The sequence below is a fragment of the Macrosteles quadrilineatus genome, unplaced genomic scaffold, assembly GCF_028750875.1.
Source record: "Macrosteles quadrilineatus isolate MER2022 unplaced genomic scaffold, UCM_ALF_1.0 Scaffold_4__1_contigs__length_99947679, whole genome shotgun sequence".
Taxonomy (NCBI): domain Eukaryota; kingdom Metazoa; phylum Arthropoda; class Insecta; order Hemiptera; family Cicadellidae; genus Macrosteles; species Macrosteles quadrilineatus.
The window spans coordinates 27,295,936-27,368,024 of NW_026542597.1; the positions used below are offsets into that span (position 1 = coordinate 27,295,936).

The following is a 72,089-nucleotide window of genomic DNA, read 5'->3' on the forward strand; positions in this document are numbered from 1 at the left end:
AATTACATTTATAAAATAATCATTTATTACATTTCCAACCAAAACAGGATCCGACTCAGGTTTGCCGTTTGATCTGATTTGCATGTTACTGTTTGGTTTTGTTTTGTTGTTAATCTCAGAATTGATTATTTTCCAAGTTGATCTAACTATATTTGTAGCTTCTGAAATCTTTTTATCAAAATATTTTTTTCCTCATTTATTAAATCAAACTTTAACTCTTTTTTTAACTGTTTAATTTTGTGTTTAGGGTCATCATTTTTAAATAATCTGTATTGTTTTTCAAGCTCCACAATGTTCAGTTTTTTTTTCTTTTAATGTCAAGAGATATCCATGGATTGTTGTTGTTAATCTTTTGAGTTTTTAACGTTTTAGGAAAGCTATTTTCAAAGGTGTGTAGAAAAATTGAATGGAAAGTGTCATACTTTGTTTCTACTGTTGCTTGGTAAACTTCATGCCAGTTAACTTTTGCCAATAGTGTAAGGAGTATGTTTATATTAGTATCCGAAAAGCTTCTTGTATAAACTTTGTTTACACAGTTCTTACAACTATTTACATCAACCATTTCAAACAACTGTGCATCATGATCAGAAATTCATGTTATAATACCAGATATTTTTAATTTCTTATCCTTAATATTAGTTATAATGTTGTCTATGGCACTTTCTGTTTCTGCGGTAATTCTAGTGGGAAAATCTACTTTGTATTCCATATTATAAGATTTTAGAACATTCACAAAGGATTTGTAGGTTTTATCTTTGTTTAAAACATTAATATTAATATCTCCAGCTATAACAATATTTTTGAATTTTTTACTCAACAGATTACACATTAAATCCAGTTTATCTAAGAAAGTGCGACTGAAGCAAGTAATTGGGGATCTATACAAACAAACTAATACAAATTTATAGGTATTTACAATAATTTCAGATATGCAACACTCAAACTCCTTTTCAACAATAAAATCTTGTATAGCAGGAATTTTAATACTTTTACTTTTTAAGCTATCTTTAACTAAAATTAAAACCCCTCCTCCCAGAAACTGTTTTCTCGTGAAAAATGAACATTGTTTATAGTTTTGGATATGTAGGGACAAAATTTCGGATTCAATCATCTTGTGTTCTGATATTGCTACTATATCAGGCTGTATTTCTTCCAAATTAATTTTTATTATATTTAAACGAGAGGACATATGTTGAACATTCTGATGTAGTATTTTTAAAGTTGTTTGAGTGTTGCACTTTTTAGTATTAACTAAAAATCTTTGTTTACATGCAGAATCTTTTTCTTTGTCATGATTATTTAGTTTAAATCACAACTCAGAATGCTCACTCCACTGCAGGACTCTCACTGCATTGCAGTTATCCCATAACTGCAATAAACATTATACTTATATGCCAACCCCGTACGAAGGACGGGTACTCTGCTAGATAAGCATCTAGGCAGCCAGTGCAACTCCGAGGAACGAGGATCAGATCTGAAAACCCCCCACCACCGCTCCGTGCCGATGGCGTGACGTCAACCATTACCGCAACGATACGGAGCATTGTCATGAGTCTTGGTGGTGTAGTGGATAGCGTGTCGGGCTAATAATCGAAGGTGCCGGGTTCGAATCCCGTTGATAGCACTAACTGTTTGTCAACATTTTTTTTCATATCAGCAAGTTTGGTTGGTTTGGCTAGGTTATGACAGTTTAATTTTATAATTTAAAAATTATAAAACTGAATTTGAGACATTTATAATTTTATTTTTAGAACAGAACTATTTGGTTGCACTAACTTTTTGTCAACAATTTTTTTCGTATCAGCAAGTTTGGTTGGTTTGGTTAGGTTATGACAGTTTAATTTTATCATTAAAATTATAAAATTGAATTTGAGACACTTATAATTTTATTTTTAGAACAGAACTATTTTTTGATTAGTAAACCTTCATTCGAGTTTTTCATTATCAGCAAGTTTGGTTAGTTTGGTTACGTTATGACAGTTTAATTATTTTTAATTTAAATTTAACCTATAAACGATACGTTTTGACAGCGACAGTGATAGAGATAACAATTTTCCGCGAAGAGTTAGGCGATGCTGATGTGCCGGCATGATTCGGAACGGAAGCGTATGACATGGTGCGGTGGTGGGGGGTGACCTAGTGTCATTTCTGCAGCAGTAACATTGTGTTTTGGAATAATATAAGATCTTAGTCCCAGTAGAACCATTGGTAACGTCTGTGTCCAGTTAGATGTGAGTTGAGCCGTTAATGCAGATTTCAGATGTCGGTGCCATCTCTCGATCTTTCCATTAGCTTCAGGGTGATACGCTGTAGTTTTAATGTAATGTATACCGAGATGTTTTGTTAATTCCTTAAATAAATTGGAGTCGAATTGTCTTCCTCTATCTGTAGTAATGTTTTGAGGAACTCCAAATCTAGCAATCCAGGTAGAAATAAGTGCTTCTGCAACTGTTCCAGCAGTAATATCCTTGATAGGCGTTGCCTCGACCCATCGTGTAAAGCGGTCTATTATAGTTAGCAAGTACGTAAATCCTTGAGAAGGTGGCAAGGGTCCAACTATGTCCACATTAATGTGAGAAAAACGTCCATTAATGCGGTTGTAAGCTCCAATCTCAGTAGTAGTATGTTTCCAAACCTTTGATTTCTGGCAAGCTACACATGCTTTGGCCCAAAGTCTGACGTCTTTATTCATGGAAGGCCAAACAAAACGTTGTTTAATAAGGTCCAGAGATCCTTTGATTCCAGGATGTGCCAGGTTGTGAAGGGAGTCAAATAACTGCTTTCTGAACTGCTGAGGAATAAATGGTCGTAGTCTTCCAGTACTTGTGTCACAACACACCTCTGAGCAATTAGGAAGTAAAATATTTTTGAATATCAAAGAAGTTGTGTTTGAGTACTTCAGGTTTTTAAGCTCAGCATCTTGAGATTGAGTTTCAGAAATTTGTTCAAATGATACAGATGAAGGTAGGTCAATAGCACTTATTCTCGACATGAAATCAGCAGGAATGTTTTGTTTTCCTGGTAGATACCTGTAGAGTGGAAATGAAAACCGGGCTAAGTGCCAAAAAATGAAAAAATGAGTTAAGTGTCAAAATGTGTGCTTTATGCCAAGCCCAGTACGTTAAAAAGCGGGTTATCTGCAAACAATAGCTCCAAGACGTTTAAACAGTGGCCGCTAGAATGCGCATGGGTCAACTTCATCAGCTGAGGAAATGAAAACCGGGCTATGTGCCAAGCGTCTTTACAACCCATTTTGAGGCTATGCAATGTTCCGGCAGTTTTGGTAGAGGTGTTCACGTGAGTTTATACTTAAAATGGGTGATACAGAGTTAGTAGAAGTTAATCCTAAGAAGAGATGTCCTAAAAAAACATTCAGTGCATTGGAGCCATGTAAAAAATAAAAGTTTTAAAGAAAATGTGCAGCTAGAGGCTCTGAAACACCTACCACAGTCCTTGTATGCTATAAACAAAATGGAAAAAAGAGAAGAAATATGAACTTAAGAATATGATACCATTTCTGAAGGAAGAATATGTAAACACTTTTACAGAGAGTTAACTGTTAAATTTTTATACCTAAAACCAACACATTTGTCGTTTACCCTTTCATGTTTTTTACGGGTTTTATGATAATAAAACTTGATTTCAATATTATTTTGTTTAATTTATATTTTACCCGTCTGAAATGTTAAAATATTTAGAATCTTTTATGTTTACTAACTCTGCACATACCCCGTTTTATGGTTTTGAAGTATAGGTACTTAGCTCGCTTTTCACCACTATGATTATGGACATACCCCTTGTCTCAAATGTGTAACTTTAAAAATTTATAAATTCTATTAGTGACTTTTAAAAAGAGTTGTTTCATAAAATTATGATTACTCATCTTTTGTTGTAGCTACTGTAAAAAATCTGGTATAAAAAAATTAACAGTAATGGTTTTATTGATATTTTTTGCAATAACTCAAAAAGATGTTTTTGGCACTTAACCCGGTTTTCATTTCCACTCTACAATGTCGGTAGTGAACTGTCCAATGAAGTCTAGATGACGCAATTGCCTTGGACTAGATGTGTCAGAGGGTTTATTGAAGGCAAAAGATAGAGGTTTGTGATCTGTATATATAACAAAACTGCGCCCTTCAAGGAGGTAACGGAAGTGCTTCACAGATAGGTATGCAGCCAGGAGTTCCCTGTCATAGGTAGGCTACTGTATTTTTTCTGAGTTGTTGTAAGGGATTTAGAGAAAAACCCAAGAGGTTCAAAGTTTCCATTACAAATCTGGTGGAGAGACGAACCTATAGCGAAGTTTGATGCATCGACCATGAGAGCTAAAGGAGCATCAGGAGATGGGTGTGCTAGACGTGTGGCATTGACTAGCTAACCCTTTGCATCCTCAAAAGCTTTCTTGGATTCTGAAGTCCAACTTATTTTTCGTTTATCAGACTTATGTGTACCCTTACACAAATCAAATAGTTGTTGCTGAATAGCAGCTGCGTTAGGAAGTGAACTTCTGTAAAAGTTTATAAGTCCAAGGAATCTACGAAGCTCAAGAATGGTTTCAGGAAGTTTGCAACTAACAATAGCTTCAACTTTATCAGGAAAAGGAGAAATTCCTTGTTTCGAAGCTGTGTAACCAAGAAAAGAGATCTCAGTCACACCAAATACGCTCTTTGACGTATTAATATTAATGTGATGCTTATTAAGTCTATCAAAAACAAGTGATTAATATGTTCATCTTCTGAGGAGGATGCTACTAGAATATCATCTAAGTAACAAAAAGTAAACTCTAGATCATGCAAAAGAGAATTAAGATATCTCTGGAAAGTTTGTCCAGCATTCCTTAATCCAAATGGCATTTTTAGAAATTCAAATAATCCAAAAGGCGTTATGACAGCAGTTTTTGAAATGTCATCAGGAGCTACTGGAATGTAATTAAAAGCCCGAACAAGATCAATTTTGGAAAATATAGTTTTTCCATTTAACTGGCTGTTAAAATCATGCAAATAAGGTATAGGATATCTATCAGGAACTGTTTTTGCATTTAGGGCACGGTAATCCCCGCAAGGTCTCCAGGTACCATCAGTTTTAGGAACTAAATGAAGTGGACTGGACCAACAGCTTTTTGAAGGTCTGCAAATGCCTAACTCAACCATCTTGTGAAACTCCTTTTTAGCTACCCCAAGTTTTTCTGGAGGTAAACGTCTAGCTCTAAAGTTCACAGGCTGACCTGTTGTCTGAATTGAGTGAAAAACTGTGTCCTGTGAAACTTGAAAATTAGGATTTTCTTTCAGTAAATTAGGATATTGGTTGATAAGTTTTGAGTATTTACATTTTGAGTCAAGAACCAATACAGATTGTTGATTTGAAAGTTTTTGAATTCCAATAACAGATAATTGAGTCCTGTTATCGATTAATCTTTTATTTTTGATATCAACAAGTAAACCATAATGTGATAAAAAGTCTGCACCAATTATGGGTTGGGTTACGTCTGCAACTATGAAAGACCAGACAAACTTTCTTTTCAAGCCTAGATCAAGTTTTATGTCTTGTTTACCGTACGTTTTGATAAAAGAACCATTGGCAGCATATAATTGTCTATTACTTACAGCACATTTGTCTTTGTTTGTGAGAGGCAAAACAGATATGTCTGCTCCAGAATCCACGAGAAACTTACGACCAAAGGGTAAGTTATTTACAAATAAGCGGAGAGATTGAAAGCCCCTGTCATCCTGAGCCGCATTTAGTGACGGGGCAGGAAGTTTTCCTGTTGTGCATTCTTTTTTGGTGTGAACAAACAAGGTTGAACACATTTTTTAGCATTTTCACCAAATTTGTTATGATACCAGCAAATTTCACCTTGATCATTTCTCTCTTTAGGATAGTAGGCCTACTTGTTCTTATGTTTGACTGGGAAGTTGCGTTTACTTAACTTAAGAAGTCCACCAATAGACTGAGTTAGTTCACTGACTTGTTTTTCTAAGTTGGCAATCCGATCACTAGATTGTGCAACATCTCCTTGAGCACAAACGTAGTTGTCGAAAGCTGATAGTTCAGCTATTTGGTCACGTAATTGAGCGGAGCGAGCGAAGCTCTTATACTACACACTCCTGCATTTGTTTTACAAATACTCCTCCTGGACGGCTGAAGTGATCTTCACGAAATTTAACACAGTGATAGTACCCAACCATGGGAAGGTATAAATCTGAAATGGTACAAATCGGACCATAGGAATTTTCCCTACATGAATGCAAACTTTTAGAAATTTAACATGGGCCTTATGGGTTAATTGGTTGCCATGACATTATTTGCGAGTCAACACTAAAAAGTAAACAAGAGCCTCGACATATGTTAGTCAACAAATCTACCAGATTATAAATATAGTACAAAAGAAAAAATGTTATGAATACTAAAGAGCATATTAGTTAATTGCATGTAATACGAATTTATTAACAATCAGTTCTATATTGAGTGATTAAAATCATGACGTTTAAATTTCATTGTATAATCGTTATGTTCTTTTTAACAACAATGAATAGTCAACTAATTAGGCCTAAGCCTATGTTGCGTGGAGAAGGAGAAGTTAAAACGAGGTCATTAAAAAAAACACTACAACATAATTATACCGACAAAAACACACTGCCCTTGATTTGCAAGTAAATTTGTAAAAAATGTACCTGTAGCTAAAAATACAAAATAATTTTACGAAATGAAATCACAACCACTTTGTTTACAGATAAGGTTTAACACTAAATGGTGTAACTTAGACAATAAAATCCCAAAGGATTAACACTCTAATATTGCTGTGTGCACTTCGACAAGAATTAATCACCAATTAAATTAGGCCTATATGCTCCTCTGTCAAATTCATGAGAAGATACAACAACGTAGTTTTTAAAGCAAATATGTCTACCGGTAGACCTATTGTCTACCACCTCGCTTTACTCTGCGATACTAACTTACAAAATAGTTTTAAACATTGCCATGTAGTAGTCTAAAGTAAAGTTGTAAAACTATATAGGTTCCAGCTACTAGGAAAAATAAGGTTTTTGATGTTATGATAAATGTAGTGAAACGTACCGGTAAACCAATTCCTAAAGTTTTCACTTATTCTTTTTAGTCTACATTAAAGTCGTATTGATAAATTTTATTACACCAATGGGAAATTTTGAAAGTGGTTGACAATATATTTCTCACATTTAACTGCTAAAATAAAACTAGACCTAAGTTATAGGTCTATACTTAAACGAATTGATAATTTTAAAAATCGAATAGCCCATCTCAATTATTTGCTGTTAGGAAATTATTACAAACAAAAAGTTAATGTATTTATAAAAAATGCATTCTTATCATAAAATTAAGTTATAAATGTCTCAGATAAAAAAAAACTGATCAGTAAAGTTAAGAGAAAATCATATTCTAACAAAATCAGAAGCAAAACTTTAAGGCCGCCGAGGAGATTCGAACCTGGGATCTCAAATAATAATCGTTATTGGCTTTTAATAATGCAGGTATCGCACAGGTTTACTATGATTCATTTGCAGGATATAGAAATTATTGAGCAGAGCGTAGCGAAGCTCTTATCATTGACTTTATAACTTCTCTTATACTACACTCCTGCTTTTGATTAATAGCATTGAGCATAATTTACTACAAAATGAATAACTATAAGGGTTGCCAGAATTAGGCTAATGCACCATAACTTTATTGCGTTTAGATACTGTAAATAACTTTTACAGTATTTTATGTGAGAAAGACGTGCCATTAATTTAGACTTTGAATATGTACTGCAATTCCTATTTGCAGTCTACAAATAGGAATTCCATTAAGGTGAACCAAATATAACACTCATAGTTTCGATACCGCAATTAGACAATTCGTTGACATGAACCCGACGTATCATTGACTTTGAATACTGTACATAGACATCCCATATAAGTGAAACAGAAGTAGGCCTAAGCCTACCATTGACTTCGGATACCGGTACTGCAATTCGGCATTTTATTTAAGTGAACGAAATAAATTGACCATTGAGTTTCGATACTACAAGTAAACAATCCGTCTACGTGAACCGGACGTACCATTGACTTTAGAATCTGTAAATAGGCATTACATTTATGCGAACCAAATATATCATTAGCATTGGATACTGCAAGACAATTTATTCACTTAATCCTGACTTAAGATTGACTTTGGATACCTACTGCAAATAGGCATCTATCTATTTACTTATTTAATACGCAAGCAGGTTTTTTGTGACAATTACTCCTCCGAAACTAATGAACCGATTGATATGTTTTTGGTGTCATTGGAAAGAGCATAACGTGAAATTGTGCAGGAAACTTTCTTTTTAGGAAAATAATTCAAGAGTGAGGCCCTGGAGCCCATCAAAGTTTTGTATTTCTCCATAAGATTAACATGGGAAACAAAAATTGTTATGAAACTCCAGCTGTTGTCAGAAATTAAAAGTGAGAAAAAGATAATAGGTGAATCGTAAACAGTCAATAAGTTTGCTAATTTAACAGTTTGCTACAAAAATTTACTGACTTGGTTGAAATGAAATATTTAGAGCCGATTTGCAAACTATGGAAACATAGGAAGGTCATAGAGTACCACCGAGAAGAAGAAATAGAAATAATGTTGTTTTTTTTTTTAATTTATAATCGTTATTATGGACAACCTAATGCGGCTATGAGTAACGTATATCATGGCTATGAGTAAGGCTATTTGAAGAAAACACTAAAAAACAAGGTCAGCTTTTGAAAAATGATCAGATATTTACAAGAAATGTTGATTATATCAATCTGTTATATACATTTTGAGTATTTCCATAATCTTTGAGTCAAATCTTTTAAAGTCATCAGAAATTATGACTGTTATTCGTTTTGAAATAACGCCTGTAATACCTAGCAATTGCTCGAATTCGAGCAACAGGGACACTAGTACTTATTTAATACGCAAGCAGTTTTTTTGTGACGATTACTCCTCCAAAACTACTGGACCGATTGACGTGTTTTTGGTGTCATTGGAAAGAGCGTAACGTGAAGTTGTGCAGGAAACTTTCTTTTTAGGGAAATAATTATAGAGTGAGGCCCTGGGGCCCTTTAAAGTTTCGTATTTTCCCGTAAGATTAACATAGGAAACAAAAATTGTTATGAAACTCCAGCTGTTGTCAGAAATTGAAAGTGAGAAGAAGAACGTATATGTTAATTGTAGACAGTCAACAAGTTTGCTAATTTAATAGCTTGCTACAAACATTTACTGAATTGGTTGAAATGGATTATTAACTAATGAGTTAGGCTATTTGTAGAAAACACTAAAAAAAACAAGATCAGCTTTTGGAAAATGATAAGATAATAACAAGAAATGTTGATTATATCGATCTGTTATGTAGATCTTAAGTATTTCCATTGAGTCGAATCTTTTAAAGTCACTATAAATTATGACTGTTGTTCGTTTTAAAATAATGCATGTAATACATAGCAATTGCTCGAATTCGAGCAACAGGGACACTAGTTCTATTTAAAATGCGAACTAAATATATCATTGACATTGAATTAATATGCTGGCTCCGCTCAATATTGCAAGCAGACAACTGCATTGCACACCTAGTTTAGCTAAGTCATCAAGAGAATTGGTTGGAGAAGCAGCTAGAGCAGTACGAATGTGACTAGGTAGACGTTGTAGAAAAATAACTTTCAAAAAACTGTCAGTTACCTGTGTGCCTGCTAAGGTTCTCATTTCACGAAGAAGAGTTGTCGGCTTCTTATCTCCGAGAAAAACTTCTGTTGTCAGTTGTTTTAGTTTGGCATTTTCTAAAATTTCGTATTCTGAGCAGAGCCTTTCTTTTAAGTCAGAGTAGGGAGTTTGAGACAAAGGTTTGGTAATAAAATCTGAAAGGTGACTTGCAACTTCATTGTCCAGTGAGCTCATTACATAATTGTATTTAGTTCTTTCCTTTTAAATTCCATGAAGGGAAAACTGACATTCAATTTGATGAAACCAAAGTGAAACATTTTTTGTCCAAAATGGTGGAATTTTCACTTGAATTGGTGAGATTTGTGAAGCCTCTGGTGTACTAGGAGTTGGAGAAGATTCTTGATTATTCATTATGGTCCAATTGAATTAATGACAATAAAAAGTACAATAAGGGGTCACCAAATAAGGCTTGTGCCTTATATAAATATACTAACACAAAATAAGTTAATTAAAAGAAGAGATTATAACATTGAAACACTTTTGTATTAAGAAAGAACTACAATAATATCCAATATAAAGTTTACAAACAGTCAGCTCATCATATGATAATTTTAACATTCAAAGTACAGGTGAGACAGTAATTAGCAGTTTCAAATTAATGGCAAAACTATGTAGCCACACCGTAAACCATCGAAGACTCTTGGGAAAAATGTACAGTATTACCAAAGACTATCAGCTGACTTCAATGATAGGCACTTTTCTTCATAACATGTGGTTTTTCGTGCCCCTTTAAGACAAGAAAAGTAGATGGAGGAATAATATCATCAGGAGGCTCACCAGCAGATGCTGGGGTGCTAACCCTAATGTCCTCAGTACCTCAGCTTTAGGGATCAGTGTGTCGGCTGTGGAGTACACTGCACCAGTATAGAATGCATCGTCGCATGCAAAAAAAGTTGACATTGCAGTCAATGACATGGCTCGGATTGTAACTGGGTGTTTGAAACCAACCCCAGTACACAAACTCTATCCTATCATAGGGGTCGCCCCTCCATCAATCCGACGTGATGTCGCTGCTGACGCAGAAAGGACTAAGCAAGAGACAGACCCTCGTCACCCATTACACGGCCACCAACCTGCAGAGTGACGGCTTCGGTCGAACTTTTTATCACGGACACGAGTCCGGGATATATCACTCTCAAGCAATCGGGTGGCAAGGTGGGAGGCCACGTTGACTAACCCTCCCATACCAGCCAGGGAGGAACTGGCTCCTAGTGGAGGCCTTCATTACACGGTGTGGAAGACCCTAAATCGAATTAGGGTCGAGGTACCAAAATGCAAGACAAACATGGAGAAATGGGGTCTCTTTAACAGACAAAGAAAACATCTTGTGCGCGTGTGGTGCTATTCAGCATCCTGGCCATCTGCTGATCTGCCCACGCCTAGACCAGTCTTGCACATTAGACATCTTTTACGTGCGAATGACAAAGCCATATCGGTAGCTAATTTTTGGAAAAGCGAAGTCTGATTTCCGGACACGGAGAGTAAGTCCCTTAGTATTTGTACAAACATGAATGTGCTTATGATGTTCACTAAATGTAATAATAGCTATTTACCTTACAAGCGTAGTAAGAGCGTTTTTACATCACGCAGATGAATGTTGTGCAACGAGCGGAAGCGAGTTGCATAATTTACCTAAGTGATGTAAACACGCTCTTGCGTAACGTGTAACGTACAAGATTTTAACTGACCCGACAATATACAGGAGGTTACAAAAAATATTTTTCATTAGGCCTATCCATTTCACTCATCTTCTAACAGTAACGTTCATATACAAACAAAAGCTAGGTTAGGAAAATTCTTCAAAACATAACAATAAAATTCAAGCACACAGCTGATTTCTAGCGTTGAACGTCGTTGGCTCCATAGAGGTATATTTTTTAAGTTAAGCACTCGATGTTATTTAAATGGGTTTCATTACCTCGCCGAGTGAGTTTTTTTCACTGAGCTAAAATTATAACTGGAGGTAGCACTGCCATGGCAGAAGTCTGTCAAAAGCGTGTCGCTGATTTTGTTAGGTTGGTATAGCAGCGAGTTTTCTTATCATAGCAATAACATGGCTTCTATAACTAGGTTGGTATAGCAGTGAGTTTTCTTATCCAATAACATGGCTTCTTATAACTCACACCTCACGCAAACATGGTGGCTGGCGACACGCATCTTTGACATTCAGTGCTACCTCCAATTAGAATTATAGCTCAGTGGTTTTTTTCAACTTAACATCACTCGAGAAGTAAAGAAGTTGTATACATCACGCTTGGGATAGGGAAGTTTAACATGGCGGGTTAGGTAAAATGAAAATCGTCTTTATTCTTGAGCGTTTTTCATATTACAACATATGTTTTCAAAACAATTAACGTCAACATAAATAACATAAAACAATGGCAACTTTCAAATCTTAAGTTAGGCTAATTAAAAATTAAAATATTTAAAATGTCCAATTGAACCTAATTTGAATAACAATTTGATGTCAAATTGATCATCAATCGATCAAGATATGCACATCATATGTATATCGATGTTTGAGACGTTTTTACATTAATTGAACGTTAAATAGTCTTAATTTGTACAAACATGAATGTGCATACGATGTTCAGTTGAACATTCTTGAACATCAACTTAATGTTCAATTGATGTACATGTGTTATAAGGGGTATATGTAAGTAAAAGTGTAACTTATATTGTATGTTTAATTGACGGTTTACGTTTTACTTGACTATGCGGGTAGTTTTATTGATAACTAGCTGTACTCGGGGGCTTTGCCCCGTTTAACTTCATAAGTATTCGCATGGCTCAATCACGTCCTGGTTGCAGTTCGTTCACTACGCTCACTCACCTTTAGGTTGGAGCTTGTTTGCTGCACTCACTTGCCTTCAGTTTTATCTCGTTCGCTACGCTAACTCGCCTCCAGGTTGAATTTCATACGCTACGCTCACTCACCTTTTGGATGCAAATTAGTTGTTGTCATAAATTTAAAAAAATAATAGTGTTGCACCCTGTTGGTAATCCTTGTAAATTTAATGCTATTGAACATCATAGAACAGATCCAACTTGTTTAATTGAAACAGCTGTTAAGATTCATTAATTCCTTTTAAATATGAAAAATCATAAGGTTAACATAGGAAACTCCAGAGCCACTGGGGCGGAGCTTGAAAGCCCGATCAGAATAAAAACTACTTAGTTTTCCTATTTAATGCCCAAAGAATCGGTGTGCCGAATTTCAGCCACCTAGGTAAATGGGAAGTGGGAGAATTAGTGATGAGTGAGTGAGTCAGTCAGTCAGTCAGTGAGGGCTTTGCCTTTTATATATTTAGATCAAAAGTAAAATACTTTAAGTACTTTTTTTATGAAATGGCGACCATAAGCTGTAGGTATTTTAAGCCAAGTATGATTTGAGATAAGTGTATAGGAGGAGTGGCGCGATCTTGTAGTCTTGTTAGTGACTAAGGCCGACATTCCTTAAACTTAAACACAGCTGTTAGCTAATGGCGACTAAGGGACCTACAGTTTATAGTGGAATCCGAACCACATTTCTTTTCCTTGGTATATACGAATTGGTCTAATTATCAGGATAGCACTGCGGGTAGTCTTAGTACTCACTCGTGCGGACGTTAATGCACACCAGGGAGTATCGACAGGCATCCACAGTGCATGCCTATAAATATCCACAATTCGTGACCTCCTATATAGTAGTTGGATTACAGGACGACGCCACCCGTCACAATTATACACTGTCCACATGGCCACTTCAAGTAATCTTTGGATCTATGACGAATCCCAGACAACTTTAGTGGAAAGTGGTTCTGGTTAGTGATTTCGGAATTCGGATCGGATAAGCTGTTTTTGTTTTGTTTGGTTGGAATAATGGAGTGTGGCAAAAGCAACAACTTAGCTACTTTGTGTGCTATAATCAGTGCAAGGAAGCCCTTTTGTCAGTTAACTGTATGAAAAGTAATATGATTTAACTATTATTATTGACTTTTGGTTACTGAAGCAAAACATCCCATCCATGGTCCAGTTGTTGCCATTTTTTTATTCAAAATGAGTGCTATTGAATGGAAAAGGCGGCGTCCTAGCTGAGTGACGAAAAATCGGTCGGTCGTCCGTGGGTCCGAATCTAGTCTGACGACCGAATTGAGTGTCCAAGACGTAAACTTGGGCTGATGCTGATGGACAGTTCTTCTATAATCTATGCTTACCTTAATAAGAAATCGTTGGAACGTAGGAGTGCTAAATGAGATTTTTTTAACAGGTATGAATTTGTCGAGTTTAATCATTTGTACATAAAGTTAAGATTATATCCTTAACTACACTATAAACTAACTAAACTATAAACTTTACTAGGAGTCAGTGGATACATTTGACTACATCATCACCGAACCGAATTGAAGAAGGACTTTACATTGAAGACTACAATAAACATCATGCGGAAATTTCTGTTGAAGAACGGATGAAAAAAATGATGTGACAAACCTTGGGTGTTTTTGCACCGCACTTAGATATTAAATAAGCTCGGACATCTTCTTTACTCTTCAATTGCAGTAGTCGGTCTGACGATCCGCACGATCACATCGTCGGTCGCCCTCGGCCAGCTAGGACGCTCTCATGCTTATCCACATGCGTTTGAAATTGTTGATGCGACGGGTTCGCTCGCACGGACGACCAACCGAACGTTTTTCGTACAGCTAGAATGGCGGAAAACATTCCTAAAATAAAATGAACAATGAATGGAACTGGAAAGTGTAAATGCACGGCCACCTTTAACTACGTAAACCCATAAACGTCTTGAAATCGTTCCTCTGGGGCCCTATTTTTGAAATGGTTGACTGTTGAGTTGAGTGTCGAGTCATTCTATTTCCAATCGTTTCGTATTTTTGAAACGGTTGACGGTGGACTTATACAACCAAAACTACTCAACACCTATCGAGCTGTTGAGTGGAGGTTGACTGCACTTTCTTCTTCCTCTCTTTCGGCAAAAAATTACTCTTTTTGAGACGACGCCATATTGTTTTGTTACTGCTTTAATTTACTAATTGCGATTTAGAGGTTATGTATTTGTTGTCAATGTATTAGCACCCAATTATGCGTTTGTTTTCTGTAGAATAATCGCATTTTAATTTTATTTACTGTGTCAATACTAGACTATTTAATCAAGGGTTTTATTCTTGTTGGAATGTTTGAAATAGACTAGGCATACTAATTGAACTTATTATAAGATAATTATTGTTATTAGACCTATGATTCAAGGTATTACAGATTGTGGTAGAGAGAAACAATATCATAGTTTGTTTCAATACCATTCACCTAATAAAGGGATCAAATTAATTTAAGTTACGATATGCTTTCAGTGCAATGGCAAATAGCCGCTTTAACCTAAATAAAAAACAATTAAAAATAACATAAAACAAACCGATGAAGGAAACTAAAATAAGGTGATGTGTTCCGAAATAGAGACGAAGAAAGCAAATAATAATGTATTTAGGATGAGTGTAGGACCTAAAGTAAAGTGCAGCCTATGCCTAAACTTATAATTAGCTACACCCTAAAACAAACATCCATAGTAAATTTTATTTTTTATACTTAAGTTTATTACTTTATTTAGTTTACTTTAGTTTATTACTTAAGTTAAGGTACTTTGCAATCACTAAGATTAAGCAAGACATAACCTCAATCTCAATCTCTCAAGAACGGAGTTGACAGTTTACCTCAGTGTCTCGAAATATGGCAGATTGAGATTAGCTGCCAGATTTTAGAGTAAGAAGAGGTTAAATTGAAGTCCACAAGAACTCTGCATTGTGATTGGTTCAAAATGACGTCATCTGAATTTTTGACGGTCGTATGCTCTACATTTCCACCACGAGTCTCTCAACTAGCGATTCCCAACTCGCTTCCCAACTGTTGGGTTTCAAAAATACCAAATCATGTTGTTGGTTGAGTTGAGTGCTGACGATTGACTCAACAGTCAACCATTTCAAAAATAGGGCCCCTGAAGTCTGAGTCTGACCACGTCTGACGTCAAGGAGCGTCCCGTAAACCTGGCAAGAACTGGATATTGGCAGAGACTAGAGACATCGAATCGAATCGAAACTACATCTCCCAAACGGAGGCCACTTCTTCACATGTACAGAAACCTTATAATGACGTCACATGACTATCGACTACTTTTCAGCTATCGGAATCGTGATGGTTTATGCAATCGATTATCGAAGGCCGAAGGGACACGGCTTTACATCGTCACTTATTCACTTTGCTGTGCCCGGTGACCATGTTAATAGACTAGTTCTTTTCAGAAAATATCACAAATAATAAAGAGGAAAATATCAGACTCTGAAGAATTTGGTGATGCAACCCTTTGTATAACTAATTGCAACTAGTAATAGTAAATCAAATATATAAATTAATACACTCGATATTTTAATTCAAGATTTCTTTTTTTTAAGATTCTTAAACTTGCATTGGTTGATATTTTATAATCGACGTTTCCCCAGATCGTAAAAAGATTTAATAATTTTAAGTATCTAATTAGTTAAATCTAAATTACGTTTAGTATTTTATAATATTTGTAAGTTAATGTATAAAAAAGCATTAATTGAGTTAGTTTAGGTAACGTTATAGTGTATTGTTATGCTTTTGTTCAGTTATCTACAATTGAACATTTTTATCCTGATAAATTTAAATATTTAGACCCTATTATATAAAATTAATTCAAATTTCAATTGTTTTTTCCAATTTTCAAAACTCAAACTTTAAAAACATTTTTAAATTGAACTGATCAATTTATGCACTCTAATCTAATCAAGGTTTATTTCCACCAAAATACAAAAATAACAAATAATGCAAGAAAGCAATTATATATGAAGCATAATATACATATATATATAAAAGTAATTGAGTAATGTTACAAGTGAAAGGACTTATGGTATATAACTAAAATGAGAAAAATTTGATTTATTACATTGAATTCATGTTTAACATAATTAATAAAATAAAATTAAAATGGTTCCTTAACGTAAAAATAAATTTGATGGGAAACGAGACTATATGGGCACTAGTGGCCTGTGCGTAGGCTCGAGTTGAATAATATAGAATGTGGTACGATCAAAAAGTAATAAACTATCCTACAAATTAATCGGATTACTACTACTTAATGTTTCTTTATTTATATTATGTCCCAGTACTTTCATTTATAAATAACAAGATAAGGCTTAGTAAGTATAACGTTATTGTGAATTAAATGGAGCCAGAATAATATAATTGGGTAAAACTTATGGTGTTTTATTAAGATGTACCAAAGGGGAAAATGAGAAAAAAGCTCTACTTTTTTCTGTAAACCTAAACCATTGACCATTGACCTATTTTACGTGACTGTAAATTCCATAAAATAATATATCTAAAACAGTCCTCTTGGGCTTCTTAAATTGTCACCTTACACTGATGGGCAATATCTGTTAGTAAATCATTCCCAAACATTAACATGTCAAAGTTACAATTATTATTTCACTCTCTTCTAGAATCGATAATAATTCCTGTAATTCGTCTACTTTAATTACAGTTATTGTATTATTGTGGATGCTATGAAATAAATTCTTAGTATTCAACGTCCTGTGAACTCAAGTTTTTTATTTTATAAGTCAGGTAAATACGAAAACAATTGCAAACATTTTGGATGTTCAATCCAAAGTATCAGTAATTATTTTATTCCCAGCCTGTAACGAATATTATTGTATTTCTACTATTTGATTTATAATGGATAAACTACCGAGAGTATTCAATTCGTCAAATAAAGTGTTACAAAAAAAAACCCTTTACTTATTCGGTGCAACCGATACTTACATTCCGAAGAAAAACCCGTAACCACCCGGTACAATCGATATATACATTCGATATTTATGACGTCAGTATAAGGTTTCTGTACATGTGAACTTGTGCTCTCCTCTACAAACAACAGCAACAGAGAAACAGACAGACAGGACAGAAACCAGAACGTCCTCCAGAACCTGAAATCAGTGAAATCTTTGCTTTGTCTTTGTCTTGTCAAAATGTGTCAGATGCAGATGTGAAACTTGAAATCATAAATTACGTAAATATTGTGGTGTTTACGTTACGAATAGATTAACGCAGTTCCAGATTAGCCACCGATAATCTGTAACCTTTGAGAAAAACTTATTGAAGTAGGCCTATTGTTATTTAATTTCGACCTACAAATAAATAAACATAAATCTATATAATGGGAGCTGTATTAGCTCTTTGTACAGCTTCGCAGGTAAGCTAGGATATTCTTTACAAATAATTAGTTTAGTTAGCTATAAATCCATGTAGGCCTACTTAGCCTTTAATTTGTCTTTTGGTGTTTATATCATGTATAGCAACAAAGAAATGTAACTCATCAATGTGCTGTAATCTCAGTATTTAGAAAAGCCTGATGACACACAGGAAATTTTTCCCTATGAAACCATAGACAAACAGAGCATAGGCCTGTATCATAGTCCTAATTTATAGAATATGTTTCCAGTTACCCAACACATGTAAAAGTGACGAATAAATGTCTTGGGTCTTATAACTTAAGCCAATTGTAAATATAGGCCTAAATAAAATGCTTAGATTAATGAGTCACGGTAACTTAAATACAAACTAAACACTTAAAGGCGAAACCCAGGTACACTGTAAAAGTAAGTGCCAAGGGCCTACTGCGAATAATGTAATACCGGTAACAGAAAACAATAATGTAATGACTTGTAAGTGAACTGCTTGCACTAGGGGTGGTACACTGGAGTCCGTGTTACGCAACCCTTATTTAGATTGGGTGTAACTTAAGTTAACTTGATGGGGGAGCATTTGAAGATAGAAATTAGTGACTTCTATGTCGACTGGCAAAAACATATTTTGTTACCGAAACACATAGGCTATGCACCTGGATGGAAACTCAGTGAAGTCGCCTACCTAGCTCAAGGGTTAAAAAGACGATTTTACTTGTATCAATTAGGCCTAAGTTAAGTTACAGTACCTAGCCTACTTAAACAGTCTTATAGGCTAGGTTATATATTTTCCCCCCTTTGGTAGGCTTTAAACATAATCCATATTTTTTAGACCTGGTTGTAACTTAGCTTTGTATTTGGCTAACTGGAGGTTAGAATTTTATAGGCAACAATTGTACAGGCTATAGTAGAACCTCGGTAACAGACTCTAATGGGGATTAAGTTTTTAAGTAAATAAGACTTATTATCAAAGTTCCATTGCGTTACATTTTCCACTAATGGGTATTAAAACATTATTTGTGATTTTGTCCATAGCTGGCATGCTGCTGTGGTAGTGCAGCGTGCGGCCTCTTTTGCTCAGCATGTCCGTCCTGTCGCAATTCTACGTCAACCAGGATCATGTACGCTGTTATGTTGCTCGTCGGCACCATTACTGCATGCATCTTCCTGGCACCTGGACTTCAAACCACTCTACAAAAGGTAAGTTACCTACACAATAAACTTTTAATAATTTGAAATTGGTGGGCCAATTTGAACTATCTTCAAGAGTTGTGAACCATCAAGAGTTTGATTTATCGTGAGAAAAATAAACCAATTCACATTTACCGGTTCGAAGAATCTATATTTTATTTACTTAAGCCGATTCTTTGCGTCAAAATTGTGGGCGACTGGGAAGTCGTAGAACAAAGGGAGGGGGCTCAAATTAAAGGTCTCAATTCCGTGACGGTGGGAAAATTACCGAAATTCCACAAATTTTAACACAAAATAGCATTAGAAGCCATATAGGCCTACTGCTGATTTTTGTTTACTTCAATACAGCTGATTGTGATTTCTAATTTGAAGGTTATTGTTGTGTTGAAGGAATGTTTAACATGAAATAACGCCATTGACTAACAAAGAACATTTTCGGTCTAAGAACTTTATGCTCTACAGTGGTTTTGTAAACTAATTCTTACACTAAACTTACTTCTGTTTAGCCTACTGTACAACAAGTGATTCCTTTCTTTAGGTTCCATTTTGTCGGTTCGACAATTCCTCCGCTGAAAAGACAATCATGAGTCAGATAAAAGATTTGACTATTGGCAACAATATGACGATTGACTGTCAATGGGCTGTGGGGTACCTAGCTGTCTACCGCCTCTGCTTTGCTCTCGCTGCGTTCTTCTTCCTCATGGCACTGATGATGATTGGAGTTAAGTCATCCAGAGATCATCGTGCTGGTATACAAAACGGGTAAGGATTTAAAATGCTGTGTTTTTTATATTTAGGCCTATGGGCCTATATTTTATGTCAGTGAAACATGTTTAAGCCTAAGTGTAAACTTCCATAATTATAAAAGTTTTTAATGAGCCTAAATTTGTTATCTGAATCAAAAGTTTTACTAATATACTTTTTCTAAAATAGCCTACAATATATGTTTGAAGCAAGCTCCAGCTAATAATTCTAAGTGACTTCTTTTGGATGAGAAAAATTTCTCCCCCCCCCCCCCCCCCCACCCTAAGGCAAATAACATACCCCAAAATACTTAGAAGAGTGCTTTAGTTTAAGCAACATTTAAATGGGCCTAAGTCATTTCATCATGGATGAAGACAAAGTACAATAAGACAATAGGGGAAACATATTGTGAGTTCTACTTACTACAATTGAACTGTTGACGTACCGTAAAGGTATGTACCTCATATTAGTAAATATTATCTGTGTAGTTGTTCCATATAGGCCGATATAAAAACCCTTAAAATTATGTTCACAGATTCTGGGGTCTCAAGTATTTGCTTGTCATTGCCGGCACTATCGGAGCGTTCTTCATTCCCGAAGGATCTTTCACTACAACTTGGATGTACTTTGGGATGGCCGGTGGATTCGCTTTCATCATCATTCAGTTGGTGCTGATCATAGATTTTGCCCACTCTTGGGCCGAAGCCTGGGTATCCAACTACGAAGAGACTGAATCTAGAAAATGGTTAGTGTTACCACAGCTATCTTAGTGTGATAGTAAAAACTCGCTATAATCACCTATTGTGATTTTTATGTAGAGCCTAGTTTTTTTTCATCTGTACTGGTCTGTACTGGATTTTATAGAAGGGGTAAAAGGTTGGTATCCACTGATTTGAACCAAAGGTCTTACTCTTAAAAAATATATGTCTCTATAAGGATCGGAAATTTCTAATAATATTTAAAGGACCTTATTTGGGTTTTATTAACTTAATAATCTTTATTGCAGGTATGCTGCGCTCATGATCTCAATGATTGTCAACTACGCTTTGGCAATAACCGGAGTCGTTCTTCTTTTTGTCTACTTCACTCAGGTAATTTTAAAAATACTTCAGGAAATGTGAAAATATTCCTAACCTAATAGATTAACACGTTTATAAAAATAGGTAGCTCATGTCAGTTCATATTTTCTATTCAATTTTTTTATGTGAAAATTTTATGAATTTTGTATTGACACCTACAATTGTACAATTACCTGCTTGTGCAAAATTGCATACGGACATCTATGTAACACTTATGTAAAATTACTCATTCATTATGACCAAGTTTTGACTTTTGACCAGTGAAGATCTTAAACATAAAAGTGCAGTGTTCCGGACAGATTGCACAACACAATGACTTATTTAGCTCGGCTTCTTGTGCTAAATTTGATTCATATTTTTACATTAGTTTTATCTGTAGGCCAATGACTGCACCATGAACAAGATCCTAATCTCATTGAACATTGTGATCTGTGTGATCGCCAGCGCCATCTCTATCTTGCCCGCAGTGCAAGATGAGCAGCCCAGGTCTGGATTGCTCCAGTCGTCCGTCATCACTCTCTATGTCATCTACCTTACTTGGTCCTCCCTGGCGAGCAACCCAGGTAAAATCATAGTTTAGGCTAGGCTACAACAGTTTATGCTGCTTACAACATATAGTAGTCACTTATGCCAATCTGGCATGGTCGGGGTTTGGCAGTGGATTACTATTGTACATTGTATTGTATTTGTTACTATTGTATTATTATTGTACAGTGGAACGCCTTCTAGAAACGGCCATTGAAAAAATACTGCTGCTAATTTTGGACAGTATAAAGAAAATTGGAATATAAAAGGCTAAAAGAAAAAAAAATATAAACCAAAAGCCCCCAAATTCAGTTGGATGCAACTGATGTTTGCCGATCTCGCATGACTCTATCGATTGCTCCCAAGTCGGAAGATCGCCAGTGACTTGGACAAAAGTGGTAGTATGGCCTAAAAAAGCATTCAAAAATATTCAACTTAGTGCAAATCCAGCTTGGTAAATGGAAACTATCTTAGGCCCTGTACACATGAGGGCGGCAGCCGCCGCGGTGGCCGCAGCGGCGGCCGCCTAGGACCGTGCACATGGCAGCGGCTGAAGCCGCGGTTACGCTGCGGTTGCGGTGTGAATTGACCGTTGCTCGACAGCCAGTACTGTATTTACCCAATTATTTTTCTTTTAAACGTGCAACACTTGACAAATCTTTTCAGCAAAAAACTCAACTAACTCTTGCTACGCAATCTTTTTTAGTTTATTTCCTAGACGTATCTTCTTTTTGTACTTCTGTAATGAACAGATCAGTGTCAAAGTTTTCTGGTTCCACAGCAGCACGCATGGCCATTTAAACTTACACTACGAGCACTACATCAACTCCAGCCACAGCTACACACTTCACCAACACAGAGAGCGATGTCCACAGGGCAAACGTGCAGATGTCTGTGATCCTATATAGTAGCAACTGCAGTCAACCGCGGCGTCTACCGCCCTCATGTGTACGTTCTCATGCCAACTCTAGTAACTTCAACCGCACGGGAGCCGCGGCGGTCGAAGGGAAATCTACGACCGCCGCGGTTAGTTGCGGTTGACTGGAAGTGGGCGGTTGCATGTGAACGGTCCCATTTGCTCCTTTGTACTTTCAACCGCCGCGGTTCCCGCGAAATAGCAACCGCGGTGGCTGCCGCCCTCATGTGTACAGGGCCTTAGTCTGCTGGTTTGTTTTACCTTAAGACCAGATTATTAAAAGTACTGGACCTTACGATGCTTTTTTGATAAATAAAATAATTTACCAAATAACATTTCAATACCTATGTTATTTTATAAATAATTTTTAATTTCAATTTTCTTTTTTATTTCATGTGGTATTGGAGGCTTTATTGTAATTGACCTTGATTACATTACACCAGTTATGTTAGGTTTGATAGGTTAATTAGGGTCACTGTAAAACGGGAGTTTCTTACCTCCCCCCCAAACGTTGTGTTAAAACGTAGTAGTTTAAACATGACCATTTGATCCATTCAACTTGGAATTAAAATGCTCCTTAGCTCATGTCCGTGAAATAACAACTTTTGTTGTGTCACAAATACAATATCATACTTCATTTGCAGACCAGAACTGCAACCCTGGATTTCTACTGGGTATCGGTGGTGGCAAGGATAAGACCAAGGTTAGGTTTGACTCGGAGAGCATCGTGGGATTGACTATTTGGATGTGCTGCGTGCTCTACTCATCTCTCCGTACAGCTTCCAAGTCCTCCAAGATCACCATGTCAGATCACGTTCTGGTCAAGGACAATGGAGCTGGTAAGTAGGACGTGGCCAGTTTTCTAACGCTATGGGGTTTCTATTGGAATGATACTTAATTCCTTTAAGGTGTATTGGATTTATTATTTTGTATGATATGTTCTGTACAGATATGTTGTATGATATGATATGTCTACTTGTGATCTGTCAAAGACAAATCTTAAATCCATTGAATCGTTAATGTAAAAGTTTGTTAAAAATTCATCTGAAATTTTTTTGTTAAATCATGTTTGTTCACGCTGCCATAGCACATGCTTCGTTTCAAAGTTAAATTAATACCATCCAATGTAGATAACATGTAACAAAACTTGTAGTTGTACTAGTTTGTTTGGAGTTTTGTAGGCTGTCTACATGCATGCGTTTTGCACACTGAAAAAAAATTAATTTAAATTCTAATAAGATTTGTCGAAAAATCTTAGCCATAGGCTTTAGCATCGTCTTGGTTTCTGTTCTGATGACTGCACTATATCTTTTCTTGTTAAATAGACACATTTTTATATGTTTTCAATATTCCTATTTATCTGTGTTCATCTAGTTTGGTTTATACCTGATGATACCTGATAATTAAAATACCTAATTATTTCTTTGAAAACACAGAACAAATCTGGAAAGTAACATGGTATTTACTATAAATTAAAGGTAAAGAGTTTTCCAGTCTGACTCTTCCCTATGAGCATTTAGCTTTGTTTGTATTCATTGGTATAACTCTGATTAGCTGAACTACAACTTTCTGAATCCCAATTGCTTACAGGAAGAGTTTTCATAATCTATAGATAAGATAAACAACAAAATAACAAAGAATTGTTATTAAAGAAGGCGGAAGCTATGATCTGAAAAAATCCTTAACATCTCCCGCGGTTGGACATGGTCATCGTCTTTCATGACTGCGAACAGATCTTAAATATCTCTTGCAGTCATTAATTATTGTCTTTTGTGATCGCAAAAATATTGAATATCTTCCGCGGTTGTCTACACATCATCATTTCCTGCAGTCACGGAAAATCATCATTATTACAATACAATATTGTCGTCCTTCTTGATTGCGGTAAAAGTGTGAGTTTTCTATTGCAAAATCTTTACAAATATGCTCTACGAATATAATAATATAATATAATAATAATTCAAAGTGTGTATGTGTGTCTGTCTATATGTGTGGATGTGTACAGAGCTATAAATAGACCACACACGTGGTCTGATACTAATATTAATAAAATTTGGTATGTAGGTAGGCCTACTAATCCATGGTATCTCCAGGTGTTTATCAATTCTTAGATAAACATGTAGATGTAGATGAAATGTAGATTTTTCTTTCGAACCCATAAATAACAGAAAAATCCAATTTACAAAAGAACGCCTCAACCTTTTTTAAAATCTATTATGTTACGGTCCTAATAATTCTTAAGAAAAATTGTAAAAACCCCCCTTGCTGTTAAGATTACGGTTTGTGCCCCCCCCCCCCCCCCCACCATTAGCTATTTGTGTATTCATCTTCATTTGAGATGGGTACGCCATCTATGTGTGTATTTTAACACAAATATGAAGGATGAGTGTAGAATGGAGTGTGATGGACTTTGTAGCCTTGTTTCTGACTAAAACCAGCTATTTCATTAGTCAGGACTAGTTATTGAAAGCGCAATGATCAAGAACAGCATCCACCTGGGTTTTTTTTTATCAAACAGGCAACTGGATCCATTTATTGTAATATAATTTATAATAATTATTATTAACACTTTAATCACAAAGGACTTTTTGCCTTTGCATTACAGTCTGTCTTTAATGTCAAATTTTCAAATTGAACAACAGTTTAATAATACAGTACAGTCTCTCTTATCCGCACTAATTTGGACCGGACTATTTCCAGGTCAGAGAAGGTCTTAATTTCGTGGGCCCTTGCCTCTTTCCTCAACTCAACTTTCGTTTGACAAGAATAAATTCATGTTTAAAAATTTTTTAAATACAAAGAACAGTAGGCTATACGAATATATTTGTAGGCCTTAAAACTTAAGAATATATTGCTTTATTTACTTAATTTTTGGATCGCAAAAATAAAGCTTTTTTCCAAAAAATTTAAAAAACCAAACAAAAATATTCCACAAATAAAAAATAAGTTTAATATAAAAATTAAACCATCAGTGGCCGGATTAGCAAATCTGTACTGAATTGCCAAACTTGGTTTTATAATATTCAAATAAGATTCCATCCATCCACAATGTATAAATACATGTCTATCAATTGTTATTATCGATCTGCAGGCCACTTTTTTACCTTTTTGTTGGGTGAGGTTGAATAGAACATGTTGATCCTCTGGTCTTAGGCCAAAATTGGATTATTTTTTAAAGTATTTTTTTTACCCCTTACTATTATACTAAAATCACTTTTCAACATATTGTACATTATCTCCAACGACAGGATCGCTGTTAAATTGTGAACGTCTCCTACAGTCATGCCTAAATGAAGAATTTTCTGTTGCGCTATCTTTACTAAAAAAACTCTTTGATTGTGAGAATGAAAGCTTGGCCTGAAACATTGTTTTAGGCCAAGCACCTGTTGGCTCAGCCCGGCTCAAAGTCTCTGCAGACTGCTAATTTTAATAGTTTCTGATGAAAACCTTCCTTACCTGTCAAATTTTAAAATTATTTTTTAGCTTCAAATTAAGTGCAACGTTCATTAGATGGGTTCTTCACTAACATTTTTGTAAAAGAAGATTGTTCAAGGCTTTAGCTTTGGGTTTAAATTGCCAAATACTAAAGTATAATATTTTATTATTTTACAAATTAACTCTTCCTTTAAAGTTTATTGATGGTGTTATGTTAATGTTGTTTAACAGAAGATTTCTTACAGTTTCCATTATGATTAGTAAAAAAAACTAACCAGGCAACTCAATACGGTAGTTGAAATCAACATACTTTTGGTTCCATTATTGTTATGTAAGGAGATTGATGCTACATCACATCAGATGTTTCTACTGTTTAATTTACCAACATTCTAGAGTATTGCGTCTACAAACAAGTGGATAAATGTTCCAAACCCCTGTTACCCTAATAGTGTGTCTTAGTTGCTGCTGTATATTAACGCTAGCCTCACAAACCTCTACTGAGGTTCTGATGATTTGTTGTTTTTTGTTTAGTTCGCTCCAATGGCGGTGGGCTCATTGACAACGAAGGTATGACTTTATATTGCTTTGGGGCTTGACAATTGGGCTAGCTTTGGTAGCAAAGTACGTTTAAACCCTTTTAGTGCCAAACGTTTTCAAAGTTTCTTCATTCAAATCAGTTTGATCTCCCTGACTAACTTAAGTATTTTAGTCAATAAATTTAAATCAATAAATGTTTACGTTTGTTTATTTACATTCCTTTCATAAGAAATATTTTACCCCCATTTGTTTGCTCCTGAGTAAATAAATACTATTGTTTGTTAATTTGTCATCCAAGTCATGTAGACAGATGACACAATCTTGGCACCAAAAGGATAACAATATTTATATTTTTTATTTGTACTTAGTTTTATTTTCATTCTCATTCATTCTTAGTTGTACTCAGTTATTATTCCAACCCTCTCCTTAAACATTTTATATATCTGTAAACCTTTCAATTCGGCCAATTAAATAAAAACAATATTAAGTTTATCACTCATCAATCATGTATTACATATAAACTATACGAGGGTTGTTGGTGAATTGATGTTACTCACAAGCTCCAATCACCAACCAGGCTAGGTTAAATCTGACACCAGAGTAACTTTTTCTTCTTTTACAAAGAGGTTGGCTGTCTCTTACCTTGCATTTGCCCTTCCACATGAGCCGCAGAGGCCTGTGCGTGAAACATATGCAGGAAAGCAAGGCGTGAGCTGGTACAGTACAAGAGTGAACTAAGTGATAAAAACTAGCGGCAGGCACCATTCTTGTATATACAATATATACTAATGAATAAAGATGTTTTGAATTGAATTTAAATGATATGTATCCATGCATCGCTGCCTTGGGCCCGAAGTCCTTGGTGCTTCCGACTGCGCCAACAACTCACCAACATTCTAGTTGGTACACTCGTATGTCGCAATCAGTTTTGTCATATTAGCTGGAAAGATTTTAGGGAAACGTGACACTAATTATTGTCGCATAATGGTGGGAATCAGCTGGAATAGTAGTGGAGGAAGTAAAAAACATAGTTCAGACGTCAGATTTATAACTAGGCTGTTTGACGAGGCAGGGCTAAAGATCATTGTAGACCCTGATTTACAGACAACCCCTGTAATGTAAGCCTTAATTTCTTGGTCAAAATTAGCTGTAAAAAAATTAAAATTATACTCTAAAGTCTAAAGAATAAATAATGTTTAAAAACCTCAAAATGCTTAGCATACAAAAACATTTTTGACATTACATAGTAAATGGGTAGATTTATTTTTAATATTTTAAACATTGTTCTGTTCAATTTTAGAACATCAGTGACTAAGTTAAATGAGAAAACGTTGTGTCTCACAGTTGTCTGTAAAATTTTGTTCCTTTTCTAAGTTAACGGATCCAGTTGCATTTTGCCTTCTTAATTTACATTTTATAAGATTATACATCTGAAAAATCTTTTTTTTTATGGGAAAGCAATAGATTTTCAAATGGTATCAACCAGTACCCCAGTGATAACAAAACATTTATATAACGTTGTTAAACATAAAAAAAAACAGAGGTAAAATTATTCTAAACACAGTGTTCACTAATAAGTTTTTACCTTCATTAGTGGAAAACATTTATTTTTATAAATTCTAATAAATTTAATTTGAATAAATACTGCGCTATATTTTTTCATCATATACTTATATACCTACAAATTCATATTTCATCATTATCAACCTGTAATATTTTGCAGTCCATTGTCATGTCATTGTGTGAAAAAGAATGCATGAAAGGGTATTTCATGGTGCAAAATCTCGCTATACCTTCGATTATTAACACTAGTATTTTATATTCCAGATCAAGTATTTAACATCAATGTCAAAATAAGTGTTGTACACAAATATATTTTGGAATTTTGACTTTTTAAATCAATTGCAACATAATTTCTTCAGGAAAGAAACTCCCACAGATGAAAGAAGCCCGTGAGGTTCCTAGTATATCAGAGGAAATTTGCAGTTGCTGTGTCAGTAAGGCTGTTTTTTTTATATTTTTTTCTGTAACTCAGCCATGTAATAACTGTGGATTTACCATCAGTTTAGTTAGGCTGTAGAGATTCCAATTGATTTAGTAATGAATTTGTAACTGGTTTGGTGATTGTAGTGTAGTTTAAATACTTTTTTTTTGTAATTGAAATTTGATTGACTGAACAAGCTTTTTAACAAAACAAAGAGCATTAGAAAAGTTTTTCAACATTAGATAACACATTTTGTAATATACTTTACTGAAATTGGTTTTGCCACTTTTGCTATACATCAGTTTTGCTTTAAATGATATTTAAAATAATAATTTTAGTTAAAACAATGTTTTGTTTAGCTTTGTAGTATTCCACACTGATAAAAATAGTAAAATAATTGTGTATTTGAAGTACAATTTAGAATTTTTGCAATAGTTTTGTTTTAAGGGAGTGGTAAAATCCTGGTCTTACTATCCAAAGTCAACCTTTTTGTGACAAAGCATAATTAATTGATACAGTCCAATGACGAATAGTATCAAGGCCAGAATTAACCTCATTTGGGATCGTTTCAGCAAACTTAAGATTTGGTAAGTCCAATAACCAAACAATAGTACAAGGTATGCCTAACTTACTATGATCATCGAAAAAACATTTGAGAACAAAACTGTTCGAAGTGTTTTGTTATTGTTTGTATATTTGAAGGTTAAAAGACGATTTTTTGCAAGTTTCATGTATGCCTTTGTACGTGGGTGGTTACTCTTAATAGTTTTTTGTTTCCAGAGTCCGGAAGTGATGGTGGAGAGAGGGGTGGGGATGCTAAGGTCTGGGACAATGAAGACGAAGGTGTTGCTTACTCTTGGTCTTTCTTCCACACCATGTTCGGACTTGCCACTTTATACGTCATGATGACTCTCACCAACTGGTACTCGTAAGTATCTGCTTTGCACTCTCTAGTCTCTAACCTCATCTTGTTATTCATTGGAGTTTACACAGTCTTGAATTGACCACCATTTCGGGTAGACATGTTCATTGTGTTCACCTTCTCTTAGTTTGCACTGTTATGTTTCCTCCTAAGATGTTTTGCTTCTTTTTTTACAACTTCCAGTTGTATGATTTTTCTTTTGTGATTTTCCATCTGGTAAATCACAGCAAGGTAAGAAAGCAAAACTTCATCTCATTCCATTTACAACTCACTCTTAATATTCAGCTTAAAATACACACCTACACAAAATACATTCCTGTCTTAAAGAATTTACGAGCTGTTGGCCCATCCTGCGTGTTAATCTGGTTATGGTTTAGCTTCTCTCCTACCTGAGGGTGGAATCAGATTCCAGATCCTAAAACGTTGTGAAAACCTTTTTTTTTATACTAATCGAAAAAAAAGTTGTAAAAACACCAACTTACAACGAACAAAAATGAACCTCAAAGAAAGAGTCTTGTTCACACTCATATTTGAACTGAAAAAAGACTAAACAAAAAATGATTTCAATAAACATTTGATGGATTTAAAAACTGTGCTTGTTATTTCTGAGAAAGTTTTAAAAATTATTGTAACAACAAAGGAATGCAGCAATAACATTTGTACAGTGTTAGACAAACAGTCTGTCTCTTGTTTGTTTAAGGCTATAAACAAATCAACTCTGGCACTTGTTTGGGAGTACTTTAAAAGTTGAATTTACAGTTTTAACCAAACCACAGGAAGAATTGTGTGTAGAAACTATGGATTTTGATAGTATAGCAAACCTAAATAGAAAAGAGTCCACTCTCGGAGAAACAACTTTTCCCTCTACACAAAAATAATAATATTTCACTGTTAATAACTTAAATCTTCCTTAATTGAAAATTGTGTCTTTTACAATGAAATATCCTCCTATGTATAGTGTAAAGTTTTTGTGTGTTAATTGTGCCAGAATTAAATCATTTTCCCATTCAGGTAAGGTTGCTAACCGAAAAAACCCCTTCCTAGGTCCTAGTTTACATCCAAATGTTGAGAAATATGGATGTTGCAAAAGAGACAGAATATCATCTGCAAACAAGTTACAGTATAATAGTATATGTAGTACCTAGGGCCGAAAATGAGGTTTTGCCGGCTTGAGATACTTTTTAAGTTCGAGACGAAGTCGAGATGTGTAATTAATATGCATTCATGTTTTAAGAGAGTAAGCGGGCAGATGATTTTGCGGCCCTAGGGATGTAAAAACCTGCTTGGTCCCCAAATGACGATAATAGCTGGTATGGCCAGCAAAACATGACTTTCAGCCACCAATTAACGTATGTAAAACAGCTAAAAACATCATAGTGTGGTGACAAATTTGTATCAGTAGTCTTAAGATTCCATTAACTGCTAAACTTGTATATCTTTTTCCAGACCCAACTCCACCCTGGAGACTCTCAATGCCAACTCTGCCTCTATGTGGGTCAAGATGGTGTCGTCCTGGTGCTGCTCTTTGCTCTACATCTGGACCCTGATCGCTCCTATCGCCCTCCCTGATAGACAGTTCGACCACTAGACTTGTTGCAAGGCAAATTACTAAACTTACTTTATGGTTAGTTTTGTTCAAGGAAATGCTTTAGGCCAGGATTTTGAATTGTAGGAAAAGGAGGATAGCAGCTAGCTTACTTTGAAAGTGTAGGTAGGCCATAGAACATCTAGAAAATACACTGTGCATACAATAATTGTGAAATTGAGATTGAAATTGTGAAATCGAATTGTAAAATTGTGAAAATATTGTGCACACAGTGTATCTTCTAGATGTTCTATGGCCTGCCTACACTTTCAAAACGACGTATTATGAGTATTTCTGAGCCTGGTTTCATGTAGCAGTTTTCTTCCTAATTACTAACTTAGGCCCAATTCACACCGAACGGACGTCGGGCGGAGACGTGGCACGGACGAGGCACAGACGTGGCAGTGACGTGGCGTGTTCAATGCACACCGAAGGAACGGTGAAGGGACGGTACAGTGGCGAGACAACCTGTATGTAGACTAGACGCTTTGGTTTTTGCTTATTTCTATTAATGTCAATGGTGTTAGTTAATTTCTGTCAACTTAATTAGCACAAACAAGGGAATTGTTCTACTTCCTCACACAATTTGATATTAAATTCAATGTCGTCTCACATATTGAAGAAACAACTCACAATCTACACACAAAAACAACTCTACACAACAAGGTTGGTAAGTACAAGCACACTATACACAAGAAGTTTGGTAAGTATAGTACAATATTTGCAGTCCGAACAACGGGCGCACTACGGACATGCCACTTCCGATACGCCACGAGGGACGCCGAAGCGACGTGGCGGTGGCGGGAGGGCGGCCGCCCGCGCCACGTCACTTGTGTGTGCATTGACCAATTTGTTTACATGGGGAGGCGAGGAACGGACATATGTCCTCGCCACGTCCGTGCCACGTCTCCGCCCGACGTCCGTTCGGTGTGAATTGGGCCTTAGGATAAAATAGTTATGCAGTGCAATATAGTGTACTCATGTTTATTTTCTTTTGCAGGCATTGTCGGTGGCTAAACTTATATTATATTGATGTTGGAGAAACTGCTACACATTCAATGTACTTTATTTAACTCCACTAATTATACTACATATATTTTTGGTAGTAATTTAATATAGTAGATGCAATTTGATCAATAAAAGTTGTTCTCATTCCTTTATTCAAAAGTTTGTTATTATATGTTGTGTTTTAAGAACACATTTTACTGTTATTAGTGCTTTGTGTTTTGTTTAGTTTTTACTTTCGAAGCATGTGTTTCGACTGTTTCAAGGCATGTTGGTGCAAGGTGTTGTAAGTATTGCCAACAAAATGTTGGTGACAAAATGTCACAATACACAAGGAAGAGGAATCTGTGATGATTTATTTTTAGTATTTTTAGTTTAAGCAATAGCCTATCTGAACAGTGTTAAACATAAAAATATTGTATTGCTCATTAATGTTTCTTAGTGAGTTATTTAATGTTAGATCACCTTGATATTATATGTTTATGTATCCCAAATAAAGTTTTAAGTATATACCATGATTTTGTTATTCTTATTACTTTTTCAGATTCAAATTTTTCCTACCTCCAAATTGAGAAGTAGAAAGTGTCTATTTGACATGGAACATCCCTTTATTTTAAATTTATTTTGAGTTTTATAATACTGGCACCATAGTCTCCTCTAAAGCTGGGTTTTCCTAGGCGCGGAAGTGGAGAGCGGAGAGAGGAATGCGGAGAGCGGAAAAGAGATTAACATGGTGTTCAGCTCCGCTTCTAGGAAAACAGTAACATTAAATTACTTAAGACAAGTGGAGTCTGCTCTCCGCGTTCCTCTCTCCACTCCCGCGCCTAGGAAAACCCGGCTTATCGGCAACACTACTGTCCTGCCAAAACGAGATAGCTGTTGCACTAATTTATAATGGAGTGGAGAGTATAAGCATATATAAAACATACTTTCGTGTTGCTTGGTCCATGGTATATCGCTCCGGTAGTCCGGTGTGTACAAGCACGGCCACCTTTAACTCCAACAAGTGGTGTTGTAACAGCTGTTAAGTTTGGCAGCAGCTAATGGTATTTGTGTATTTACAAAAGCTTGGTTACTGGACTATGACAATATTGACTCCGCTTTAAAAATACAAAAAAAGATTTTCTATTTAAATATTGTTTTTGTTTTCAATTCTATATGTTTTTTAATAAATTTATGTTCAAAAATTTTAATTTAAATTAATAAAACGCGAAATAATGAGCTGGTGTCACCTGTCTGCCATGTTATCTTATGGGGCGTCTGGCGCTAGACAACACCACTTGCGACGTTGCCAATTCTACCAGGCCGCGGCCTGTAGTTAGAGGTGGCCGTGGTACAGGGCCATAGATCAAACGTTTAGTCTATGACAGGGCTTAAGGCAATATTTATGTTAACACTATTATTATTTATGTTATTACTGTTGCAATAGACATACCATTGCAACGTTGTCACGCTATCAGACATTGATAAAATGTACATATTGACTAATGTATGTTTTGTATGTCTAATGGAAAGTCACTACATTTTTGCATCGTTTGCTGTGTGCAGTTTTGTCATAAGGTTTGGTTTGCAGTGGACTACTTTTTTGTGTTTTTTCTTCTTTTTTAAGAAAAGACTGAAATATTAATTTAGGTTCAACATGTTTGATAGCTTAATTGCCTAAGTAAATCATGAATCTTGAACTTATTTTGGTTTGAATATGGTCAGTTGCGTCTTGCCAGCCTTGAGCCCCAGGCCCAGATAAATATGCCTACTATAAACTGGTACCTCTTATTTACTACAAGAGTTGAAAAAAAAAACATGTTTATAACCGTACTCGTACTTGTACAAATATTTGATTTCATGGTTATTAACATTATTATGAACATATTCTCAGAGTACATAATAATTAATCATTATATACTATGTAAAACCGTAAATAAAAACACACCCCCTTAGTTACGTGTGTTACTTAAAACTGTCAGCAACCTAAATATTGAACAGAGAAGCTGCATAGCAAAACTAAGCATGCCGATCATTGAACTAGAGTGGACTAGGAGGAGGTATTTACTCAGGGGAGGTACAGAAGAGGCTACGATGACGCTGTGGGCTTCTTATTAGCTGAGGGAACGCCATTACCATAACAATACGAGCTGAAACCATCGGCCTCGGTGGTGTAGTGGTTAGCGTGCCGGGCTGATATGCTGAAGGTCCCGGGTTCGTATCCCGCTAGACACATTAACTTTTTGTCCAAGAGTTTTTCATTATCAGCAAGTTTGGTTGGTTTGGTTCGATTATAACAGTTTAATTTTATTATTAAGTTATTATAAAATTTTAATTGAGCAATTTCTAGTTTTATTTAATAAACAGAATTATTTTTTCTATTACTAAACTTTTGTTATACTGTATTATTTCATTATCAGCAAGTTTGGTTAGTTCGGTTAGGTTATGATAGTTTAATTTTATAATTAAAAATAATAAAATTAAATTTGAGGTATTTATAATTTTATTTCATGAACAGAACTATTTTTGCGATTAGTAACTTAAACCTTCATTGCCAAACCGAACCAATCAAACTTGCTGATTATTATAAAACAGAACAGTTTTATTTTTTATTTTTTTTATTTTAGTAAACCTTAATTCAAGTTTAATCTTGTATATTTTTTAAATAAAAAAAATAAGATTAAAATCGAATTAAGGTTAACTAATTTTAAAAAAACTGTTCTGTTCATAAATAAAATTATAAATGCCTCAAATTCTAACAAAAATATACAGTTAAGAAATATTCGCATTCTAAGCGACAAAAAGTTAGTGTCGTCGGTGGGATTCGACGCCGCCTTTAACTCCAGGCCGCGGCCTTCGAAGTGGCAACGTCGAGTGGTGTTGTAACAGCTGTTTTGTTTGGAAGCAGCTAATGGTATTTGTGTGTTTACGAAAGATTGGTTACTGGACTATGACAATATTGACTCTGCTTAAAATGTACAGATAAAGATTTTTAATTCATATTGTTTCGGTTTTCAATATTTTAATAAATTTATGTTCATAAATTTAAATAAATAAAGTGAGAATTAAGTTTATATGAAAATGGCTGATGTCACCTGTCTGTCATGTTATCATATGGGACGTCTGCCACTAAACAACACCACTTGCGACGTTGCCAATTCTACCAGGCCGCGGCCTATAACTAGTTAGAGGTGGCCGATGATTCGAACTGGGGACCTCAGATCATCAATCCGAGACGTTATCAAATACGCCACCATCAATCCGAGACGTTATCAAATACGCCACGGACACCGATGGACTCATATGGTCTTCCCTCAAGTGAAGAGTGACGTCACGCCCTCACTTCTTCTCCAAAAAGAGGTTCTCACCAGTCTCTGGAAGAGGAAAATTAGATACTAGTCTCGTCTAGAAACCTCTACGCTGGAGAGACTGGGCTGGGACTCAGAGCCACGATTACTAGAAAAATACCGGTATGGATCATTAACATAAACAAATGACGTTTTTGGCCCGAAAATAAACATAATTTAACATTGCTTAAATGGAACTAACAAAAGATAAAACATAATAATGTTTTATCTATGGTATAAGATTCGGGCCAACAACGTCATTTTGTTTATGTTTATGATTCATACCGGTATTTTTCTAGTAATCGTGCTCAGAGGAGAGACCCAGTCGAGACAAATTAGTAATAGTAATAAAATTAGTGGAGGAAATGTGAAAACGAAAAGTGATAAAAACGAAAAGCCGACAAACGACGCGTCGCGTCACGCGTCAGTCAAGTTAAGTGTCAAGTAAGTATGTGCTGTGCTATTGCTAGTAGACAGTGAAATTATTGTCAATTTAAAAGAAATGCTAAGAAAAGTAAAGAGTTTTTCTAAACTTAAATTCTTTGTTATAGGTTATGATGATAGGCCTAATCGTGTTGAAGGCCCTGTATTGTTACAAGGAAAAAAACATTGTAGCTAACTAATTGTATCTAATCAATGATATTGTTAAATTTTAGGGGTACAGTTTCTTAACTGGGCTATGCTAATATCGATTGAAACTATCGAATTGGAAATATTGATTAATAATCGATATTTTTAAATATATCTATTATAAAACTAAACTATCACAACCTAACCTAACCAACCAAACTTGCTGATGGTGAAAAAATTGCATGAAGGTTTACTAATTGAATCGATAGTTTCAATCGATATTAGCATAGCCCAGTTAAGAAACTGTAACCAATTTTAGATTTAAAGGTAAGTTACCTATCCTAACTTATACAAAATCAGACTTTATTAAGTATTGGTGCGAAACTGCCAATAACTCACCAATAAGTAGGCCTAGTGCCCGCGCTTGTAAAAATCAATAAACGGTGCTGTTTCGGGAAAATCTTCACTAGGAAGATGTAGGTTCCTACATAAAGGACACTTCAACACGAGACACGTCAGTATCATGGTCATAAACCAGGAACACGAGGGTCATTAACTTAATTAGGGCTTAAACTGAAAAACTGCGCACACCGAAATCTATTGATGGCTGTCCGCAAAACGGCCATCAATAGATTTCAGGGTACGCAGTTTGTCATTTTAAGCCCTTATTATGACCCTCCTGTGTTCCTGGTACAGTCCAACCTCAGTATAACGAATCTGAAGGGACCGAACTAAATATTCGTTATATCAAGGTTTTCGTTAAAATGAGGTTCGTTATATAGAGGTTAGGTTTGCAGGAATTTCGCTAAGTCGAGGTTCAGAACCAGCTCGGTCAATATAGGCCAGGATTTGACCTCATTAAAACACAATTAAAGTAGCATAGGCTACTATACTTTACAGTACAGTGTTCATTGTACAGTAGAACCTTCTGTATCCAATAGTCAATGGTAGAACCTAAATTATCCGGCATAATAAAGATGAGGGATCTTGAATATTACGCAATCATGACAATGGCATTGACCTTGGTACAGGTTAAAAACTGTAAGTTTAAAATCACAGCTTGTTCTAATCCTCCTAAAACCTAGCCAAACACTACATTGCGTTGTCATAAACCATGTAAAAAACAAAACAAAACAGTAGAAAGTTTTGTAAGCTACTGACTGCTCCGTGATAGGCCGGTACGCTAAAACAGTACAGTACTGATTTATCACAACAGAGGAATGTCAATAATAATAATTAACTATAGCATTGGTGTTGCTAGTTGAAAGAAATCGTATTGAAAACAATAAATTATTAGATAAGTCATTATAAAAGTGCATATTCATAGCCAAGTTAAAGATAACTTAATAAAAACAATCGTTAATTAAGGAATGTTAAAATAACGATGTTTCTATTCTTTCTCTTTGCTTTTGTTTTTATATTCTTTCTTAGATTTCTCTTTATCTAAAAATTGTACAATTCACCATATTTACTTATCACCCAATCACAGCTTACCGGTACTACAGATTACGCCGTCATCAGTCCTCAGTGAATGAAATCAGTTCTCAGTTGCAACATTGCGTGCACAGCGACAGCAGACAGAGAGATGCGTAAAACCACAGTAAAACGGAGCGGACTAATGTTAGCGCAAGCGAAGACGTCACCTTTCCATTTCATTTGATAAAGAAACAGATTTTCCAAAAACAATACTGGGGTGGGGGATTTGTTATATCAAGGGAAAGACGTAGACAATTCGTTATGCAGAGGTTAAATTCGCAATGTAGAGGTTCTGACAATGACAAATTTGTTATATTGAGGTGTCTTATTTTAGCCGAAATCACGAAAAATTTGTTAAATCAAGGTCGTTGTTATGGTTTGTTCGTTATGTAGAGGTAAAATATACATAGTCTCTTATGGAGAGTTCTAGGGAATTAAAAAAAATTTGTTATACCAAGGAATTTGTTATATTGAGGTTCGTTATATCAAGGTTAGACTGTATATGACCATGGTAGCCTACTGACATGTGCGTTAAGGTGTCCTCTAACTCGTGACCATATAGGTATTAAGGTGCTTGGCCGTATTTTTCCTCAAAACGGCCACCGATAGATTTTAGCGTAGCTCTGCAGTTTGTCATTTTAAGCCCATTTTGTTTGACCCTCCTGTGTTTCTGGTATATTACAATGATAATGACGTGTGCGTTAAAGTGCCCTTTATCTCGTGACCATATGGGTATTAAGTTACCATATTACGCAGTGCGGCCCGACTAGCCCGAAACAGCGAAGTGCGGGCACTACTTATATTGGTGAGTTATTGGCAGCTTCACACAAGTGACTTTATTAACAACAGTCCAGAACACTGAAAATTCAGTTCGAAGCAAAACAAAATGTTGTTGTTTCAAAAATTAGTAGCCTAATGTAGGCTTATACAAATTATTTTATTTATTTTCCTATACCAGTAGGGCTTACATCTTTTCAACTTTTAATAACAGGTCTACTTATTGCAACTTGAGTCCATGCACAAGCCCTGCTTAATGTAGACTTTTTTTCTATTTTTCCTATTTTAAGTTTACGACAAACCTGAGAAGAGGATTTAAACTTGATGATGTGGCAGTTGCCACAAAATATGTAGTTTGTCTTACCAACACCAAACAAGGATATTGTAAGGTAACAAAACAGTTTTATTAATATAGGCTTCAAGCAATATCCAGAAGTAGGACGATGAATTCTGATAGACCTTTTCCTTGTTTAGGTAACTTACCTGTTTTTTTACAGTATGCCTAAGTGTATTTTTTTGTTTTTAGATAGTAATGTGTGCTGAAATAGGTCTAAAGGCCTAAGGTAAAAAAAAATGTATAAGTTACCGTAGGCCTTTAAAATTAATAGGAAATAAAATTATTTTATTTAATTTCATCTGAAAAATAGTTAACAATGCATTTGCTTGAATCTCATAGTAAAGTTGATCTTAAATTCTAAACATATTTTTCCCATCCACTTGTATTTTAAGTTTACCTAGGTTTGATTTGTTTCAGGTTGTATAAACTCTATAACAAATGCAAAGAGTTGCTAATATTTGGCTAAGCTTCTACTGTTAAATCGAGGTCTTCATGTTTTTAGAGAAAAAGTCATCTTACTGAAGTTCACCATGGCTGGGTATAATTGGCCAGGAATGTCGAGAGAGGATTGGATAATGTCCTCGTCTCAAACAGTAATAGAATATAGTAACCAAGAGAGTCAAAATCAGGGTACACGAAGTTACTCAGCGAATGCACCGCCTGCACCTACCCAGGCTCCTACGCTCTCCAGTAACTTTGAAGAATTAGTTCAACTACAACTTCAAATGCTTAACAAACAACCTCCGGTTTTAACTGACAAATACGGCGGGCAACAAACACAACCTTTATCTTCTTTCGGTCCCCCGAAGTCTCTTCAAGACAACTCTATGGGCGATAAATACAACCCATTTGTAGAAGACAATGATGATGACATGGAGATTTCGGATGAGGAGAAAGAATCTCATAATTCAATTGTTGAGAGAAAAGAAGCTCAGACAAAAACTAAATCAGAGTTTATTGAGAGACCAATTATAAATGATTTAGAGATAAAATCGGGTGCTGCTTTTTACCAGGGTTTGATCCTCTTCCTGCCGCCTTTTGAGCAACTGGCACATTCCTACAGAGGCTCTCCTGCTTTAAAAATTCTGTACGCCTCATTCGAGTTCAGTTTCAAAAAGCCTGTAAAGATTGAGACAAAGCCAAGAGAAAACGAGCCTACTGTGTGAGTATTTTTTATTAAATAATATTATGGAGTTACTTTAATTGTATCGAACTCATGGTGGTTCCGTTCAACGACTACCTCTATGTAAGTTGTATGTAACAATAAGTTACACTATTGAAGCCTCCGTCCTATCCTAACCCATCCTAAAATAACTTAACCCTAAATAAGCCTCATAAATAAATATATAACATTTCAATCTGTAGAAACATATTCATACAACAAAAAAGGTCTGTAGGGGCCTATGATAAGTAGTTTAAAAAAATCAAATATTTAACAACAATTTATTATTAATTTTTGTATACTGTTTAAAATGTATTACAACGTAGTTCAATGTAATTTTATTTTGATGACTGTCGAATTTCTGTAAAGTACCTGAAGGCTTTTTCTTCTAGCTCCAAATAACCTCATCTCCATTTCAAAACTAGGACTAATATTAGGAAAATGTGTAACTTGACCCATATCATTCATGACTGCACTCAGCCAAACATGAACTACACTGTGGTTCCTTTGTGTGTACAGAAGTGATTCAACTGTCTACTTCAAAGACCACTTTCTCGCTTCTGGTTCAGGCCATGCTCCGCACCTAGAGGCAAGTGTGCGAGCCCTAGAGCTACTAAGCGAGACCTGCTACACCATTCAGGTATGCCAATCTGCCAAGATTAATCACCAATCATTTGACGTCAATTTTAATTTTAAAACTTAATTATTTTTGTTAGCAGGCCTACCTGCTGAACTAGACCCTGTGTTATTAGATATAATGGATACGGTACTTTTTGAAAGATATTAATGTTGTATTATCCTGTTTATTTCAGGCTAAAGAAGATTATTTTCTGAAGTGCAAACTTGTTAACGCAGAAACTATGAAGACTCTAAATTTGAAGAAATGGGAAGCATTAAGGTAATTGCTGGCTATTGTAAATTTGTACTACTAACTTATGGTTTGGGCTGGCTGGGTAGCTGAGTGGTTACAGCGCTTAGCAATCAAAAGGTTGCCGGATCTATCCTGGGAAAAGTTAATAGCTTTTTGATAGTTATAAACTGCACCCAGCTGATCATTGGGCTTTAAATAAATGATCCTGACCAATGAAACAGCTGATCTTAGTCAGTAACAAAGCTGCACAGACCATCACACTCCATTCTTCACTTATCCTTCACTCACGTTTGGTTAAGATACACAAGTGGCATTCCCATCTCAATTATTGATTGATAAAAAAATCTGAAGATGTTGGGAAAGGATAACCGTTTGTTTACAGATTTTTAAGTTTCCGTGCATCATTATACTCATACAAATTAATTACTTTTTAAGGTACCTCTGTGTATAGGGTATGTTAATTATATATTCTTTATCAATAGTAGCATTTATTACAACTTGATAAGTACGATCACACATTGTTGTCAATTTTATAAGTTACTGTAATATTAAACTTTTTTGTAGGCTACTTTTTATTTTTTTAAATATTTATCTTCATCTTTATTAAAATCTTAAGAACGATGGATGGATGGACATCTTTTTTTTTTATTTTCATGTTATTTTGACAGTGCAAGGTTTTGATGGAAACTATTTTGTTTGTTTGTAGAATACCGGTTGATACCATGGAAGGTTATGAACCCTTTATCGAGAACTTATTTAGATTTTAATAAGGACCTAACTTCCTTAGTATTTTTTAATTGTATTTTGACGGTGAAATTGTGAATTTAATCGTGACTGGCACCATTACTTATGCCAAACAGCAAAGGGCAACCATAGTAAGGTCTGGTGTGTTTTAAACACACATGAAAACCAAAGTCTTATGTCCAAAGCTTAGCTTAGGGCTTATTTTCATTCCAGTGAGAAATATCCGAACATTGTCGAGGCAACAAAGACCAGTCATATTCAGAAGACATTTGCAGTTTTCCTGGACAGCCACACAAGTACTGGGGCTTACGAGGATATTGTCTGTTGCAACCTAACTCGGCAAGACGTCAATAACATTAAAAGGTAATTTGCATTACTGCTCTGTTTTTATGCCACTATTACCTGATAATTGTCCAACTAGGGATATTGAATTAAATATGTATGTGCTTCTTCCAATCTTAATTTGATCATTTAGCTGGGAGAGTTTCAATTTGAAATTTGATCACTTTTACAATAATTGTAAACCAATTATTGGTGATAGTGTTAGGGAATCTTGTGAATATAGGTCCATTGTTTATTTTCATGTATTAAATGTATCAGATAGTTAATTGGCAATTCAAAGACATAGAGGATGCCAAACGTCTGTAAATATCTTTTTCCAACTAAAACTTGTATTCTAACTCACTTTATTTTTGACCATATAGTTAATTAGGACCTAAATAGACTTAAGATTAGTCTTTAATCACACCAGTTATTATTTGGAGGAAATATTCTCTTAAAAGCATACAAAAGTGCAATAATTTGTACATAAATACATGTCAATACATAATAATAGGCTACCATTATCTGAGACTCATAAAATTACCTATTTCCTTACCTAATATTTATTTGAGATGAAGTAGACGCTTACTTATCCACCTTATTCGGGACTTTGGCAGTGCCCGAATATTGAAAATGTGGAACTTACTGAACATCTTCTAAAAACACGCCAGCAAAAATACGTCAAATTTTAGAGCTTCTTCCTATCCCTTCCAACTTTTGCTACCAACTCTTGCCGATTGCTACCAAATCTTTCTGATCATTCCTGAAGTCAAATGTTATCTCCCTTTTATGCCAATCGCTACCGAATCTTCCTGATTCCTCCCAACGTCTTGCGTTCTCTCCCTACTGTGCCGATTGCTAACAGATTTTGCAATTGCTCCTGATGTATGTTGTTCAACCTGTACTTTTCCGATTACTACAGACTCCTTTGATCACTTTCAACGTCTGTAAATCGCTCTCAACTCTACCAAACGGGCTAATATGGCTCAAAACGCCATTAAAAATGTATCTAAAAAATGTAAAACTATTTTACTGTAGCTTTTTGATAATTAGAAACTGTATTCAGCCCTGTCCTTGTTCATGGGCTTTTAATAAATTATGGCCCTGGTCGTGGCTGAAGCCTACAGTTTGTTTTATTCAGTAACAAAGCTGTGTAAGAGATCTCAGTTCTCACCCATCTCTCGCTTGTATTTCATTTGTATTTTTATTCAAACACACTTAGACCTGGGGCCCATTTCATAATAAACTACAAGTTACAAGTTACAACTTGTAACTTGTTATTTCCATTAGATTTGCATTGGGCAATCAGCTGATTTACTAATAATATTAGTTTGTACTTTATTATGAAATAGGCCCCTGATTGTATCTTAAATGGTGATTATTGCTCTGCAGTGTCGTAGAGTTTTTCAATCTGACTATGCTGCCGTGTTCAATATCTACAAACCTGTCCAAGAAGAATACACCGTGCGTGGTCACCATACAGAAGTACACCTCGGCAAAGAAACTTCTCGACATCCTCATTGCATGTGGCGGTGAGAATGAGAAATTCAAACTGTTCCCGCCCGACACCTTCAAGTAAGTAATTTTTATTTGTAGGTCAACTATTGTATTTGTATAGTTCCTTTGACTTGGAACTGAGTGAAATGTCCCATTTCTATGTCAAAACTGTATTCATTTCTAGAATAAAATGATCTTAAATTGGTCTAAATAGATGGGATTTCTAATTTAATGTTCAAAAATTTTTATAATTTTGAATTGGCAATATATATACAAATCTTAAATTGAACAAAATTAATCTTGCCAACACCAAATTCTTGGGGTTTAATTATAGTTGGGGACTAATTGGGATCTACCCTTGTTTAAATTACAAGGAATTTGGATTTGGTTGTAATATACCTTAGGTCTATCTTGACTGTATGAGGTCCACTAATTGTATGTGTTCTAGTGACTGCAATTTAAACCTTACTGTATTGTGAATGATCAGAGGTCAAAATATTATGCATGTGGAAATTTGTGGACCTTAGTCATGTTTGGATTTGGCATATTTTATTATTAGTGTAGCTTAGGTTAGTGGGAATCAACCGTATTTGTGTTTACATAACTTTTTCCCTTCATTAAATCTTCTGGCTTTTAAATATAATAAATCTTTTGGGGGCTAACACTTAAAAAAACTCCAAAGCAGAGAAAACATGGAGCCCATAAAATTGTAAATTAGTTAATATATTATAGAAAATTATCCGCATCGTGCCTTTTAGATTGAATACATAACTAGGCCCTAATAAAAATGCAACTACTGTATTGAACTAATAAAAATTCAACCTACAGTATATAATAAACACAGTTAACAATAAGATAGTTCAGGAACTAAGGCTTCTAAGGTCTTAAATACTAAAGACTTGGTCACAACACAAAGGAACAAGACGTTTTAGCCCCACAACGTCGGAGTAATCAACCGTAACAAGTGTCTGGCACTACTGCTGTACACTGATGATGGCTGTCTGTAACAAGGCCTAAATTTCAGCATTCAGCTATAAGTGTTTGTGGTACAGTCGGACCCTGAAGACCGAGTTTGTTAAGTTAATAATTTACTTTATGGTAAACTTAATAAGAAGTGTTAAAAGTGTTGCGTTAATTTGATGATATATTCTGATTGTAAAAGACAAATATTTGATTTTAATATATGGTCGATGTTTATAGAGACTTCTACAAGTTGCATCCAAAGTACTGGGACAAAAACCTATCAATGGTACCGGGAAATAACATACTTGCTACGAAAACCACACTCGATGATACCAGTTTGCAAGAAATGATTATGGCACCATATAAAAGTCTTATATCAGATTTGTTTGTAAAAAACAAGACTTTACCTAAAAAGGAAAACGTAAAGGATGATGTAGGTTTAAGGAAAGCGGGTGACGACTTTATGAAATCCACCTTTCAGATCGACATGGTACAGAGTAAAAATAAAGCACCAGTGGAAAGAATGACTCTGCTGTTGAATTATATGGAACAACTACAAGAATACGGGAGCAGAGTGTTAACTTCAGGAAGAGCAGATATGATAAAGATCTACCACAATGCCATTGATAATGTCCGTAAGGATCTAGAGGAATGCAGAAAAGACATTGAAAAAGAACAGAAAGACAAAGAAAAAGTGGTAGCAATCAAGAGTAAAGAAACCTCACAAACTTCTACAAGATCTAAATCTCCATCCACCAGGAAGAAAAGTCCTCGCAGACGGTCAAGATCTCCTAGTAAAAAGAGTCACGTAAATGCGAGGAGATCTCCCTCTCCAAGAAGGAAGGCGAGGTCCAAGTCTCCCAGGAGGGGTCGATCTCCTCCAAGATCATCTCCGATCAGACACAACAGGTCTCGTCGTTCTCCTTCACCTAGAAAACGACGATCTCCTTCGCCCAGGAGGAAGCCGAGGTCTCCGCCAAGGAGAGCCAGGTCAAAGTCTCCAAGGAGAGTTCGATCTCCCCTGAGGTCTTCTCCGCCCAGAAGAAAATCTCCACAACGCGATGTCAACATCACGATTTTTAGAGACCAATTGAGTAGATACATAGATATTTTGCGAAGGTTTCGCATTGAAATTGAAGACACTCCAATTGAGCGAAGGAATTTGTTGAAGGACAAAAGTCTGTCTCTTAGAGAGCAGCTAACAAAATTTAGAGAACGAGTGAGAGATAATTTTACTGACCTGGGTGAATTCCAGTACGAAATAGAACTATGTGTGGACGAGTGTATGGAACAGACTGACATGATCAATGGAAAACCTGGACCAAATGACTTACCACCTCCCCACATGATGCCTTCCTATGACCCGAGAGCTAGTTTGTCAAATTCACTACCTTTACCACCTCCTTTCCCCTCCATGGCATCACAGTTCCTTCCTCCAGGAGATATGTATCACCGCCCTCCTTACTGAACTTAAAACGGTATCTGTATTTGTCTGTAAGATTGGTAGTTTAGTCCACAGTTTACAGTATTCAGCTTCAGCTCCTGTCCAACAGCAAGATTTTAACTCAGTGATAATTTTTAAACTAATGGAATCATTAAATTTACTTATCTTTCAAAAAGTATCTATACGTTTATTGGTTTATGCGTTCTTTCACAGATGTTTGTCGTGAGCATAATACTGTGTCCATACAGTAAAATGAAAATAATATAATATTTTTTTATAGAGATTGTATTGAAATGATTTAACAGATTAATATGAATCTATTTCTGTTTATGTCAAGTTGGTAATCTTTTTTTACTATAATGTACATAATTTTAGTTTGTAATATTGCATTTGATATGTAATTAAATAGTTTAACGGAATTTCAGACAGCTTTCTTGCCTTGTAATTTGCTTATTTTGCCTATGTTAATGTCCTACTTTAGTTGACCCATCGAGAAGGAGTCTACTGAATATCACTCTTAACACCTAATGAAGGCTTAATAACCACGACATTTCTGTTAGAAATTTATTTTATTTAACCACATGTTTGTTGTGTGGGTAAGCAAAGCAAGATCGCATTGCCTCTTGGGCTAAACTAATATTTTTCATTGGCGGTTTACAAATTACATGCATCACATCCAAGAATGCACTAAAAATCTCAGCCGCCTCGCAGAGTTTTCCCTCGCTCATCAAAGAAAAACCTCGAGAGTAATCTTCATTGTATGATTTAACTAGTAGTGCCAACTCTGAAGTGTTTAAAACTGTCGAGCACTTATTGCATTTGGCTTTCTGTTTCTTCCCATCGGTAAAAGCTGTGACGAATCCTTCACATCCATTTTTCTGGCATCTAAAATAGAAAACACGATTAGTAGATTAATATAAGAAAATAATTGCATCCTTTATACTTACAATTCGTTAAGAGTTAAGACTTATTTTTGACGTGTTCAACAAACTACTATGATTATATTACCTAGGGAAATAATTATACCCACATTGTAGCAAACTTGCACTAATTGAATTTTTTACAACTTATAATGCATTTTTAGTGCAATGTGATTAATTATAAAATGACATTTTTTATCTACACATCCATTCACATTAATTAAACAAACATTGGTTCAAAATTAGTTATTTCAACTTTGTTTGCTGATACACAAAAAAATACAGAAAAACTGTTTTGTAGCTCCACAGTCGTAGCATCTCATTCTAACTAAGATTAAAACTGTACATTATTTACGTAATGAATAAGTCAAAAGAGTATTCAAAGTAAGATAAATAAAAATAAATACAATCAGCTGTTCCCTTAGTTAAAGTATGTCTAAAATAATTGTGCGGTTGGAATTCAACATATGATTTCCCTATCATGGTAAATCTCCCACTCATTTACCCTTTTCTACACTGAAATCCCCTGTAACAATCATCTGTTTTATATTGCAGACAGGTTTTTTAGGAAGCATTTGTTTATTATGATTGAACTACACACATAATAAAACAATAAGATTTATTTTAACAATAAATAATCTACGTATCAATTTTAATTTCACTAAAAGTTTTGTTATAATGTAATATACATAATCCTGGACTAACATTTTTGCTTTTGATGGATTGTTTTAAATACAATTTCAGTTCTGGTAATGTAACTATACATTATTAGATTAGTTAATATCGTGGTAAACTGGTTTAAAAATTCTAAAAGTGATTCTTCACTTCTTTATTTAGTTGTTATTTTAATACCGTCGGTAATAGGAACTTTGTCAATGTCTCTATCGGAGCCCTAAGGTCAGATCAGGATGAAAACCATTGGGTTATCCTGTTTATGCCTGAGTAATCAGTGTACAACATTAAACTCACTAGGTAAATGACAAGTAAAAGCATTCAATTTTCTTTTACTGAGGATAAACTAACATAACAAATTGATCATACCATTTTGAATGAACGAGTTATGTTTGGAGATACACAGAAATTAAACCATTTGTATGTAACAGCTATATTAAAGTGTTTGCATTTTTCATCGTTTACTATAATTGTATAAATATTTCAAATCCTTAATAATAAAAGGCCAATACGCCTTAGTACACACCAAATAGAAAACAAATCTCGTAAAAACATATAAATTTAATTTGATTTTTAAAACATATATTAAACTACAAAATGAACACAATGGTGTAAATTTAACAAATATTAGTTGTAATGTGGACGTAAAAAAGTACTGGAGACGGTCCATTACATAATTCACTCTCATAACTGGAAAGTAGATATTCACCATCATCTTCGCTTAAGCCATCAGAGTCAGTGTCATACTGCAGATTTATAATAAATGCTTTTTTTAATAATTGTACACTCTAAAAATTGTATTTTTAGTTTGAATAGTAATGTCTTGGCACCTTTTGGCCATTTCTAATTAACACTAATCAATTAAACACAGACTGAATAATATTAAACTGCAAAAAAATACCATCAGAATAATCACAATGTTGTTTACTACTAAAATGTAAACAAAGTGACAACTGTTGTAAAATTATAAACAGTATGAATCAGCTGTAGGCTAATATGTTGTGGTGGCAGGGGCCAGGGAGAAAACAGGGGAAAACAAATTTGTCCTTCAACCGCACATTAAATTCAGACAGAGTATAGTAGTGTAAAAATCAAAAGTAATCATCTGTTCAAATGTAAATAAATCTTTTTTCATAAGGTAAACATGGGAAATTTAAAGGCCACTGAGGCAGAGCCCTTATGAGTTTTCCTAAATGTTATTTCACACAAACCTTCCCTGGGGTGTATACAATAACTTCTTAAAGTTTTGTTAATCGGATGTTCGGTTTGGTAACGCATGAAGGTCAAACATACATTGGATTTTATATATAATAGATGAATATAAACAAAGTTAAGGAATTAGAGTAGTTACAATAGGAATGTCCAGTGGCGGCCCTAGAGATTGGGGGGCCCAAGGGGAAGTTCAATAGCGGGCCTCTCTTAATATCTGAAATGAGGCTGTGCAGGGCCCCAGGCACCGCCTTGTTCACCTTTATGTAGGGCCGCCTCTGGGAATGTCATCAAACTTGAATAAGTTATACATTATGGTTTATAATGACAAAGGGGTACACAGTACTGGAAAGGGTCATCAAATTTCTACTACACAATCACCATAATGACCTTGGGGGTAGCATGCACAATATCTTGATTTATATATACATGGGTCTTAATAATAATTAATATCAAGTCTACTTCACTGGGGACTCAATTTCAACGTGTCAACCGTAAATTACCTTAGAAGATTGTTGCCATAGTCTGCAATTTCCTGTCTAAACAAATCAAGCAAAATTTAATAATTTTTGTCATGTTATGCTAATAGTTCCGAGGAACTGAGCCATGGCTTGGTATAGTTTATTTCAATTGTAAAAGCAATATAAAGGAAACTCACCTTTCTTACAACAAATTTAGGCTTTTATTATTTAACTAGGTTTCGTAATTTTCAGATATAGGACTTAACTGTATACTTTCATTTCCCAGACATTATTATTTGGGAAATAACATACAAAAACATTAGGTTTTTTGAGAAAAAAGAAAGTCAATAAGATACGTACTTAAAAATTAAAACTCTATTCACACACTATCAAAAATTCCTCTTTTATAAATATAAATATAGCTAATATTGCTAAAAGTTTAGACAATCAATCCCTGTTGGTACATTTTGTAACCTTTTAATGCTATTGATCATCACAGAATCAAACTGTTTAGTTGAAACAGCTGTTAAGATTCTTTAATTCCATTTAAATATGAGTGCTCATAAGGTTAACATGGGAAATTCCTGAGCCACTGGGGCGGAGCCCTTTTGATGGATCTGCACCAAACGTCACACAAACCATCCTTGAATAATCCTTAATAATGCCTGAAAGTTTCATTACAATCTGTCAAGCTGTTTCGGAGTCCATAACGTTCAAACACATATATATACAAACTTCCTCTTTTATAAATATAGATTACAGCAGAATTTCAATGTATTTAGCTGTGCAAATTATGCAAACTACGAAAAGAGTGCTCAAATATTGTGAAATCTACCTTTAAATATGAGTGAAACATTGAGTTGACGCCAGTGCACTCCGGCACCAATACGAAACACTCATCAACACTGACTAGTTCTATTTTACCCTTTATCGAGTAATCTTCAATGTAATCTTTGCTCAATAGTTACAACTGATGTTTATCAGTTTGTACTGTATTTTATAATTTGTTAGTTACTGTGGATAGCTTGTTGTTATAAACACATATTACAAGTCTTTTGTTTACTTTTACTTTCTCCCCCTATACCATAGTATATGGAGAAAGTACTGTATTGTTTTCGTCAAAATTTTCGAGTTTGAGTTTTGAGTGGATATATTCGTTTTGGGTCCCCCTGGACCCAAAAAAGTGGTTTTCGAAGTGATGTGTGTGTGTGTGTCTGTGTGTCTGGATGTGTACAGAGCTAGAGACTACACCTGTGGTCCGATTTCGATGAAATTTGGTATGTAGGTTCTAATCCATGGTATCTCCAGGTGTTTTTTTCATTTTTTGAAATTTTGATTTTTTAATGGGGATTTTCCCATAAAAACCCATAAAAAACCGGAAAAATCGGATTTTCTCAAAAATGGCCTGAACGATTTTGATAAAAATTTAGTATGTTGTAGCCCTTTAAATTCTGAACAAAATGGTACAAATCCCATTTCTGTAAAAATTACGGTTCAAAAGTTATGGTAAATTATGTTATTTTCCCATAAAAACCCCATAAAATAACGAAAATTAGGATTTTAGCTTGCCTTTTCCCGTACATAGGCAGTTTGATTTTTAAAAATTAACCCTTTAAACTGGAATAGGACTGTTATGTAAATTGTGAGTATTTCCATTAGTTATTAATAATCTTTTAGTTGACTCATTTAAAATCATCGGAAATTATGATTGTTATTTGTTTGTTCGATTTTGAGCAACATGTACACTAGTATTTATTATAGAGCAACTCAGTTTTTTTTTTTTTCTAACTGGGCTATAGTAATTTACTGAAGTAAAATATGAGTACCAAAAACGAACATGATATTTAAAAAAAATAATTAATATCTCTGAGCTTGTTACAACTGCTGAACGATTACATTTTTATAGTTCATGAAACTTTTCTTAGAAGAGGCACTCACCCACAGTTCATAACTAACCTCTAAAAATTAATATGGCTTTTCAGATTAAGAGTACCTATGTGAAGGCAATGGAATTAAAGATCTCTCGTATTGGATCATTTACTTCATTTTGCTAGGAAAGGTTAGCCATCATACTAAACTGTGTGAGTTGCTCTTCCATTTAATGCAGTACAATTGAATGTTATCTGTATGACAAAGCCCGGCATACATTTTAGAATTATCTGTCTCAAAACCAAGAGGCTTAAAAGACGTGCAATTCCTTAAGTTTAAATTAACTGTGATAACTTCCTTTTGATTTGATATTTAGAATTTACAAATTTGAATCAATTAATAATTTACCTTAACTGAAAGCTGTTTTCATCCATTTCTTCAAGTTTAGGCCAATTCTCTCTACATGCTTTGCACTCACACTTGAACCAATAACGGCTCAACAAGCTCCGATGTCTCTCGGCTTGTGTGCGGAATGTGAACACAGGACCGTAGTTCTCAGCCACGATGTCTCCAGGTTTAAGAGGTCGCACTGCTCGCACAACTATTTCTTTCCCTCGGAAGTATCTACAATGGAAACATTTACATTTTCTATCGTGATAAAAAAGTTTGGAACAACCATTTAACTTGTACATATAGTTTAATAGTCACACAGCTAGGTAGCAGGGTGGTTATAGTGCTCACATAGCAATCAGTTGTTATGTTGTTTTTTTAGAATTTTTAAAGTTGATCTTCAGAAAAGTCAGTAGGTTTTGAGTGTTCAAAACTGGGTCCAGATGTCCTTGATCATTGGGCTCTTAAAATGGTCCTGGATGTATAAAATGACCAATCTCAGTCGAAACAACCTATACAGGTCAGCTACGGTAACACATTTGCTGTGGTTGTGTGATGGCCAGGTGCGGGGACAGCTAATGCACTGTGTGTATGAGTAGGAAAAAAAATGCTTTAAGTTAGCTGACCCCAGTTCTACAGAAAGCTACAGGAAAGCTATAAATCCCTAAAAATCATTACTGTGATATCACTACATACATACATCCTTGCTACATACATCCTCCTACTATATATCCTTGCTACATACATCCTCCTACTATATATCCTTGCAGTGATTAACTGTACTGAACAGAGTGAACTTACAAGAGGAAAAGATTTTCACTCCGACAACACTCGAAGAGCTACAGACTACCTTCTCCCAGATGACCATACAACTCAATCCAAGTGTAAAACACTTGTGATTAATGACCGATGGACCCAGTTTCAAATCTTCTAAATGCTTACACAATTTTCTCAGCATTCTGATTACCCGTACTACTAATTTGCACAAGTTTGTGTAAATTATTAGTGAGGAAAAATTGATGCCATAAAATGAGCACTCCTTGTGCACTGAATTGTAGCAACTTATCATTGTTAACATTAGATGAATACACAATGCAAATCTCTCATAGCTAAACCACAGCCACTCTTCCTTCTCTTCACCCAACAGTATCCCTAATTTCTTTGTTTTCACTTATTTATTCATTTGGTGATTGTGATTTTATGTGGTTCAAAAAATTCTGTATTTTACTAATCCTGATGGAAAATTTCTACAATAATTTATCACTAATTTATTATGCTCCCTGTATATCTTCTGTAGCAGTACCCAATCCGAGGGTTTGCTCTTAATACAGTGTGATCAAGGGTCAATTCAATTTAACAGACAACTAATCTCACCACAGCTAATATACTTTTACCATAAAAAAAATAGTTAGACTTACTTAAATAGCATGTCTCATTTTATTTTACCAACCTAGCAATGGCAGGGTAGCAGTCGTGGTTAAGTAAGGCAACTGAAGGGTAAACCCCGACAGCAATGTAGTTTATCTTGGAAGAAGTAAAGTCCAGCTCGGATTTGTACATGGTCTCGTAGATCTCGTGAGCGTTAAACTGCAAACACTGCAGAAGATGAAGCAACACAGAACCCAGAAACAGCCTCATGCCTGATAGTTTGTCTGGGGACATCATTGATGATCATGCATTAAATACAGTGGAACTTCAATCATTCTAAATCCTTGATGAATTAATGTTGTTTATTCCCCTTGAACTTCCCTATATGTTGTAATGTTGATTTTACCTCTACAATTCAAAAGGTTCACGGAAACACCTTGAAAAGACCAAGTTTTATGGTATTTTCCGTCCTAAAAGTACCTCTATAAATCAAAGTTTTAGTCCGAAAACCTCTACTTACGTTTGCTGGTACGTCTAAGTATGTTTGCTGGTACGGGAAAGGTAATGAAGTATACTTTCTCCATAAGAATAACATTGTAGACCTACTCATACATTTTTTCCCCTAACAATTAAACGCATAATGATAAACCGTATACACTAAATTATTTGTTTTTTAAGCTTTACAAAATGGTTCTGAAAAATTTGCAAAATTTTATGTTTTTTGATGGTCAAGAATGAGAAAAACATATTTTTACCCCATAAAACCTCTTGTACAACCCCATTCCTATTGCCCAATCATGCTGGTTCGCAAACTCGTTGATAATTTAGCCTATAGGGAATAAGTTTGTTTTGTTAACCATGGCATAATATTTATCTACCTTTGAATTAAATTAATTAAAGAATTATAAAATTATGAATGAAAGAAAATGCAATACAAGAATGCAATTCATCAGTCTTAGGTATGCTAAACTATTTCAGATTCTAAACATCTTACCATCGTCGCAATCTTCAGAGGGTATGTATCCAGAGTGTTCAAGAATCTTGAGTAGAAAAAGAGCCATTAAAGTCCGGCTGACAAAATCGTCTGCCTTCCGTTTATCCGCATGAGTCACCAAGTTGGCAAGCTGTAAATGAATTGGATACTAAATTAAGGATTTAATATAGTTTAGTTATTAAAACTCTGTAACGGGACAAAAATTAACGTGGGGTAATATTTCACGGTCATCCCAAATAAATTTATTTGTTTCACGAAAAGGCCGCAACGAACGCTGGACATAGTGGTCATATGGAGGGTATGACCGTAGTTATCAACCCCGACGACAAGGGCGGTAGGAGAGAACCGCTCGAGAAGCGCCCCGGGCAGTCAGTCGTCCTTCAACCACGAATTGTTCGCTACACGACTCCCTACGAACCAATATCTGGCGATAGCCGATATTAACATCACGAGACAATACGAACACTGGTAACGCTCTATTTAAGAAAAAACTAAAAATGTTGATCAATAAACACTTTTTCACAACTTTTATTTCTTCTATTTATTTATTATATCTGTTTAATTGGAATAAGGTAAAATAAAATAAATGTTAAAGTTATTTGCTAATGGAAATGAACAAATCACTCTTTTTCAAATCTATTGTGACTACCCCCTCCCACAACTGAAACTGGTGATCATAACAACAATAATATATCTTAAAGAGTAAGGCTTCTACAGTCAATTTTCCTGAGTACAACCGCGTCATAGACTGGACCTTATTACCAAGAGCTATCATTTCAGACATAAATCTTCAAAGCAGTTTAACGTAACAGGTGTCAGGCGCTAACATTTTGCTGTCTGCATTTAGAATTAGGTTTTTGTCTGTAACGGAATCATACCCAGAGTACCTTAGTTTGTAGTGCTAGTGATATTTTTCCCATGCTTACATTGTTGTAGTCTGGGTTCACCGGTTGTTTGTTCCTGACTTTCTGCCAGTATTTGTACTTCTGCTGAGTGATGGTTCTCAGTGCAATGTAGCACAAGATGCTCATGCCTGAGCCGATCATTAGGTCCATGTAGCGACACTCGTGCTGGTGATAGACCTGCGCCGCATCTCGACAAGCCACACTGCAGAATGCTAGCCCGGCGCAGTGTCTACAGGCCACGGCACTGCGCAACCTGATAGACAAAATCGGGTTTGAAACATCAGTTGCATGGGAATCCATCTGACTTTCTCAAGCTGAAAAAACAACTTTTTTCACTTTTCGTGACTTTTCTGGCTGGGGGTTGGGATACAGAATAAACCTCAGTAAAAAGGTTGGTCTTAGGAGTACTTGAGAAAAATGAATAAAATTTAGATTTAAAATGTTTGTGCAGTCCAGGACTCTATTTTCAGGTCTGGTCAGACCAACGGTTGGCAGGAGAGATTCGCATGGGCAGAAAATGATTGTCAGGCCAAGTTTGGATTGAATCGAGCCTAACCGAGAGCAAATTTTCATAACCAAGGAGAGCATTTACAAAGATGCGCGATCGAAAACTGACGATTTTACCGTGATCATGGAAGACGGTTATGTCCCATGACCAAGGATGATGTCAAAGATTTTGTTTCGACTTCGGAAGATTTCACTGTGACTACTAAAGAGTTTCTCAATTTTGTCATGACCACGGAAGATGTTAACAATTTCGCTGTGATTGCAGACGATGTACTTGAATTTACACTAACCATGGAAGATGTTCATGATTTCAACCGAACTGAAGATGTTATCAAGTTTGCCGTGACCGCATGATATGTTCTTGATGCTACCGTGACCGCAGAAGATGTTTACGGTTTCGCCAAGATCATGTTTTGCCGGAGATGTTCATAATTTCGCTGTGACCGCGGAATATGATCTTGATCTTGCCGTGACTGTTGAAGGAGTTCTCAATTTTGCCATGGAAGACGTTTATGATTTTGCCGTGACTACTGAAGATGTTATCTATCTTTCCGTGACCGCAGAAGATGTTCTCGCTCTTACAGTGACCGCGAAAGATCTTCTTGATTTTGCTGAGACCGCGGAAGATGATTTTGATCTTGCTGGGACCACGGAAGATGTTCCCGATCTTGCCTTGACCATGGATGACATTTGCAATTCCACTGTGATTTTATGGTGTTAATACTGAAATAATGTTAAAACTAGGTTACCGAGCAAAGCAGTGATGACAGTGTGAACCAAACTTGTCCGGAAGAAGACAAGCAATGTGTGCCGGTTCTACAGCCAATACATCTCCACTTCTGATTGGCTGACGAGCCACGATGTAACGGCCAGCTTGTTCATCGGAGCATAGAGACAGTGCAGACGACAAACCCTTCAAGTGGGGGTGCGGCCCCTCAAGTAGGGTCACTGAAAAATTATGCATGAGTCAAATTGTAACTAAATGTATGGCTTTCATTTTTTTGTCAGCTTCCAAATAGATGTAAAAAAACTGCTATTTAGCACAAAGATGGAAAGGATGGAATCAGCTAGCTCTAGAACCAGGCAAGAACCCAATTTTGAAATGCCTTATCTCCAAAATTGGTAACTGGGCAAAACTTGTCATCTTGTTCGCTCTCAGAGTTAGCTTCAAGTGAGATTTGAGATCAAAATAATTCAACTATAAATCATCAAAACATACTTTAAAGAGTGGCCAGATGGATCAGTGTGTGTGTCGGTTTTAGAATGAATATGAACATATTGTCAAATCGAGCCACCAACAGAGTGTGCTAACTGCTAATTACAGAATGTTAAATATGCAAAATGTGAAACCATGCAAAACTGAAAAAACTTGACTGTAAACCTTAGCATCATTTATGTCTAATATTGGTTTTACATTACCTGTCTTTAGTTCCAAATTGTGACTTTTGTAGATGCTACATGTTTCGGCGAGCCGTTGTCAAGCATACAGTCCAGGAATGTAAATTATAAAATATGAGCTTCGTTGTTGGTTTACACACATGACACACAAAACATAAATAAATAATACTTTTGGTTGGATAGGCCTATGTTTTGTACCCGTAATAGGCCTCACGGGTTTAAAATATAGGCCTATCCAACTAAAAGTATTATTTATTTATATGTCGTGTGTTAAGTCTCATGAGTGTAAACCAAACAACGAAGCTAAGCGGATTTTTAATATACATTCCTGGACTGTATGCTTGACAATGGCAGCTCACCAAAATTTTGTAGCATCAACGAAAGACACAATTGGGAACTGACAACAGTTAATATAAAACCAATATTAGTCATTATTACAGTTCTGGGACTACTACAACGAATTTTAATCTTTTATGTATTAAAAAAATTATCAAAGTAGGGCCTACCTATCAAAAAATAAGAGAGGAAACAGACAAACATATATTTGACAGTAGCACACCAAAAGGCTCAATCAGCTATATGTTCTATTTAAATAATGAAAATTCCCTAATACTGGTTCACATAGATGAAACGTCTGCTTCAGTATCCAACAGACAACGCTAAAGTGCAGACCAACGTCACCTACCATCATCAGCTGGAGATGTCAGCTGTGGCTTGTCATTGGATAGAGACTTCAGTGCCTCCTCTATCTTGTTTCTCCAAGAGTTGTCTTCAGGAGGCAGTGTCTTGAGAGCTACTTGCAGTGCAACCTTGGCTCTCATTGGCTCCTCCAACTCTCGGTAACACTCAGCCATCAGCCAGTAAGCCTCCGTTCTATGAAATCACCATGAATTTAATGTAAAAATTACTAATTAGTAGAGGCAGATGCAGCTTTGGTTTGGTGTTTGCGAATAGGGACAAAAACTTGTACTAACTTTCCAAAACAGGTTATTAATGTGGTAAAAAACACTGAGTAAGATAATAAAGGTAATATATGTCAGCTTGTGAATTCCGGAATGCTTCTTTGACTCAGCTAAGAACCTGACTGCGGAATCTTAGGCAACGAATTTCAGACTCTGATAAGAGCATTGGCTGAGAGGTTATTAGAAAAATGGGGCTAGCCTTTACAGCCTGGTTGTAAATTGGGTCAGAGTGAGATTAACTTGCTCAATTTTAAGAGGGACGAGCATGTTGTTAAGAAGATCGAGGGAAAAAATTGAGATCAGCTTATGAAATTGAAGATGGAGCAGGCATTCAAAATCTATATTGAAACAATCAAAACTTTTAAGTAGCATTTGTAAATCTAGATTTATTAATCTTGTAGTAGTTACTTAAAATAAAACATTGTTTAACAAATAGTAATCAGATCTATTGTCATTATCAGTTATGTAGTTGTTGTTCTATCATGATTACAAATGTAGGGCTTGACAGCTGAGTGGTTATATTTGCTATAATATTGTTATATATTGTTGCTCTCTTAACAAACACAAGGTTGGCAGTTTAATCATTGACTTTAAAAGACAATGGTTTTATCCTGTTATAGTTTCACTGAAGAAACACTGGTCTTATACAAGGGTGATCAACTCAAGGAGGCCACCATTGGGATATCGCCATTTTCCAATATGGCGGCCAACTTAGAAATGTCTTATGGAACACTCTATATTTTATCATGTTTTCGGATAGAACATGCAATTTAAAAACTTTTATTCCTGTCATTTTTTTCTATAAACCTTTAGGAGTTACAGCCTATGAAAAAATTACTTCCGGTGTAATTTTGCATCATGTAGCTCCTAAACGAGTAAGTTTAGAGCAAAAATGTGAAGAGTAAATAAGTCTTAAAATTGCATCAACGTTCCATAAAATACAAAGTTTTCCACTTTCCAAGTTTGCTGCCATTTTGGAAAATGCCCACCATGTTTGAAATAAAAGAGTTAATATTTTGTAGGTATTTTATGGTAATTTTGGAATGTGGAGCAATTTTTGCTATAAACCTTGAACAAATCAACCTCATTGTCACACACCCCTTTAAAGTTGTTGTGAAGAAATCGTTAAGATTGTACTACAAGTCAGATTTTGTAGTTTATGACAAAAACAAATGTAGGCCCCCTCCAGACTTCAAAAACATACATTTTATATAGGACTCCCCTCCCAAAGGATGTGATCCCCCACCAATCAGTTGCCTCCCCCCCCCCCACCAAACTATCCCTGGGGTACCCCCCTGAGTATAGTAACACCACTGACCGCAAGTTATCTGGCAGTTTCTCTTTAAGAGCGAGTTGTACGTCGGCGAGACACAGATGATGTTCGGAGAGCTCTCTTAGAATGAAGGCTCGAGACCACAATGCCATTGGTAGACTGAGTCCTCCATTTGACGAGCTACCTGAGCCTGGAACAAAAAACTTAAGTATTGACTTTTGAATTTTGAAATTGTGAGACATCCTATCCAATGGACCAGCTGTAGCAATTTTTTATTCAAACAAAACATTTGAGCCACTCGGAGATCACTATCACACTTCTATTTTTAAAACGTTTTTATTAGCTTGCTTTCTTGTCCGGTACAAACTTTGAAATCATTTTATACTAACTTCCCGACGAGCTACAGACTTAAAACTTGAAACATAGCTCACAAATGGAAGACAATGCAATATTATATCATTTAATTTTCATATTTCCCTTGGGCTACGCCCCATGGGCTTGTTTATATTAAATCGCTTTCTTGCAAATTTTTATACTTCCCGATGAGCTAGAGACTTGAAATTTGAAATATAGCTCATAAATGGATGACAATGCAATATTATATCATTTAATTTTTATATTTCCCTTTGGACTACATCCCAAGGGCTTGTTTTTATTAGCTCGCTTTCCTACAAATTTTTATATCAATTTTAAACGAAGTTTCCGATGAGCTAGAGACTTGAAACTTGAAACATAGCTCACAAATGGATGACAATGCAATATTATATAATTTAATTTTCATATTTCCCTTGGGCTACGCCCCTTTGGCTTCCAAATTTTCCATGTTTACATTTTAAAAGAATGTAAACATATAAATTGATTTAAGTCAGCTGTAAATACTTAAATTTGACAGTTAGAAGAGCAGAGGTTAAGAGGTACAGGTTCTGCTTCCGAGATATTCTAAAAATATAAAACAATCATTTCAAAGTAAAGATAAAACATATGATTACAGATAATAAGGTTTTGGGTTTTGGTTATGCATTTTAGAGGCTATATAAAATAGATTTAACATATTTACACATTAAAGACTAAAAACTAGATAATAATTTATAAATAAAAATACTTTTTAAAAATAACACGTTTTTAAACGCACTAAAAAGTATAAAATAATTTATAAAATGTTGAGAGAATAAATACTTGTAAGATTTAAAACTAAAAACGTGGGGCGCATGCTGATTTACAATTAACTTCACCTATTGAACTAATATGATCTATTGCATGCGCCCCACGTTTTTTGTTTTAAATCTTACAAGTATTTATTTTCTCAACATTTTATAAATTATTTTATACTATTTAGTGCTTTTAAAAACGTGTTATTTTTAAAAAGTATTTTTATTTATAAATTATTCTAGCTTAATTTGCATGGTGTGGTATTAAAAGTTATGTAGTTGATAATGATTGGCCTTTCAGCTTATGGTGAAGTTGAAAAGGTAACATATTTGACTTATGTAATAATTTACATCACTGTAATCCTGTTGGTAAGTTCAACTCAACATCCTCTATTTGTATTCTAAAACTATCTACAGCTTTATAAGAGTGGAATACCTAGTTTTATCAATAAAGCATTGAGTCACTGAAAAGTATAAAATTGTGATTTTTGTAATATAATTAGTCAACTAAACATTTGACTTTAATGTTGAAAAAATGAAATCACTAAATAATGTAACAGGACAACAGGCAATTACAAATTTAGCTGTATCACAAGGAAGTAAAGATGAGTTCCTCACTTCTCTGTGGCAATATAGAGTAGTGGCAAAAATAATTGTCTTTACATAAAAGATCGAATTTCTAAAATTGATTTGTGGTCTAATCAAAACTCAAAATCATCAAAAGTTCATCTCCTTTACTGATAGCTTTCCCAAAGCTGTTATTTGAATAACCCCTCCACCTGTTCTCCGTTTCTATCTCTAGTTAACTAAGGTGTTTTGCTTGTATTAATGATAAAGACTGTCTAAGTGTCTACAGAGACATGCCAATGTTGCTCACCAGGAGGGGGAGCTCTTATCACAGCCTGGGTCAGTAGCAGCAACGCTCGCTCGTGCCGTCCTTTTTTCGCCTCTCGCTCCCCTTCCCCTCGCCTCTGCACAGCTAGGTGCTCAGCTTTGCCGCGGTAAAGCTGTGTTACATTGTCCAGGACTCCGTGGACTACCTCATAAAGCTGTAAACACAGCTGGACTTTTAGAAACTAAACATGAAAATGTACCTAAACTGCTTAATGAAGTAATGAGTTTGGGACATTCAAGTTAAACATAAAAGACATGTAATTTTCTATTTGACTCAAAAGAATGCTAGTAACAAAACTACTTACTTAATGATTTTTCGTGTGGCAGATTACTTGCAAATATGTAGATGTATTAGTTATTGATTTTCTCTTCGCAATACAGGTATATTATTGCACTGCAGTTGTTTTGAAGATTACTCCATCGGGTGTGTAGTGATTGACTAAAATAAATGATTATCTTTACATTTTGTCTTTACATTTTGAATGTCTTCATTTAAACAGTCAACAGTTAAATAAATATATAATACAAAGACACGACACAAAAACATTGCAGCACATGCACAGCTAAAATACTGGCAACCCACTCTGTCTACATAGATGCGAAGACAGTAATTAAAGTAACTAATAGATCTTTTAATAAACAACTTCATAATATACCCTTCAAGGTGGAGTTTATGAAATTGTGATTATAATTGTGACACACTCAGTGAATTTATCAAAACAAATAAAAGTAAATAAACAGAAAGTGAAAATTTAATAGAAAGTTACCTATTCTATTAAAAAATAGTATATTAACTACTAGTCACGAAAGTGACCCATTTCGGGGCAAGATCGTGTTTTACATGCGAGTCGAAGACGAGCATGGGAAACACTATCGAACATCACAGGGTATTGGTTATTCTTTTTTGAAATTAATAAACATGATCTAATAAACATCACAAATTCAACACTATTATTGCAAAACACTATTATATTGGGAAACTCTATTATTGCAGACCTCTTTATTATTGTAAATCTTCAAGAGTCGCTCTGCATCCGACTTGAGCTTCTTGAACTCATATAAAAAATGTGTTCCTGCTTGTGCTATTACAGTGTCAGCATAGCTTTGGAAAAATCCCTTCTTGTTGGATTGTAGGGTTGCTGCACTGCAGATTGAAGTGTAATATTCATCTTCCATCATTCTGTGGAAAAACATAAATAAAACAAAATTCACTCAAATAAACAAAATAAATCGTAGGTTATCTAGAATAACAAACTATCTAGGGCCTACAACATTACAAGATGAAATTAATAAGTTATCAATAAAATCATACACAAAGCCGCCTTTATGAAGACTTTGTTTATTTTTGTTCAGTTTTGCTGATTGTGATGAGTATGGAATATTATTAACCTTTTAATTCCCAAGCATATAAATAGCTAAAGAAAAAATCAGTTGTGATTATTCTGTTTACATGGTTTAAGCAAGCAATGTATACTTTTAGCGAATTTCCCATATAGGGAATAAGCTATTACCGTAGGTCTCATGGTAAGACCTGGACCCGGGACCGATTTAGTTTTTCGTTTTGAGGTCCCCAGAGGCCAAAAACACCATCCGTTCAAATTCATATATATATATTTACTAGCAGAGTACCCGTCCTTCGTACGGGGTTAAGTTTAAAATGCTCATTGCAGTTATAGCCAAGCCTTGCATTTGCAATGGGGGAGGAAAAAGTTTGATAAAATTTGCTTCTTTAAATTGACAGTATACTAATGGTATTACACATCTACAATAGCCATAATGTTCTACCACTGCAACTTAACAATAGAGCCTAAACAATATTTTGGTAGATTCGCAAAATATCACAAATTATTCATAAAATAAAAAAATAAAAAAAACATAAACATAACTGTAAACAATCCTACTTTGACAGTTCTCATTGCATATTACAGTTTTATGTTGCTGCTTAGTTCAAATTAGCTGTTTTCATAAATGAAAAAAATAATAGTGCTGCACCCTGTTGGTAAATCTTATTGAGCGAAGCTCTTATACGTCGACTTTTATGCATTTCGTAATACGCAAACTCCTCCTAGACGGCTGAATCAATCGTTTTCAAATTTTGGATGGTGATAAAGATCATATCGGTGAGTGCCAACATCTATATGGCGTTAAAAATAACTCTCAGGAATCCGCCCCACTGGGTCTCAAAGTTTCAATGTAATCCTTATGGAAGCAGTATTTGACACATAAACAAAGAAATATGATCAGCTGTTGACTTTTAAATGCAGTAGATAAATAAATAGCTGATAGCATTATTCCACAGATATTAGAACATAAACGGTGGTATGGATCATAAAATAAACAAATGACGACACTAGCTTGAGGTCCGCGACGTAGGAAGTGTTAAAGTAAGTACTAAAGGTGAGCAGTCTGGAGTGTGCAAACTGTTTATGACGATTAGATTTAGGTATCTGCATTCCAAAAATTATAAGTGAAGGGAGGAAAACGGGTACGCGACGTAGGAAGTAATGAAGGAAGTAGTCAAGGCAAGCTGTCCGGAGTGTGGAAACTGCTTATGACCATTATATTAAGATATTTGCAATCCTATGATGCTATGGGAAGAGAGGGAAACATGTCGACGATGTAGGAAGTGGTGAAGGAGGTAGTCAAGGCATGCTGTCCGGAGTATGGGAACTGTTTATGACGATTAGATGATGATATCTGCAATCATAAAATGCTATGGGAAGGGAGGATAACGGGTCTGCGACGTAGGAAGTGATGAAGGAAGAAGTCAAGGCAAGCTGTCCGGAGTGTGGGAACTGTTTATGACGATTAAGGTATCTGCAATCATAAAAGTCTACGGAAAGGGAGGGAAACAGGTCCGTGGCGTAGGAAGTGGCGAAGGAAGTAGTAAAGACGAGCAGTCCGGAATGTTGGAACTGCTTATGACGATTACATTAAGGTATCTGCAATCATAAAATGCTATGGAAAGGGAGGAAAACGGGTCCGCAACGTAGGAAGTGATAAAGGAAGTAGTCAAGGCAAGCTGTCCGGGTCGTGGGAACTGCTTAAGACCATTATATTAAGGTATTTGCAATCCTATGATGCTATGGGAAGGGAGGGAAACATGTCCGTCACGTAGGAAGTGGCGATGGAAGTAGTAAAGGCGAGCAGTCCGGAGTGTTGGAACTGTTTATGACGATTAGATTAAGGTATCTGCAATCATAAAATTCTATGGGAAGGGAGGAAAATATGTGCACGATGTAGGAAGTGATGAAGGAAGTAGTCAAAGCAAGCTGTCCGGAGTGTGGGAACTGTTTATGACGATTAGATTAAGGTATCTGCAATCATAAAAGTCTACGGAAAGGGAGGGAAACAGGTCCGTGGTGTAGGAAGTGGCGAAGGAAGTAGTAAAGACGAGCAGTCCGGAATGTTGGAACTGCTTATGACGTTTACATTAAGGTATCTGCAATCATAAAATGCTATGGAAAGGGAGGAAAACGGGTCCGCGACGTAGGAAGTGATGAAGGAAGTAGTCAAGGCAAGCTGTCCGGGTTGTGGGAACTGCTTAAGACCATTATATTAAGGTATTTGCAATCCTATGATGCTATGGGAAGGGAGGGAAACATGTTCGTCACGTAGGAAGTGGCGATGGAAGTAGTAAAGGCGAGCAGTCCGGAGTGTTGGAACTGTTTATGACGATTAGATTAAGGTATCTGCAATCATAAAATGCTATGGGAAGGGAGGATAACGGGTCTGCGACGTAGGAAGTGATGAAGGAAGTAGTCAAGGCAAGCTGTCCGGAGTGTGGGAACTGTTTATGACGATTAGATTAAGGTATCTGCAATCATAAAAGTCTACGGAAAGGGAGGGAAACAGGTCCGTGGCGTAGGAAGTGGCGAAGGAAGTAGTAAAGACGAGCAGTCCGGAATGTTGGAACTGCTTATGACGATTACATTAAGGTATCTGCAATCATAAAATGCTATGGAAAGGGAGGAAAACGGGTCCGCGACGTAGGAAGTGATAAAGGAAGTAGTCAAGGCAAGCTGTCCGGGTTGTGGGAACTGCTTAAGACCATTATATTAAGGTATTTGCAATCCTAAGATGCTATGGGAAGGGAGGGAAACATGTCCGTCACGTAGGAAGTGGCGATGGAAGTAGTAAAGGCGAGCAGTCCGGAGTGTTGGAACTGTTTATGACGATTAGATTAAGGTATCTGCAATCATAAAATTCTATGGGAAGGGAGGAAAATATGTGCACGATGTAGGAAGTGATGAAGGAAGTAGTCAAAGCAAGCTGTCCGGAGTGTGGGAACTGTTTATGACGATTAGATTAAGGTATCTGCAATCATAAAAGTCTACGGAAAGGGAGGGAAACAGGTCCGTGGTGTAGGAAGTGGCGAAGGAAGTAGTAAAGACGAGCAGTCCGGAATGTTGGAACTGCTTATGACGTTTACATTAAGGTATCTGCAATCATAAAATGCTATGGAAAGGGAGGAAAACGGGTCCGCGACGTAGGAAGTGATGAAGGAAGTAGTCAAGGCAAGCTGTCCAGGTTGTGGGAACTGCTTAAGACCATTATATTAAGGTATTTGCAATCCTATGATGCTATGGGAAGGGAGGGAAACATGTCCGTCACGTAGGAAGTGGCGATGGAAGTAGTAAAGGCGAGCAGTCCGGAGTGTTGGAACTGTTTATGACGATTAGATTAAGGTATCTGCAATCATAAAATTCTATGGGAAGGGAGGAAAGCAGGTCCACGATGTAGGAAGTGGTGAAGGAGGTAGTCAAGGCAAGCTGTCCGGAGTGTTGGAACTGTTTATGACGATTAGATTAAGGTATCTGCAATCATATGATGCTATGGGAAGGGAGGGAAACAGGTCCGTCACGTAGAGGAAGTGGTGAAGGAAGTAGTAAAGGCGAGCGTGTTGAGTGTGGGAATGGATTAATGTATCTGCAAAGCTAAAACGCTATGGGAAGAGACTCTAGACTGTAGCTTAAAATAATTTTGAAGCACGAATCGATACAAATTTCGATATACATGCAATCGTTTATAATAGAAATTTACAACTGAGTTGACAACAGCTGATTTTTACTCCATAGAGGATAAAAACTATTTTTACTCCATAGAGGATAAAAACATTTTTACTTCCTAAAGAGTAAAATTGCTACTTTAGACCCGCAACGCATACATTAAAAACGACTGGTATTACTGCAGTATGACCAAAACGATATAATATAAACCCTTGACGACTCCGCTCAATTTTGTGGATGCCTCTGCGAACGCCACCTAGTAACATTTAATGCTTTTGAATATCATGGAACCAACTTTTTTTAGTTGAAACAGCTGAAAAAACTCTTTATTTCCCTTTAAATATGAATACTTTTAAGGTTACCATGGGGAACCACAGAGCCTTTGGGGCGGAGCCCGAAAGGATATTTGAGATGAGAATATGCCTATATGTTAATAGGGAATGTGAGCTATCATCATGCCAAATTTCAGCCCAATCCGCCCAGTAGTTAATGTGTGATTGAACTTCAAACAAACAAACAAACAAATAAACAAACAAACACACAAACTTTCACATTTATAATATTAGTAAGATATATATATATTTATATATGTGTCCGTTAGCGCGATAACTCGAGAAAAATGATCCGATTTTGATGAAATTTGGTATAAACGTGTAAACCTACATTTATTTGAACGAGTTTGCGAACCAGCATGATCGGACTATGGGAACAGGGGTTTATGGGGGGTTTTATGGGGTAAAAATGGGTTTTTCTAATTTTTCACCCTGAAAACATAAAATTTTGCAATTTCTTTCTAAACCATTTTGTAGAGCTCAAAAAAACAAATAATTTAGTATATTGAAGCATTGTTGCATGCCTAACGGTTACGGAAAAATCGCAAAATAATGTAAATTTAAAATTACCATGTTATTCTTATGGAGAATAAATACAGTGTTGTAGCTTGCTTGTGTATGGACATATATTAATGAAATTTTGAAATTTTGTTTAATTTATACTGAGCTATTAATATTTCAATAAAACCCCCCTATTTTCTTCCCTGTAGCAACAAACCTAAGTACTCATTAATATTAATGATGTTTAAATAGGAAATAAATCTGACAATTTAAAGGGAACAATTTAGTGGAATTCCAGCTGTGTATATGGAAATTCGCTTAGTCTGCAGGTTTGCTTCGGCGGGGATATTTTCTTATATATTTGATTAAAAAGTTAGAATTATGAGTTCACATGGAGTCACTAGGAATCTACAACATAACAAATTCACCCCCGCCGCAGCAAACCTGCCATCTAAGCGAATTTCCATTTGGCTGAATTGATTTTCAATTGATCTATTTAAATAACATTATGTTTAACGAGTACCTAGGTTTGCTGCTAAAGGAAACTAATAAAGTAGTGTGTTTTTAGTAAAATATTGATAGCTTACTATAAAATAAATAAATTTGTCAAGTTTGATTAAAATATATCCATAAACAAGCAACCTACAACATTTTACAATATTCTTCATAAGAATAACATGGGAATTTTAAATTTACCATTTTTTGTTTTTTGTTTTATCCGTAACCAATAACCGTACAAAAACACTTTGATAAACTGAATTGTTTGTTTTTTTTAAGCTCTTTAAGAAAGTTTAGAGAAAAATTGGGAAATTTTGTGTTTTGAGGGTCAAAAGTGAGAAAAACCAATTTTCACCCCATAAAACCCTGTTCCCATGGTCCGATCATGCTGGATAGCGAACTCATTCAAGTTTATCCCGCCTTACACCTTCAAACCAAATTTCATCAAAATCGGATAAAAATTACTCAAGTTATCATGTTCACGGACACACATATATATATATATATATATATGTTCTCAAAATTCAACTATTTGTAAACAGTTCATATTTATTTGTTTTGTTCATATTTACATTTTTCATTTCTCTTTGCTTGAAAACGTTTGTATTAAACGAAAATTTGCTCTGTTTCATGTTTCATTCATCATAAACTCTATCAAGATCTCCTCAAGAATATATATATATATATATAAAAATTTGAACGAATGGTGTTTTTGGCCTCTGGGGACATAAAAATGAAAAAGTAAATCGGTCCCGGGCCTAAGTCTTACCATGAGACCTACGGTAATAGCTACTTCCCTATAGGGAAATTCGCTAAAACGGTATCATCAACAGCATTCTGACACAATACTTTCTCCCATAAGTTTGTCAACAACCTTTATCATGTGTAAGCGGTGAGAGTAAATATACGGAAATGGGATTTGTACAATTTTCTTCAGAATTTAAAGGACTATAACATACTAAATTTTTATCAAAATCGTTCGAGCCAATTTTGGGAAAATCCGATTTTCAGAACTGAATACAGCCTAAAAAATGGAAGAATTTTTGCCGTTAAGGTTAAATTTGAGAGCCAGTCACTTCCTTGCCTATAATAGAAACCTCCAGTAAAGAGATTCTGATATTGTTGCCCCAGTGCTACCAACGTCAAGAAAATACATTTACCTACCAAACAGGAGTCCAAATGGAATCATTAGAAAACATCTAACTTGGGCGACTGCAATGCAAATCACGATTTCAATAAAGCGGTACGTTATAACCCTTTGATTCCCAACGAGTCCAGGACTCCTTGGGAATCAAATAAGGGTGTTATAAATACGTTGGTCTTTAATAATATTTTATCATTAAGTTACTAAGGATATAATTGCAGACATCTTCCATCACAATTGGTATAAAAACAACGTTTTCAGAAGTTTTTTTTATAAATGTTGTTGAAAATGTCTGCATTATGTGTGTATTCTGTTCAGATAAGTAATCACAAAGATATAGAGATGAATGATGTACTTCAATCAGTTCAATATCATGGGCCTTATAGTGAAAACACATAAAAGAGACTTTCCATCAATAGAATAAAAAAAGAAACATTAAAATAATTATTTCGAGGTAGTTTCATGTAACAAATGTTTGGGTTTAAAAGAAATCAAGCCATAAAATTACAAATTTATGAATCTTAATATATTTTTTAAGTAATTAATTCAGATTTTCAGTCAGTAATCTGTATAGATAGATATAAACTTAGTTATTTTAAAAATAGGGTAGTGTATACAAGAGAATTTACCTGTAAGAATGCCGGGGTTTCATCAACTATCAACAGAAAAAGAAAGATTTAAGACTCATTACATTGTAGATCTATTGTTGGCGACGGCGACTCAATTTCAGTCTTTGTTTTGCATTACAAAGTAAGTAGAACAGATTGAATGTCTTGGGATATTATTACCACTTACCAGAGCAGTGTCTTAAAATAAACGCCTTGCAGGGAAGCCAACCGACATTTTTCTAGCATTTAGTTTAAATCCCACTATTTGTATATATCTGGAAAATACATTTTTTACACCTCCCAGCACTTCTATTTGATAGGTTTATTAATTAAATTGGTTTATACATCTAAGAATGAGATTAAAAATATATTCAGTTCTTCATAATTACTAAGGATTATGATTCCTTCCATTATGATTCCTATGATATAGGAAGGCTAAGGATAATTCCTAAGGTTTATCAATAACATTAGGTTTATAGCTTAGTCTGCATGTTTGCTGCGGCGGGGATATATATATTATGTATCTGTACATTTTAAGCGGAGTCAATATTGTCATAGTCCAGTAACCAATCTAACAAATACCATTAGATGCTTCCAAACAAAACAGCTGTTATAACACCACTTGCTGCGACGTTGCCAATTCGAAGGCCGCGGCCTGGGGCCCATTTCATAATAAAGCACAAACTAATATTATTAGTAAATCAGCTGATCGCCCAATGCAAATCTAATGGAAAATTACAAGTTACAAGTTGTAACTTGTAGTTTATTATGAAATGGGGGAATGGGCCCCTGGAGTTAAAGGCGGCCGTGGGAGAACATAGTCACCACTCACCAGTCTCAGTCTCAGTCTCAGTCCCAGTCCCAGTCGGAGTTTGGATCGGATCGGACTCGGAGTCACAGAAACCAGAAACAGAACAGAGAATAGATGGATGGTCTTCAAAAGTTCCAAAATCGGAAGATCCAAAGAATATATTGCCGATCGGAAGTTCCAAAATCGAAAGATCCAACGTTTATATTGCCGATCGGATCTTCCAAAATCGGAATTTCCAAAGGTTATTTAGCGGGTCGGAAGATCCAAAATCAAAAGATCCAAAGAAAATATTGCCGATCGGAAGTTCCAAAATCGTAAGATCCAAAAGTACAGTCATAACTAGAAGTACAAATTTATTTCTTAAAGTAAACTTATGAAATAGGCTGTCCTTTTCACTTTGGATCTTGCGATCGTATGTCGGGTCGGAATTTCCAAAACGCTACTAGTCAGATCGGAACATCCAAAATGCTAGAACTGTTGCGTCTCTCAGATTGAAGGCGATGAACGCCGTAACCAGCCGCGTTGCTAATGTCAGGGGAAAAGTTTAGACACTCGAGTTTAGATCTGTATAGAAAAGTAACCAAACTACTTATTTGGTGTGTGTATTTTTTGTTCAAAAATCATTTCAACATCATATTTAAGACGTATATTCAGACAATGTTTAAAAACAACATTTTAATTCGCTCTATGTTAGATAAATATTGTCACATAAATTAGCCATTAAGTATAACGGAGTTTCTAATTAATTTTAGTTTTGTTCTAATTTATATCACGTAAAGGCAATTACTAAAATACTGTTTGTATTTTATCAATGGAGTATCAAAATGCCCTTTGAAGCACTCTTTGTATAGTTTTACAATTCTCTTAGCGTATGTATTGGCCTTAAATATATGCTATGATAATTTTTTTTACATCTCCTTTTTTAAATTTAACCATCATGACAACAATATTATCAAACATAGATGGAATGAAATACTCCTAATAGAAGAGTTAATCTTCTGAGAATACTCTCAGTAGGCTAACATTTTATTTTTTGCTATTAGAACATAGAATTAAGTATTATGGAACAAATAGGTAGTTTACTTTGTGGTTTATACTGTATTTATCTGAAGTAACTTATCTTTTTATAAAGTAAAATATGTATCTAGATAACAGCCCAATTTGTTTAGGAAATCTTAATTTTCCTCATACAGTTTCTAACTCCCGTATTTGTCAAATACTGCTTGCCTCACTGTGGTATATATAGATTGCCTTCTAACAAGGCACCATAATTGCAGATGGCGTATATCGGTTGATGCCATGTTGATGTATGTAACTAAATCATAATCCCTGAATTTAAAATCTTAGATCGAAAGACTTAATGCTAGACTTTAAAGACTTTATGATTGAAAGATACCAATTCAATAATACAAGTCTTGAATTAACTCAATAATTCACTAACTCTTGACTCTAACTCTTGTTTGTGTCTGATACTAAATACATTAAAAAGTAGTATGCAAATTATTTGATTTGCATTTTATATTTATATGAAATTTTTTATATACTCAACAAATTTTTACCCTTCGTTCATTTGGGGTCTGAGGCATATCCCTAATCATTTCATGGCTTTTGTTTGATCAATGTCAATGTAAGGGTTATTAATTACTTAGCAAGTACCTTCGGCTTCACCTGCGATGGTATAACCATAAATATCATATAGCATAAGAAATGCTTTATGATATATACTTATTTTTACGTAATTAAGTAAATTTGTTTGTGTAATCTTTTTGGATTTAGTTACTTCTTTAATTATGTTACGGTAATAATAATAATTATCCGTAATGGTTGTGCCAATGATGATGACTAAGATATCATTATTGTGTACTGCCTCCCGTAAAATTAAAATACTCCCGCGTCAGTGAACCTGCAGAGAAACCAATTTTCCATTTACCTTGCTGTAATTCTACTAAATTCTTCCCTAGTAATTGTAAGAAATATTTCCTATATGAATATTATTAATTTCAATGAGTACCTAGGTTTGCTGTTACAGGGGGGAGATAATTTGGTGTGTATGTTATTGATAGCTTGGTATGAAGTAAACCAATTTGCCCAATCTGTTTCTCTAAGGTGTAGTTATTTCATAGGCTGTATCGTATATTTCAAATTAGTAAATCCTGTGTTGAATTATAATACAGATGTAGAAGAAACTTATGATATAAAGAAGAAGTGCTCAAATGTAATCATAGGTTGATATAGACCTTAATTGTCTTTGTTTGTAAAATACAATATTGCAAATCCAAACTCTAACGGACAATCGAGTCGGGCGGAGCACGAAATGAGTTTTGAGAAAAAAATATGCCTATATTTTAATCGGGAAAGTGAGTTATCAGCATGCCAAATTTCAACCTAATCCGACCAGTGAGTGATTGAACCCCAATAAGAAAAACAATCACACAAACTTTCACAATGTATTATGTTGTTAGTATGGTAACACTTTCTTAATGTATTTTTGTCTATGTTTTGATAACTAGCTGTTGTACCCGTGCTTTTTAACGGCAATAGCACGGGAAATGAATACCTTTTGATCTATAAATGCATTTTATTAAATGTTAACACATCAGCCAATGTTTTGGCCTATTGATTCGTCGGAAAAGAACATACCATATTGCTGATGGATGTCAGGTGCTCAATAATTACTCTTTGTTGAACAGACATTGGTCTTATAAATATCACCATTGACTATATATACCTACCTGTAGGTATATATAGTCAATGATATCACGCATTTTAAGTTTTTAGTACCGGGGGACTGAGCCTT

General features: G+C 35.3%; 3 protein-coding genes across 7 annotated transcripts; 2 read left to right on the top strand and 1 right to left on the bottom strand.

The window, feature by feature from the left end:
- Positions 1–17,719: 17,719 nt before the first annotated feature.
- On the top strand, positions 17,720–32,446 carry LOC128992326 (probable serine incorporator). 4 transcript variants are annotated; one of them, XM_054415837.1, is made up of 11 exons: positions 17,726–18,013; positions 19,041–19,205; positions 19,735–19,958; positions 20,476–20,685; positions 20,947–21,031; positions 21,399–21,582; positions 23,105–23,299; positions 26,427–26,462; positions 29,197–29,344; positions 30,785–30,962; positions 31,924–32,446. In XM_054415837.1, exons 1-10 carry the CDS (start codon positions 17,978–17,980, stop codon positions 30,924–30,926), a joined length of 1,425 nt encoding a protein of 474 aa, XP_054271812.1. In that variant the 5' UTR covers positions 17,726–17,977; the 3' UTR covers positions 30,927–30,962; positions 31,924–32,446. The 4 variants fall into 4 exon arrangements, with proteins under 4 accessions (XP_054271815.1, XP_054271814.1, XP_054271812.1 ...); XM_054415838.1 differs by having other exon boundaries at positions 17,727–18,013; positions 30,785–30,938; XM_054415839.1 differs by lacking the exon at positions 26,427–26,462 and having other exon boundaries at positions 17,725–18,013.
- A 3,172-nt stretch (positions 32,447–35,618) lies between these two features.
- Positions 35,619–45,837, top strand: LOC128993298 (uncharacterized). The gene is made up of 7 exons (XM_054417104.1): positions 35,619–35,701; positions 38,835–39,579; positions 40,099–40,219; positions 40,392–40,477; positions 41,408–41,557; positions 42,908–43,090; positions 44,213–45,837. Exons 2-7 carry the CDS (start codon positions 38,948–38,950, stop codon positions 45,441–45,443), a joined length of 2,403 nt encoding a protein of 800 aa, XP_054273079.1. The 5' UTR covers positions 35,619–35,701; positions 38,835–38,947; the 3' UTR covers positions 45,444–45,837.
- A 132-nt stretch (positions 45,838–45,969) lies between these two features.
- LOC128993374 (SET and MYND domain-containing protein 4) lies at positions 45,970–68,661 on the bottom strand. 2 transcript variants are annotated; one of them, XM_054417238.1, is made up of 12 exons: positions 68,503–68,661; positions 61,386–61,569; positions 60,373–60,544; positions 58,393–58,537; positions 56,798–56,985; positions 55,464–55,662; positions 54,229–54,460; positions 53,303–53,432; positions 52,391–52,592; positions 50,959–51,174; positions 48,724–48,759; positions 45,970–46,304 (listed from the first exon to the last, which is right to left on the bottom strand). In XM_054417238.1, the coding sequence occupies exons 1-12, from the start codon at positions 68,523–68,525 to the stop codon at positions 45,989–45,991; spliced, it is 2,043 nt and encodes a 680-aa protein (XP_054273213.1). In that variant the 5' UTR covers positions 68,526–68,661; the 3' UTR covers positions 45,970–45,988. The 2 variants fall into 2 exon arrangements, with proteins under 2 accessions (XP_054273213.1, XP_054273214.1); XM_054417239.1 differs by lacking the exon at positions 48,724–48,759.
- Between the last annotated feature and the right edge of the window lie 3,428 nt (positions 68,662–72,089).

What these genes read in the sequence shown, in the direction of transcription:
- LOC128992326 (XM_054415837.1), top strand. Translation starts at nt 17,978, where the DNA reads ATGGGAGCTGTATTAGCTCTTTGTACAGCTTCGCAG. An exon ending in TTTTTGTCTACTTCACTCAG is followed by an intron (nt 21,032 to 21,398) that starts GTAATTTTAAAA and finishes TTTTATCTGTAG; the next exon opens with GCCAATGACTGCACCATGAA. An exon ending in TGGGCTCATTGACAACGAAG is followed by an intron (nt 26,463 to 29,196) that starts GTATGACTTTAT and finishes TTTTGTTTCCAG; the next exon opens with AGTCCGGAAGTGATGGTGGA.
- LOC128993298 (XM_054417104.1), top strand. Translation starts at nt 38,948, where the DNA reads ATGGCTGGGTATAATTGGCCAGGAATGTCGAGAGAGGATTGGATAATG. An exon ending in GACGTCAATAACATTAAAAG is followed by an intron (nt 41,558 to 42,907) that starts GTAATTTGCATT and finishes ATTGCTCTGCAG; the next exon opens with TGTCGTAGAGTTTTTCAATC. An exon ending in TTCCCGCCCGACACCTTCAA is followed by an intron (nt 43,091 to 44,212) that starts GTAAGTAATTTT and finishes CGATGTTTATAG; the next exon opens with AGACTTCTACAAGTTGCATC.
- LOC128993374 (XM_054417238.1), bottom strand. Translation starts at nt 68,525, where the DNA reads ATGAAACCCCGGCATTCTTACAG. An exon ending in AAACTGCCAGATAACTTGCG is followed by an intron (nt 56,986 to 58,392) that starts GTCAGTGGTGTT and finishes GTGATTTCATAG; the next exon opens with AACGGAGGCTTACTGGCTGA. An exon ending in TGAACCCAGACTACAACAAT is followed by an intron (nt 53,433 to 54,228) that starts GTAAGCATGGGA and finishes ATTCATTTACAG; the next exon opens with CTTGCCAACTTGGTGACTCA.